Here is a 72089-nt window from a genome sequence, read left to right on the forward strand (position 1 = left end):
AAAGTATTCCTGTGATCTCAAAGGCATACACACAAAGATTCAATTTGCTCCAAACTATTATTATGCGAAATTGGTTGAATATAATGCAACATGTAATTCTAAAATATTAGTGATCACTTCAATTAAATAACAAGATTAAAGGAACCTAAACCGGTTGTCCAAATTATCTTATTAAGCGTTATATTCAATTACATATTCCCTTTAAACATGCAATATCGTGATCATAAGTAATAATAAAATAAACATTAATATTGGAAGCAATTTAACAATGATAGAGTTAGTCAAATCAAATAATAATAAACCCTAATCATGATAATAGCAACAAGAAATAATGACAAGAGTAATTAAGTGATTAATTACTCACTTTCCGCGTTTCCTTGAAATTGCTACATCATGAATAAATTGTTAGTCACTTCAATAAAAATATTAATCAAATTGAAATAATTAAATTAAATAAATGTAGAGTTGATTTGGTCCAAACCCTCAATTATTTGTACCTTTCACGCCTTGGTTTAAGGACGGAACCTCGGGTTAAATATGGACTCCTTGGAGTGCTTAGGGGAAGAATGATATAATCAGGAATGTAGGTTTGAGGCTTAGAATATGTGAGAAACAAAAGATAATGATTTTTGGTGGAAAAGAGAGGAAGAGAGAAGGATTTGGTGCCCCGAACTGCAGAAAGGGGGGTCCTATTTATAGGAAAAATGAGCAGAGGGAACACACGGAACCCTAAAAAGATAAAAAAAACCCTAAAAAAGGCTACCGTGACACGGAAGATTCTACCATGTCACGGGGAAAATTCGTGTGATGCGGGGAAAATTAGAGTGACGCGGGAAATATTTGACCTATGGGAGTAAAAACGCGTGAAGGGTTTATGCGGATAGGACACGAAGCTGTCCCGTGTCACGTGAAAGGAACCGTGACACGGGAATTCCTACCGTGACACGGAAATACTCCCCGTGTCGCGGCACAGTCTCCCGTGATGTGGGGAAGTTTTGTGAGCACCGTCACGTCAGCAACCTATCGTGACACGGCAGAAAATGCCGTGACGCGGCAAAGTCCACCGTGTCGCGGCATAAGGCGCCGTGTCACGGTACCAATGCCAAGTCCCGGGGCACTAAAAAACATGAAAAACACATCCAAATACCGTGTCACGGGAATTTTTCCCGTGCCACGTCAGATCTTGCCGCGTCGCGGCATTTTAGCTGCTACGCGGTAATTCCAATTTTTACGCGTTTTTAAAATCATCATAACTTTTGATCCGTAACTCATAATAAGGCATATAATATATCATTGGAAAGTTTATCAAGTCTTCTTTCCAAACCAATTGAAATCAGGTCAAAATCATTTGTAGATTTTAAGATAATCTCGAAAATTATAGTGCTTGTGTTAGTTCACATTTGTATTAAAGTAGGGTGAGCATAGCTCTTAATACACTTTAAATAGAATTTATTTGAATTGTAATATAAGTATTGGAAAATATCAGTATTTTATTTATAATGATGTGGTGTATATATATTCAAATATTCCTGTTATAATACTTTAATGGGAGTATTGTGAAGTTTACTTAAGTGAGCGTAAAGTTTGACCGCTTTAAGGAGTATTAGGACTTTTAACTCTGAGGCGCTCATGATTGGATACATGACACATGGCCTTTTTTAAATGTGTCAGCTCTTTACTAGATTTTAAGGGGATTGAAATCTTGTGTGTAATTTGAAAATATTAGTCAAAGAGGATCATTGGTTTAAAGCATAGTCTACCATGTCATCCTGACTATTTGATAACAAATTTACTAAGTAAGGGTTCAATTGTAAGATACCTTTATTTATGCATAAGGTTTCCAGAGTCTCCATTAATTTTGGAAATGGAGGGGGATTGTTGGAGTATTTCCAATAATTATGTTATGTGTGGGAGGTTATCCCACATGGAAAGAATTAGAGGGTGATGTATTGCTTATATTATAAGCAATTGGATATGAGTTATGAAATGGGCTAAGTGGTGTTTTTGGACTAGTGGGCTAAGTGGCTTATATATATTTATAATCATAGACTTAGCACTTAACCACTTGACACGGACACGGAAAATAAAAGCCTAATACGATAATTTATTTTTATCAACTTAAATTTTAACTCTGATTATTAATTAAATATTATTTAATAATTAATTAAATATTAGTCAAACAGCTATCATTAGAATAATTGTTTGTTATTATCCTTTCACGTAACTGTCATATTTGATCTATAAAAGATCAATTCTGGTTGAATGAACGTTCATCCAATTCTTCTCCCCTTTTCTCTTTTTTTCCTCATAATCTCTAGGAACTCATGATCGTTAGTACTAAACGCTCTTGCGTGTGTAAATCTTTGTATCCCAAAAACATGTTCATTATAGCCTTGTTAGTACGGTGGGGCGAATTACGTTTTTAGGAAAGTGTTCTTCGTACACGCCTAGATCCATTATTTGTTTTGTTGTTCCGATTATCTCCACCAACAGTTTTAATATTTGTAAAAATCAGAACTTTGACCACTGCTTAAAGGAACATTGGGGCTAGTTATGATTGAAGGTGCCTCAACCCAAAAAGTACACTTCCAATCTCATAACAAAGAAGGATTAAGGCAATCCTCAGTTACTAAACCAGAGGTTAAATCATAAATAGTGACGTCCCCTTTATCTTCTTCAACAAAGTAGACGCAATTAGGCTTACAACAACAAGGAGATGCCTCAATGGAAAAGGAAGACATATCACTCAAGACTCATCACCTCCTTAGTCAGCCCATTATCAACATTTACCTCAAATACTTTGAAGAATGATGGCTTTGTTTAACTCAATGGACTTGTTGAGAATGGCGTCAAGGGTGTAATGCGAAGTGGTTGAGACTGGACACGCTGAGAGAGCGAAAAGTGCTTCATCATATAAAACTTCTTCACATCTTCCTCCTCCTCCTTCGCACAAATCTCGCATTACCAAAGTTTTTGGAATGGAAGGAATTCTGATTCTTACCCCAGAATGCGGGTGCACTAAAGAAACAACTTTACTACCAACAAAATCGTCTACGAAAATAAGCCACCCAAGAGAAGTATCGAAGTGCTGCTTGTGCTTATTGTCCACCATATTGCCTAAACTCGGGAATTCCACATCCTTAACTGAGCGGTTATAGAGTGAGCCAGCACAGGCCTTCAAGCAATGGAATCCCAGAAGAAACAAACATGGGGTATTACGCGATGCTGCATATCTTGCAGTTTGTTTCATTGCGGTTCTCCATTGGGTACAAACTCGACTAAAAGTATCAAAATCTTCGCGGAGTTGTACGTGCTCCATGATCTTTATAGTCAATTCTAAAGGAAGTTCAATATAACTTACCATCATCATGCTTATTTTTTCAGTTTGTATTATTAGCACTGCAACAGAAATTGAAAAAGTATTCAATCAATCAACATCAATTGAAAAGGTGTTCAACAAACAAACTAAACCAAACAATTGATGGTTCAATCTTAACATTAAAGGGTTCTGCATGCAACACATCAGCAACCAAATTTTATTCAATTATTAAAAGGCAAATGTTAAACATAGCCCTAAGGGCTATGTATAACCATTAATACATGTAAAATCACATAATTTGAGGGAGAAAAAGCAATTCAATTATCAAATTAAGCTCATAAGTTAGTAATTAGAACCGATAGTTGAAAAAAAAGAACCCTAAATTTAGTATACTGACAATTAGATTAAATTAGATCAACGATAAACCCTAGAGCTTTCGTGACATGCCAAGTCAATCCAATAACTGAAATCACAAATTACTGTGCGTTATCGTTAAAAGCTCGAGCTGCTAAATTGATTTTCGGTGGACGCGTTTGTGGGAGGAGCTCGTATTTTAATTTACGAGTCAATTGATGTGAAAAGGAGGAAGCATACATCTAAATTCTACAGTCCTGTCTTTCAAAGCAATTTACTTTTTCCTGTTCTAGATATACATTGCACTTTTAATGGATAAAATGCACCGAAACTTACAAGAATTGGGTCGAATGTATATTTAGTTACAAGTTGAAAAATACATTCGACAATCAATCAATCAAAGCCTTAATTCCATAAATGGAGGAATTAACAAATTTTCAATTGTCAAAAACAACTCAATTTCTATCTAGGAGATTAATGCCGCCAAAGTGCAATAAATTTGAAAAGTTACATCACGACTAAGCACAAGTCTCTCCCCGTCCCTAATAAATAGATCCTAAGTTTCACCAGGCTTTTAAGAACCAGTAATATGGAAAACTGTTTCAAGGCCCGTGGTTACTATCATCCTACAAACTCCGAAACAAGAACCAAAAAAGCTGTACATGTCTAGGGTTGTAACATTGGGATAGGATAGTTCCTTTACCTGCGCCAAAGTGAGTACTGTAAAATAAAGGAAAAGGAACAGCCCAAGCCAAGCCCTTCATGATTTATGGCATCTCTGACCCAAAGCGAGTAACATGTGAAGAGAATGAGCACACCACCAACCAGCAACCAGTGGTAAAGACTTATAGATCTTTTTTCTTCGTGTAGGATTTCAACTTGCTACCATATTTGGTAACCCTTGATATTAGGTGATCAATTTCTTCTTCTTTCTTATCATAGATGTAGAATGCTACAAAGATCACTAGCATTCCTACAATGCCAAAGCATAACTGCAGGTTAGCTCGACAAGAGCAACATATAAAACACTATCAAGTGGGAATTTGATAGGTAGCTTACCAACCAAATATAACCGCTGAAAAGATATAAATCCCAACAGACTGACAATCAGAAGCATCATGATAACCTGTTTCATTTATAACAACGGTCAAAATGGCTAACATTCATACAATCAAAGCTTCAAATTGAATAAAGCAGCAAAAGAGCTCGTAGAAGCTTTGACAATGTCTATAAATATGGTTTTAACATTGGCTTCAATTGATTGCAATTAAACAATCTACATTAGCAGCAATCACCTAGACTGAGATCAAGGGTGTAATACACTATACTTTCAGTAGAAATTTTAGCCATAATTTTCTCCAACTATAAAGAATAATTTATTGAAGAATTCAATCTTAAAGGTCATAAGGAGCCTGTAGAATTATCTTCAGATTAGTATTATTTATCTATTATCATTTTAATACACACTGCTGAAAACGTGTGCTGGTACATGGCCCATTATTATGATACAGTGAAAGTGCCAGTAAATATGTTGAAGCTTACAGCAACAGCGGGGAATCAAGGAGTTTAATAGAAACAACAAATGGAGAGTACTAGAATAGGATGCCAAGACTTTCACAAAAGCCCGTAAGATTCCTTACAGATTGCAAATACAGGGAGCTATCACAATATGTAGTTTCCAGCTATGAAGCAGGGGTAGATTGGTAGATCAATTAGAACAGGAAATCAACTCTGTTACATATCCATATACGCCATCAGAAATGACTCCCTTGGCATGCTTATAGTAAGATAGACCAAACATAATAGTTGAGGATATAACCTATTCTAAGAAATTGGCCTAGTCACTAAGTGCACCCACATATCTTGGTATATACTATAATGTCAAAACTCTTGATGTTTGAATTCCTAACATCTTATGTCAGTCAGGACCAGTTCACGTAAAACGGTACAGCTAGTACCCATATTATGGTAGTATTTTGACTACTTTTACCATTTCTAACCCCTATCCTCTATCTTCGATCCCCATTATACCTGCCTTTGTCATTTCTAATTTACCACTTCTCTCCAATTCTCTCATTTCTAGTACATTAATAATTGATTACCATGTCAGACCTCCATTTGTAAGCTACCACCATTCACGCAATATCTAATTATAATCGGCATCAACTCCTACCAATGACCATTTAGTTTTTTGATCTCAGGGAAAAAGGATATTGGAAATTACACTGAAAAAAGATAAAATAAAAAAAGAGGGACTTTTAACCCCCTATTTCCATAAAAGGATTTCAAGATGAGTGTGGACTTGTTACTTGTCAGGGTTAGGTTGGGCTGTCAACCCTTTCTATCTTACAAGATAAATCGATCTAAAAATTGAATTGCTAATCAAGAAATGAGATCAAGGTGGGGGAATAATATCCATCACCCAGGCTGTCTTTTAATCTGGCTACATTTGTCATGATCTGGCAACATTTTCATAGCTGCTCATGGTTATTTCGGTTGATTGATCTTTCAATATGTTAGTTTCAACAACTCTTGTTCTTTACACTTCTTCTTAGCTGCTTGGCCTGTAGGCTGTAGTAGGTATTTGGTTTACTCCTTTAGGGCAGGATAACCGCAAGGGGTTGTGGGGTTTTTTTATCCCAATTGGGACCCTCCCGCAAATGGACCTTATGAGCCTCTAAAATACCTTTTAGACAGTGGTAATTTGTCTTGCTTCGTCTAATGTAAAGAAGACTGCTTTTTTCATTTCATTAAATGAAAGGAAATCTTGTCTTTTTCTTCCCTTTTCAATTTCATTGTTGCATTTGTGACATAAATACCCCAGCACTCTGGGACAATGCATTTCGCAAACATTAAATTGTAATGCAACCTCATCACTAAAAAGTCAAAACTACACGGTAAATCCTACATATTAGCAACATGCCAAATGCTTGGTTAGAAAGAATAACCTCACATGGATAAGGAAAAAGATCTACAAAGGATTATACCCAGATATGCACACGCATTAAAAGGGAGATGTTCTACATTTTCCTACAGTTTTCAAGGATTTTACCCAAGATGTTCTCTTTTTTATCATCTTACTATCCATTGTCGAATTTCTACCCAGCAACTGTAACTCTCTCTAGAGTTACTTGTGAGTATTGGGCTCGTTATATCTTAACTGATACTGATTTGCAATGGCTATCAGACATGACTGTTATAATAATACCAGCATCAATTGAGCCACATTGTCTCTCTCCAAGACTAGATTATAGTTGTAAATAAATTTACTGAATCCACATACCCTACCCAATTCTTATGTTATTAATGCTCTGAAACAGTTATTTGTTGCAATATCACATACGTGCCTGACCCAAAAACAGAAAAACAAAGTCCGAACAGAAGTTCTAAACTTAGATAAGTGTCACAATTGATCCCTATCAAGCTATCCCCTAATTAAAATTATAACAAATATAGCATATACTAATATAAAATTTACCGAAAAGACAACAAATGATGCCTCCACTTCCAGCCAGAAGTGTAAATATGGGCTACAGGCATCATACCATAGAATATAAATATTACCTTAAGAAACAACATCCAATCATTGCCCCTGCAAAGAGATTTTAAGACACCAACTGCAGTATTCCACTGAGAAACAACTGAAAGAGCAGCTCTACGTGATTTCTCCTCAGAGCAGTGGAAAGCAGATACGGGAACTTTCTCAACAGTACATCCAAATCTGTACAAAAGAATCTTCCCATTAGAATTCCAAGTAAATGATCTTCAACTCATCTATGTAATTTTATCTAGAAAAAATTAAAATCAACCAATAGAAGTGGAGATACAAAAGCAGGGGACCAGATTCCACCAACAAGCAAAACACAAGATATAAATAACTCCAGTCTCGCAAAACATCAGAAGAGGACACGTTTGGGAAAGCCCAATGAGAATGAAACCATATTCAGCTAAACACACCACTAGCTTACATAGAGTATTCAATGAAGATTCCCAGCCAAGGAATTTAGTGTTTTTCTATCCGACCAAATCACCCACAACTTGATCCCTCATCTACTTTTGTATCCTTCTAATAAAATCATCCTATCATCGTCAAAAAAATATTTGTGAATCAACATCCTAGGGGGGAAGGGTCAGGAGTGGGCTGGGCATGGCTTTGTTGTTCTTAACTTAGTCCAATAGGCAACCTTGAAGGAAAGTAACATAATATAAAATTGACTAAAATAGAGTTGAACACAATGCATCTTAAAGCAGCATAGCCTAAATACTTGGGCTACCAAACAGTGTCTCAGTAGTCTGCAGATCTTGCAAACGGATTCAAATGTAAACAACATGATGAAAGAGCTTTGCTGGGAGCTGCACTGTAAGATGGAGCAGCACATCACAAATGATTTCGTCTTTTCATAAATGGCCGAAAGAGTGAGTCAAGAATTTTTATTACTTCTAATTTTCTAAAAACAGAGGATTGGTCATGTTTTGCTTCCCAACTGCTCTACAAGGGATTTCTTTACCCATAAATAACTAAATAAGTGTGCAGTTATTCACACTAAATCTAAAGTCCAATACCATATTAGCAATAAACTAATTTGAAATCTCTCTTTTAATTCAGGTTTAGGATCGATTATAATAACATGAATTTGGGTTAGGATATACTCAATTTGTCTGAATAAATGGTATAAGCCAAAAAAATAAGAATTAAACAAAATAAAAATCTAAGCACAATATGAAGTATGCCAGAGAATTAAGCAAACACATGTTTACAAGTCCATAACTCATGTAATATTTAGTATGGACTAATGTAACTAAATTACTTCCACTGATATGTTTTCAGCTGAACTAAGAAATTAGCCAAAAAAATACTCCGTAAAATAAAACAAAAAAATAAATATGGGAAAGAAACAACTAGAATAGCATCACCAGAACTAAAAATATTATTAAATAAAAAATGCTTTTGGACTTGTCCATAATTGGAATCAATGCAAAATCCAAACTACGTCAATATGAATTTGAGCCAAAGGAAATTCCAATCTAAATTGTCCAAACTTATACCCCATCCTTGGATGTGGACCAGATTTCTCCATAAATAGAAATTGTAGGCTTCCTTTAACATTTCCCTAACTTTAAACAGGTTAGGGGAAGAAGGGAAACTGGGAAACTAGGAGGAAGGATGGAGTAAAGATAGAGGGAACAAACCAATCATACATTCTTTCAGGCAAATTGGCATGAATGTAGAGGAACACTGATGCCAGCAATATGAGCTTGAAAACTGTTGTAACAATGGTGTATCCAGATGCAACGAAGTTGTAATAAAACGCAAGGAAAATAAGCAGGGTGACTAGGCTTTGCTTTTTGTCCTTCCATAAGAGTATATCAGCAACTGCAGGAGGTATCAATATGTTGACAGTTAAAAATGATATATTGCAAACAAGACAATTGAACGTCAAATAAAAGATTCAGAAAAGTATGAATATCAGAGTTATCATTTCATAAAACAGATACCAGTATATAAAATTACAAATACAGAGATACACCCAAGATCTTTAAGACAGAATTGAATAGGAATGCTTCTCCTATTATTTCTTATATAATAAGTGGTATTATCTTGTCCGATAAAGTTAATATATCATCGACTGAATAAAAAAAATAATGATAATAATAATAAAAAGGTGACCACCAAGAAATAAGATTACTTCTACTGATTCTATCTTCTTCAGTGGAATTAGTAATTACCATTGGCTAGTAACTGAGACCTATATATTTGATCTTGAAAAGCCGACTACATGGCTATTCTTGTGACATATTGATTGATATTAAACAGATAGACCTTGTGATATAGAATAATACACAAAAAATATCTGACAGGTATATATGACTTTCCCCTTCTTTGGTATTTCTGCCTGAATAAAAAATCAGCATTTACAAGTGTTTACAAATTACTTATAAGAACGAACATAAGAACTCACACGCTAAACTGATGGTGCAATGAAAAGAAAAAGAATATTTGAAGACAAATATTTCACCATCATAAACTAGGCTAAGCATATTTCACTTCTGATGGTCAACGATGATTATGTAAGCACAAATAGGCTAAATATACAAAGAAGTTTTATTAAACATCATAAATACTGATAGTGCAGACTCTTAACACTGCCAAGATATAAAGCAAACTTAAACAAGGCAATATGTTTATTCGCCTTTGAGTGGCCATTAAAGACTTATGGCATTGGGAAAGAGAAGGGAAAAAAAAAAAAACAATGTACACCCCTTGGGTAAATCAAGTAACAGGGGCATTAAATAATGGACCTTATGTTACATAGGCCAATTTCACCTCAATTTAAAATCCAAATAAACATATTAATTCTCCCCCAACCCCACCCCCCATCTCCCCTTCAACCGGAAAAAACCCTCCATCTTCGTCTTCATCTTCATCCTCCTCAATGTCCTCTTTAAGTCTCTTTAGCTTTCTCCATCACGAAATTCTCATGCAAAAGCCCCTTCTCTTCTTGAGTACCTTTTGAAACAATAAATTGATTACGGAGATGAGTGTAGAATCGAAAGAACACATACCAAGGTGCAATGGGGTTCAAATTCTTATCAGTGTCCCTTTATTCAGCAAGTCTTCAAAAACAAGACTTGCTTTTTCATCTTCAATGTTCTATCTCTACTTCATGATTTTCTTTAGTCATGACTTACTAGTAATGTAGAAAACTTCAGAACTCAAACCTCGCCCTCCCAACCTTTTTAATTTCTATGAACTAATTGGTCACCTCACTAACATTTCCTTAGTTTTAAACAGAAGGGACCAAAGATTTGGGTGGGAGTGAACAGCATACAACACTTTAATCAAATAAAGATATCCATCATGCATCTAATTTAAGCACTTTCATACACATACACGTATTAAAAAAGAAAAAAATCAAAAAGATCATTTATACCACGTGCCTCCATACTTGCTACCATGATAAAAGGGGAGGGATATATAATTAATTTGCAACTGCCTGCCAAGCTACCATGAAGAACCCACCATTACTCTGCCTACCATTTACCCACCAGAAATTCAACCTGATATCAACCCCAGCCGCCAAATTAGATTCTCAACTGCATAATCACAATCCTGACCACCACCATACTTCTATAAAACCTTAGCCCCACCACTACCCTTACCAATACTTACCAACAAGCCCAACCATCAAGTCCAAAACCCATATATAATTATTACTACAGAAAACCATTATTAACTTTTTTGCCCTTCTAAATCCCTTCAATTTCCCTCTTTTTTGCCCTCCTAAATCACTCTCATTTCCTATTATTTTTGTCAAGTTGACCTAGATCTCTCTAAGGGTGAACATGGCTTTTGATCTGCTAGTGAAACTGGAAAGAAATCTGATTTTGGGAATTGAATGGAGGAGAGAGGAATGGCTAAGTAAGGTGGGTTTCCTTTGTGTTTCTGTGTACTAACCAAACACCAAAGGGTAATTTGAGGAATTTCTTTATTTTCCTTTCTTGATTTCTATCCTTTTTTTTTGGGGGGGGGGGGGGGTGTGGGGGGGGAACGAAAGCCCTGACTCATAAAGTTCATTTCAGTACCAAAATTTCATTAGCAATTCTTATTCAAGACTGTTCATTTTTTACCAGACTCTTATCAATTATCATCCTAACTGAACTACTCAAGCCTCAAGGTACAGTCCATAATTATACCTACAGGTTTGTAAGTTGCTGATGGTTTATCTAGCCTAAGAGGCAAAGGTATTTTTGTGCCACCAGTCAAGCTATTACACTTTCACTTTTTCATGTTATAGTATATTATTGTTTATTACAATTTTAGGGTTCGGGTTTTCATATCCATCTCCTTGACATTTTCAAGTGCAAACTTTCAAACAATGTGTTTGTATAAAATCAATACTCAAAGTTGATAGCAGATGCACATAAACACAGAAAGTAGCATATAAGAACAATAGAGGAACTAACAACTACCTCTTCCACCTCCAAGATATCTATGCACTTTAGATGGTCCATCTCTTTTAGGCTGATGTTCTGCTCTCAAGTGCGAGTAGGACTCAATTGTTCTCTCAAGACCCTCCTGTGATCAAAACCCAGCAAATACACCAATGTGTCAGATAATAATTTAAAAGCCTCAACTACCAATCTAAAACCATTCCCAAGACTGCATGACACACAAAAGAGAAAAAATATGATTTATATATCATGAAATCAGTAGCTTATCACAAAGTATTATATAGAAAATAATTCCAAGGTTAAAAACATCCCCCATAGAAACCTATGCATCTATTGGAAACAGATCACATAAGAGCTAGAGAGTACATGTAACTATTAAAAAAATTTGGAACCTGAAGTGATACAATCGGTGTGTAGCCAAGTCGATCTTTGGCTTTCGAGCTATTAAATGTTCTGTTGCAAGAAAGGAGCCTGATTCTTGAAGGTGTCAACTGTGGTACTTTCATACCATAAGGGGCCAATAGTTTGTAAATAAGCTCCACCAAATGCGCAATAGGCATCATAATAAATGCAGGAATCTTTATTCTAGGCCTGAGAAAACATAAAATAAAACAAGAGGGTTATGAAGTGAGAAATGTACAAATCCAGATGTCATAATCACTACAAAATTTTCATTATGATGTGAGAAATGTAAAGAATTTAAAAGACCAATTTTTTATAACATGCTTCAAAAAAAGTGGTGTGCAAAATGCAAAAAGTCAACTCCCTTAATACAACAATCAAACTACTAGCAATAGCCAAAAAGAAAACGACTCCACTAAATCAAACACAACTAAAAATATAAACAAACAAATTATATGGATTCTACAAACTTTTGATCCATACTGATACCTATTACCAAATACCAAGGCATTAACCACAGAACTAGTGTGTTTGCAAGGTTTTCTCTTAATCCCAAAAGAGCAAAATAAAAGTAATGAACCAGACACATGGGGTATAGCTAGAGTTACATTATAATTCAGTTAAGAGGCTGAGGAAAAAGGCAGAACGTGGAGGAAAAAAGAGAAAAATGCCAGAAATATAAAATAGGGAAAAGCATGAATTTGGAAAATGCCTACTTCAAAAACAAAATAAATCAAAAAAATCCATTTATGTCTTTCTGGTACAAAGCGTACCCCCTCCATCACAATAACTTTACCCCATAATCCCCCATTTAACTATCTAAAGAGTTGGTTTATGTGAGCATGTGATGTATTAATTAAAGCACACGGATTGTGAGTAGGAATACACACCATAAAGGGAATGGGGAAAAGTTAGTGGGACGTCCAACTTAGTTACTTGGGAAATCTTAGGGGGATAGAGGGAGCGTAAACAATTCTGCAAGTTTTCTTGTCACAAGAATAAGCAGTCAAAAGCAAACTACCAAAAAAAAAAAAACTCTGCCTTTTGAAAGCTTCTACTTTCCTCAAGTTCTCATGTTATTTTCTGCCTACTCCTCATCTTTAATAATTAACGTACACTTGTCTCTAAATATCTTTAATATATAAAAAAAATTCAAAAGTACACATTAATATAAATCTAACAACATATTAATTGATCAATCAATCAATTGATTGATTAATTAACGACATATCAATTGATAATTGTTTCTCTTAAGGATAAGTGTACAGGTAAGGTCAAAGTTTAGTCAATTTGGAAATTAGATAGGGTCACAATATCATATCATAAATTCAGATCCAAATTCAGATTCAAATCAGTCACATCAGGTGAACTGAACATTGCCTAAAAGTCTTAACATTTTCACTCTCCAACAGGAGCAATGTTTTGCTTTAAAATATAAGTTGCCTCAGTTCATATCAATATAGATTTCCAACAGACCCAAAAGTTTTGTGCAAATGGGGTTGCAGACTCGCAGTAATGTCAATCAAAGTTTGATTCAGGGTATAATTAAGAACTTTAAGAAAATATAACTGACCTATTTTTTTCGAGGAGAAGAGGGGGAGAGATGAGAACACACTTTCATATTAAACATATTTCGAGAGTCCCAGACAGCTTTTTAAAAGAATTATTGTTTCCCTCCAAACTTTAACTAGTCAAAAGACCTTTCGGCCTTTACAGGGAATTTTAAATACATATCATCATACTTTTTACCCAAACAAAATAAAAAACTTTCACTCCCAGCCAATTCTATGTAATATACTGCATACACCATGTTGCTAAAGATGGACGTAAACTTTCCAAAAATACCAAGCCTCCTACATTGGACTGACTACGAAATCATAAGATTAGGTGGAATACTTGATGGAACAATCTATCAGTGCTTAGACTCCAGAAGCTATAGTGGAATGTTCAAAGGAAGGGGGAAAATTACAGAGTAATAAAAGAAAAAGGAAAACAAAACTAAGGGAAGAGAAGTACCTTTCATAACCTAGACCCTCAAGTATGAGTGACATGAATTCCCAAAATTTGATTGGCTCCATATTTGTAATGAAATATGCCTGCAAATCAATAATAACACTAAACCTTTTTGAATTAAGGATGACTAAAATGGTTTCAAAAAATTTTAAATAAAAAAAGAAAAAAAAAATATATAAGGATCACTAAAGTGGGTCCAATAACTAAGGCCAGAATAACTAAAAAATTACTCCTTGGTCACTGGAATAGCCATATACTCCTTAAGGTACAAACCATTTGTACACTTGATTGCAAACACATTACAAGAAACATAGGACCTTACACCGATGTCTAATGAAAGTAAAAAAAGGAATTGGATTTTGTGAAAGAAATCTATATCTATACTTAGTATTTAAAAACTCAAACCAAAAAAGACATATGCCATCATTCTATTACACTTCCCTATCTTCTTTTACAACCCAATGTGCCACATGTGATCTTACATTTTTAATTTTTGATACACTATTTTTCTTAACACTTTCATTAAACACTTCATCTTCATCTCCCCTCTTCAATTCATTCTTTTTATTTTCTCTCTTTAGTTTAAGTCCCTCCACCTTCTTTCTGATAGCCTCATTTTGAATTAAAGTCCCAAAATTTTTATTTCTTTAATTATGCTTTCAGTTACATATCACACTCATCATTATTTATTGGTATTTCCTCATTATCTCTCAATGCAATTTTCTATGAACAACTTGTGCATTGCACGGGCCAGAAGGCTAGTTATATTAAAATTTGTCAAAACTGCTTGAAGTCCACTGTTGGAATTTAATTAATTAATACATAAACCTAAAAATTGTAAATACTTCCTCTGTCCCATAATTAAGTTTGCATTTATATTGCATGGAAATTATGAAGAGTGAAAAAGTTGATCAGAAAATAAAATATAAATATAAAAAGTGGGTGGGAGGGTGTGTGAAGCACAACTTTGAAGGAAAAAAACAGGCAGACAAGTTACTAAACAAAGGTTAAGAAATTTTAGGGCATCCCGAATTGGAAGATGTAATATATTATAGAACAGAGGGAATAAATTTTTTTTCTTTGGGCATTCTCTACTCTAGTATTGAGTAGCATATGGGTGAAACTGTGGAAGCAAAGAATAATGAAAAATACCTGCCCCGAAGCTTTTTCTGCAACTGTCCCTTTAGATGCTAGAGCTCGTTCAGCACATATATGGGAATGAGCAACATTTTCAACGTAGGTGAAATCATACATATTATTTCCATCTCCTATGATAAACTGTTGATGTTCCATATACAAAAAAATGTCAATAGTGGCTAGTTGCTTCATAGAAGAAAACACAAGGGGGATCACAGCAAAAAGAGAGGGGGAAAGGGGATAAAAGGATGGAATAAAAAAATCAAAGGAGCATATTGACTAGTCTAATTACTTCCTCTTTTCTAAATTAATTGCTACATTTCCTACTTTGGAAACTTCAGATTATCAATTGCTAAACATCAGCTTTTTATATCTATCTCCTATTCACATGGATTCCTTAATATAAGTGCCTCCCCTATATGTAGTAATTAGCATCGAATGGAGGAAGTACTTAGTTCCATTTCAACTCATAAGTTCATTATAGTTAATACTCCTTTCTTCACAAAAAACTAGTTATGCACAAGGGAAAGGAAATGCCACATAGCATACTTTTCATCAATGAGTCCTAGAGGTATAATTTTATTCTTAGTTTTAAAAGGCGCAAGGCGCACCAAGGCGCAAATGGTCCTTGCAACCTAGGCACGAGGCGCAAGGCGAAGGCGTGCGCCTTTTGTATGCAAGGCGCATGTATTTATATATTTATTTCAAATTATGTTTTACTTTGATTGTACTTAATACTGATTAAAAAGATTTATAATAAATTAAATAATGATATATGTAAAGCTAAGGTAGTCTGAATTTGTAAAAATGTCCACCATTCTTCAATTTATAAATTAAAGTTTAGTTATTTCCTTGAGGCGCAAAGGCGCACCTTACCAAAGGCGCTTTGAGGCGCATGAGGCGCGACGCCTTTCATAGGTGACCGAGCCTTGCATAGCTAAAGCCCATTTCCCAGAACCCGGGAGCGACCCTTTTTAAAACCAAGATTTTATTACACACTTTAGGTACATGCATCATTTTGGGCCAAGTGTATGGATAAGAATTGATCCTTTTACTCCAATGGAAATCAGTCTTGAGCTGAACTGTTTATGTAAATTCTAAAGCCAATGATAAATGCGAATTTTAAGGTCAATTTGTAGTCTTTCCAAATGCATTTTTGTAGCATGTGTGTCAAATCAGGACTTAATATCCATAATTAACTCTCTATTGCAACATCAAACATAAATGTATAATATTGAAGCTGATATGCGCGATTGACACTATTAAATTTCCTGAATAAAAAGTTTAAACTAATATTAGTTAACATACATCTAACTTCTCTACTCTTCACAATGTACGGAGTACAGAGTAGCAAATTGAGGTACTAAGAATTATAACTTTCCAGTAAGTTCATGATCATGTTGCAAGACTCCAATAGAACAGTGATGAGGCACCGACAAGGCTATGACAGTTACCAGAAGCAAAACTTGTTCCAATACACACTAGAGTAGGATATCAACCTCGAAAACATTACATCAACTTCAAATTTGATAAGCACATATTATAAATATATAAAAATATTAATAAAAGGACAGGATCAAGTGAGGGAGATGGGCTTTGCAGAAAAAATATGACGATCTATACGCCTCAAATTTATTTTATTTTATTTTATTTTTTTGAAAAAATTTAACCAGAAAACACGCACGAAACAAAGTTACAACTCAATGGATGATAAGGACAACTATGCCTTTGCCTCATATTGGAGGATGAAAGATAAAATCTTTTAAACTTAACAAGAAATTAAAAATAAAAATTTGATTAACTCTAAAAAGGAAAAGAAAACATTAGCAGAGTGAAAGAGCACTTCTTTTAAAGCCCGTCAAAATAGAACAAGGAAAATGTAAATCAGCAGAATTAACCAGCACTTCTCTAGTGAGTTCAGGAGCGGGATCTCTGTTCCAGCTTTTTCTAAAAAGCAGTGAGCAAGGGAGGAGATGGTTTTTTCAAGCAGAAAGAGAGAGATGCTGCAGAAGTATTCCGCGATGTAGATGCTATAATAAGAGAGAACACACGGATCTAAAAGACTTTATTCACAACAGAGTGGGTTCAAATTTCAGAGGTTAGAGTGAGACCTCACTCGTCTCAAGTAAGGGGTAGTTTGGTTCATTAAGCTGGAATGGATTGATATGCATTCTCATACTTGGGTGGTATGGCTTCTATATCCCATACTAATCTAAAGTTATTTGGTTTAATCATGGGATGGATTATCATACTTAAGTAATAGTATGGTAATGAATCTTTAGGGGGGAGGTGGGTATGAGATTCCCAGGGAATGGAGTGGAGGTAGAATCCCCCGGGTATTAAAATAGCCCAACCAAACAAATAAAACCATGGAATGGATTCGGAATCCATTCCAACCCATTCCAAGAACTTCAACCAAACAACCCCTAAGACCTTACACCTAAGTGTTTGGGTGGAGAGCCTTTTTAAGGAGGACAGTGTTTGCTATGAAGGGGGATAAGTCTCAGGGACCAGATGGGTTCACAATCACAATGGTAATTTTCCACAATTATTGGGGGGTAATCACTGATAAGTTGCTTGGCTTTCTTTCTTTCTTTTCTTTTTTTTTTTTTGGAGTTTCACACTTTCAATGTTGGATTTACAATATTAATATCTAGAATCACACAGCACATGACCAGCCAATCTTAAGCCATTGAAACCAAAATAAGGTTCAACTTATACAGAAAAAGAAAAAACAACCTACAGGAACTCAAAAACTTTATACCATGCAATATAAGTCAGCCAGCATGTCTGTGCATCCTGTGCATCTATCTGTCTATGTATGCCTGCCTACGTATTTGCTTGAAATAGCCACAAGATATAAGTAATTCAATTCACATATCTATGGCACTTTCACTTTTGTCTATAAAACTCTCTACATAAAGTATTATAAGGACTAAGTATAAGGATCTATACCTTAGACTTCCCAGCCCTTGCAGCATCAACTAAAGATGGAACTAGTAGCTTGTCACCAGGGCCAAAGATACCGCTTGGACGCAAGGAGCAAGTGAGAAGCCCCTTTTCACCATTTGCCTTCAAGACCAATGCCTCTCCTTCAGCTTTGGTGGCTGAATAAGAATCATTATGCTAAAAGAACAAAAGATAAGAGTTATAATAAAAATAAAGTAAATAAGTCAATAACTTGCAGAGGAAAATGGTTGCATCAAAGTTGCTGTCAGTGACCTATTAAGAATCAAGCTAGCCGAGCAATATGACTAGCATATTTCAACAACAGAGGTAACAGTATTGTTTAATACCTATCAATGCTATCATCACATTGGAAACATTAACAAAATAAGTTAACAGTGGAAGCTGCTTGCTTTAAAATTGTTGTGACCTAATCAAGATTCGAGATGGAAGTCAGCACGATATGAGTAGCATACTTCAACAATAGAGCTAAAAATAGTATAAATGCTCCCCCCCCCCCCCCCCCCCAAAAAAAAAAAAAAAAAAAAAAAAAAATCGACGAGGGATAGATAGAACAAGTGACCTCATTCTATATCAAAAAAGGATACCAAGTTTTCTTTTCCCCTTAGACTCCCATGTTAACAATGCACGACTCTGGCTATAAAGTTTCGTGAATCTATTAATATATAGTTAAAAGTGCCTCTTCCCACCCCATCTCCATACCCCACAATAAAAGATAATACTGATTTAAGGGAGGATGCAATAACGTTGGGTGGTAAGGAGTTTTCCATAAGTGATTTTTTCATGTAATTGGGTTGGATTGTACAGAGGAATGGAGATATTGACCAAAATGTGACTCACATGATTAGGTCTGAGTGGCTCAAATGGAGAGAACAAATGGAATATTGTTGCTATTGTGAGACTTTAGTACAACTTTAAGGTAAAGGGAGAATTCTATAGGGTGGGTATAAGACCAAAAATGTTATATGAGTCGTAAAGTCGAGCATCATAGGAAGGATCATATTAGGAAAAGAATATCAGGTTGCTCCAAAAATCTTAAATTCTCAAAGTAACCTCCCAATAACTATCTACCCCCACTAAGTCCCCAATACTATCAAACATTACCTATTTTGGCAAAGGATATATCACATGAATTAGCATTAATACATTCTAGTAGAAAAAAATTATTTTTGATAAATGACAAATTAAAATTCGCGATTCATAAAAAGTATATACAGAGAGTAGAATGATGAGACTGATACCTTGACTGGGTAGGATAAAGACTCGTCTACATTAATAAGCCCGCGTACCCCATCAAAGACAACACTGGCAGAGCTAGTATAAATCAATCTCTTTACTTGCATCTCAACACATGCCTCAATCACATTTCTTGTTCCTGGCACAGAAATAATGGTAAGCAAAGTGTTAATTCTACTTGGTATTAGCGATACTCTGACAAGTATGCAGCTATGACTTCCAATGCAAATACTTGTATATGCAACTAATAAAGTTCACCTTCAACATTGACAGAGTAATGAAGATTATAATTGTTAATAGAAGAATCCGGAGCCGCCATATGAAAGACAACATCAGCTCCATGACAGGCTACAATACAATAAACGATGTCTAACATTAGATATCCTATACATCCTGAAAATTGACTCTGATTCCGAGTCGAGCAACCTAATGAAAGTGATGTCAAAGTGTATAAATAAAAAGAAAAAGGCAAGCAAAGCTACCCTTAAGCACTTGACCCTTATCTCTGAGATCAGCAGATACATACTGAGCACGACCGGACGACAAAGCCTTGCCAAGGGTTCCCTCCTCCTCATAAGCATCAAGCTTAATAGAGGGACCCAAATCGGCTATTCGCACACAAAACATTTCGTATCGAATCAGCATTTCGACTAAATGCCGGGCTGCAAACCCTCTTCCTCCGGTAACCAAACACCATCTCTCCTGACTTATCATCAGTGAAATTCAACTACAACTACACACACCCAATTGCATCAATATTATGCAAACAACTCAATCATTTACTATGTTAACATACAAATTAGCTGAAAATAACAACAATTAAATCGCCCATCATAATCTTATAGTAGTAATTATAACCAATTGTTCAATGATCTAACATAGAAGATCCCTAAAGTGAGAATTTAATCAAGGATTAAAACTAGATTGTGAAATTGATATTCGATGGATTGAAAACAAAGATCATACCTCGGAAGCAGCTACTTCAATGGATATTGAAGGAGAGAGAAGAGAATTGAGAGTACGCTTCAATGGAGGAGAGAGATTGTGGGATGCACGACGCAGCGTACACGTGAAAAAGCTCTAAAGCAACGTTACTCCGTAATAATTTGTTACGAGTAATAGCTTAATAAAATTAATTATATCCAGCAAATTAAATTTAATAAAATGCAAAATTTTAATATATTTTTTTTTTTTTTTGGTGAGGACGAGGGGCAAGCTCCAAGAAAGAAACAAAACCTTAAAACAAACTAGAAAGGAAAAAACAAGACAATAAGTGAATCGCTATTCGTCGCTCCCATTTTACATAGTAACGCTCCCATTTTGACTTGAATGGACAAGTATGCTCTTCATCCAAGTTGTAATATAAAAAGAGGACTTTGTTCCCTTCATATACATTTTACCTACTATCGGTCCCCTCAAAGTAGTACACCGTAAATCCCGAGCCCACCACATCGGTCCCCACAACTTCAAACCATATCGGTCCCCACGTCCACCTTAAATATTTTTTTTTAAAAAAAAAAATTAAATCATCAAGTTTTTTCCGACGGATCTAAGATGATGGACGGCTGGGACGACTGGGACGTTCGTACGCCGGAGAATGCGTCGGAACATTCTGTAAGTTTTTTTTTTATTTTCTGATAATGGGACATCCGCCCAAAATTTCCGGATGTCCCATGGTGGATCCGGAAATTTTAGGCGGATCCTCCATGGGACATCCGAAAATTTTGGGCGGATGTCCCATTTTCAGATTTTTTTTTTTTTTTTTTTTATTGTTGTTGTGATTTAGTTTTGGGTTTTTGATAATTTCAATAATTAGTAATAATGTTATTATTTTTTTTAATTTTTGTTGTTATTAGTAGTCATATTAGTATTATTATTATTATTAGTAATTTTATTATTTGAAACCTTATTATTATTATTATTATTATTATTATTATTATTATTATTTTTATTATTATTATTACTACTACTATTGTTTGTGGTGTTTATGATTATTGTTGTTGGTAGTATGAGTGTTGTTAATAGTATTAGTTATTTTACTAAATAATAAAATTAGTTGTAATAATGACATAAACCGTTGTTTTGTTTAATTTTTATAGGATATGAAATCTGAAGACGGCGGTGACGGTGTGAATTATAGTGGAAATTTCGCCACGGATACGTTCTTTCCAACGTTTGAGGATGCAGTTACATGGACGGATGCTGTTTCCATTAATTTGGGATTTATTTTGGTAAGATCGTCTTATAACAAAACCAGAGATGGTCGGCCGTATCGATATTTGAGATATGATCGATCATGGAGGAGCAAGCCGAGAGATTTGGAGAACGCAAAGACACAAAAACCAAAGCTAATGGTTGCCCTTTCTACATCAAGATATATTATGAAGTCAACACTGATAGTTGGAAGATCCGGGCGAAAAATGATCACACCGGGACACATAACCACCCAATGGTTGTGTACCAAGAGGGTCATCGTAAAGTGAGCGGATTAAGTCCGGGTGCAAAACAGGTTGTGCATGACATGACAAAGTCCAAGGTTGCGCCCCGTAACATCATGGCCACTATTGCAGAGCAATTTCCTGACGATCATCCAAACATCAGGCACATTTACAATTGCCGGAATGATTATTTCATGATGGAGATGTCCGAAGAAAGAGGAGTTGTTCAGCAATTTCTTCATTTGGCGAGATAGAGTAAGTACATTTACTAGGTCATCTCATTTGGCGCCAGGGACAAACCTCTTCCACATCACATCTGTCATCTCGGTCGGAAAGTCTACCCGGTACATCTTCAAGTTAGTCGGCCTCTTGGCCTTTTCTGGCTTGATAATGTCACGTGGAATCCCTTGCACGAATCCAAGCTGTCGAACCACTCTGTCGGGCATGTACGGCTCAATGATGTTACGGTACCGGATGCAGCCAATGAATAAATTGGAGGGGACTCGTTCCCCAGGATAAACTCCGTACGGTAACCAGTTCACCTCCCGGTCAGTCAGCGCATCAATTCTAGTACGAAAAGCTAATAGGCGCTCCAAGTTCTTGCTAGGACATCCCGCTCCAACATCCCAAACAGACGCACGAGGGATATTAAGGTCCCTCGTCAAGGTACCCTACTGAGGCCGAAAGCACGGAAAGTACTCGTAAATCCACGCTTGCAGTAGTGTGAGACATCCAGCGATCGAATCAGCATCTTTCCGTGATGTCGTGCCCAATTGCCGATACAAATAAGCTAGTGCAGCTATGCCCCATGCGTACTCGTTAATAGGGACATCTTCATAACATAGCTCGTGGAGGAAGGAAGGATGTGTACGATTACCACTCTTGTCGACAAACAATGTACCTCCAAGCACTAACCACACGTACGCAGTATACTGATCACTAAACTCTCTCTCAACCTCCAATGTCGACTCCAAAATCTTATCAGTCAACACCCCACTACCCTGCCAAATCGTCTTCGTGCCGCAAATCTCAGACAAATCATTCGGAGTCATATCCATGGTAACCGAGCAAGCGTCTCGTAGCACGTCCATGCTAGGTGAAGTGGTGACCATCTTCCCATGAACACGTAGCCCGAGAATGTTGTACACATCGTGCAACATGATCGTGATCTCCCCAAATGGCATATGAAATATGTTTGTATCTGGCTGCCATCTCTCAACAAATGCAGAAATCAACGGCCAATCAAGTCTCTTAAACATAAGCCCGGGTAAGTGAGACAACCAACTGGCATCAATCGACTGTTTGCTCTCCGCTGATTGACGACCTCGCCACCTAATCAGGTCAGCACACAACTTTGTCCTACTCAAACACCGCAAAACACTACGCTCCTGCTCCGCCCATATATATCGGGCCACGTGACCGCCAAAACTAGGGATAACAGTCCCATCCTCGGGACCACCCGGCATCGGCTCCTGCACTAACCATGTCTCTGCAGAGCTAGTAGTAGGTTGACTCGATCCACTACCAACAAATCTCCCATACTAACCCCTATATACCATATGATAATCCTGAGGGCCCGGTTCTTCATCCTAGTCATCAGCATGACTACCCAAGTCTTCGTCGTCATCGTCAGATGACATTGGTGCTCTACCTGCAGAATACACAAGCCGACTACTACCCGACTGTTGGTCTCCCGAACAACCACTAGTAGACCCGTATTGCTGCTCGGGCTGTGACGGTGCTAAACGAGAAGACTGTCTCCTAACTGACGCATTCAAATGTCGTGATATTGCATGACGAGCACCAGAACCCTCGATCTACGATAAACAAGTACACACCATTAAAAATATTGTTAATAATAAAATTAATAACAACAACAATAATAATAATCAGAATAATAATAATAAAAATAACAACAACAACAATAGTAATGATAATCATAATAATAATAACATAAATAACAACAACAACAATAATAATGATGATAATAATAATAATAATAATAATAATTTTGCAATGTACTTTTAATATAATACATATTAACAATACTAATCATAACGTTTTTTAAAAAAAAAATAAATAAGAATACTAATCATAACAACAATAACAATAATCACAACAACAACACCAATAATCATACAATAATAATAATATTAATGATAATAATAATAATATAATAATAATAATTATACTAACAACAACAACAAAAAATAAAATTAATTAACAACAACAACAACCATAATAACAATAATAATAACAACAACAATAATATTAACAACAATAATAATACTAATCATAATTAAAAAAAATTAATGATAGTACTACTACAATAACAAAATCCAAAACAAAATAAAATAACACAACAACAACACTAAAATCAACAACTAATAACAATAATAAAAATAAAAATCACACTCAACAGAATGTTTTGAAAAAATTCACCAATTAAATATTCACGCAAAAAAAAAAAAAGAAAAAAAAAATCGAATTTCCAGGCTTCCGCCTGATTTTTCCGGAAGAACCTTGGAGGATCTACCTGAAATTTCCGGATCCTCCTAGGTACTTTCGAAAAAATCAGGCGGAAGTCAGGATCCGCCCAGATTTTCCGGAAGTACCTTGGAGGATCCAGAAATTCCAGGCGGATCCTCCCTAGTTCATCCGGAAAATTAAGGCGGAAGTCCGATTTCAATTTTTTATTTTTTTTTCGTCAGCTAACCTGGTCGCCGCCGTCGTTGCCTCCACCCTCGCCGAAGCCCCTCTCTCCGTGTGTAATCTTTATTCGCCTCGAATCAGCCATCCTTTTTGTGTACGATCTTGAAGATTGTTTGTTGATGATTGTAGATTTTTTTTTAAACAAATTAAATTTCAGATTTTCAATTTCAAGTTTTTAGAGAGTTAGAGAGTAAGAGAGATAATGAAGAGAGTGAGCATGTGAGTGGTGGAAAGAGAAAAACCCGTATTTATATTAGGGGTAAAATTGGAATTTCATACAAGAAATGGGAGCGTTACCCTGTAAATTGGGAGCGACGAATAACAACACCCGAAAATAAACTACTACTACTAACTAGAAAGCAAAATAAAACTACTCAATACTATCCCGAACCAATCTCGGAGTAGCCACACCATAATGTCATAATTCATATTAATAAGTAAAGCAAAAATTTATCTAAAAAATGAATTTTTAAATCTGCCGAAGTCGAAAATTTTTTAGACGAGGCTTGATCAAGTCTGGTGGCCTTATTAGTAAATACTTATTTATAAATGCATTTTTTAATTAAAATCAAAAATCAATCGAACAACAAACTAAAATCTCCACTTAAATTATTAGCAAAATTACAAACAAACACAAAATTACAAATAATATATAATATTTATATCTAAAAAATCATTTGTTAAACACAATATTTATTTTATAGCTATACTATACTCTATAAATCAATTTGTGATAATATATATGTATAGTAGTAAAATTTCATAAACAAAATTGTAATTAAGGGTTTGTTCACATTTATTGAACTGAGCTGAATTGAACTGAACTGATTGGAGCTGAACTGAACTGATCAGAACTGAATGAACTAATTGGAGCTGAACTGAACTGAACTAAACTAAACTGAAATTAAGCTGAAGTGAACAGGCCCTAACTTGAATGTATAGTTATATTGAATTGAAATTAATAAAAAAAAATAAAATAAAAACAAAAAACAAAAAACTTTTAAGTGATGTGTTATAGTAATTTTTTTAACATCTAGTATTATATGAATCGATTTATTTCCCTTATAATTTTTTTGGCAAAATCTAATAATATTCCATTTAAAAGATAGTTAAAAAAGAGTTGAAATAATTTTTTTTTTTTTGAAAGAAGTTAAAATAATTATTTAGGTAAATGTATATAGAATAATTATGAACACCAAATAAAAAGGAATATATATTTGTAATAAAGATAATGTAAAAGATTTTGAATGATATTGTTATAAAATCAAATATTAACAAAAAAAAAAGGTTAAAAAAGAAAGGAGAGTTTTGGAGTGAAAAAACAGCACTAGAATATGACATGTGTCACTCCGGTGTCTGTTTTAGTATTGAGAGTACGCTTCAATGGAGGAGAGAGATTTTGGGGTGCACGACGCATCATACACGTGAAAAAAGCTTCAATGCAACGTTACTTCGTAATAACTTGTTACTAGAATAGTACCCGTGCGTTGCACGATGATGATAAATATCTCCATAGGCGGATCCAAGGGGGGCTTACCCGGGCCTTGCCCCTCCCAATGCCCAGATTTTGATATTATATAAATAAAAAAACTTGTATAAATATTAAAGTATTATAGTATGCTTAGTTGGTTAGTTACTAGTTACATAGATTTGGAGATCAAGGGATCAATTTCCCTTGCTTGCACATTTTTTTTAACCATATGACTTTATTATTTGAAATTCTTTATAACTTCGGCCCGGTCTATAAAAAATTTCTAAATCCGCCGTTGAATATCTTACCTAATTTATATTATCATATGCTTCCGAGTTTTGAAAAAGCTGAAAGGCTTCGGATTTCATTCCGAAATTAATCATTATCATATGTTTTTTTTATTTAGTGAGATTATAAAAGTTTACTTGCTATTTTCTTCTTTTAATGTAATCAAATGAGTATGTTGAAATAATCAAAGAAATAAAAGTAGTCATACTTTCTTATACTCATACATGTTGGACATTTTTGTTTATATGAATATTACGAGGTGAGTATATATTGTATACAAATAAATTAGCATTCATTAGATGATACTATTGATGTTGCTGTTTAAAGCCCTGGAAGCCACTTTTCGACAGCGAAGTATCTCCCAGCAACATCCTTGTCTTTTTAGGATCGGGGAGAGCTGAGGCTTTGGCCGGCTGCTTGTAATCAGCAGTAAGGTTTTCTTGGTCAGAGCCGGATGCCTCGGCTTCTGTCCTTTCAGCGGCTTCTCCGCCAAATTCATTTTCTTGCTCAGAAGAGGAGGCGACATCCTCGCTGTCTGCCTCCCTAGTACTATTGATGTTTGAGGTGGAGGGGGCACCCTCCTGAGAACTCTCCTGCTCATCCGGACCCTCATAGTCCTCGTCCCTAACCACCTCATCTGCGGGCAATTCCCTAGCGCGCCGTTGTCAGTGTCGTACATTCGTTTGCTTAAATCTTGCCATTGTATCCTGCACAGACACAGAGAGGGAGGAATTCGGGGATGAGCAAAGCAGTTCCGACTGTCCAGAACAGGCACCCCCGGTTCTAGACTCAGCCGTACCAAGAGACCGGCTGAATGTCCTAGGTAGTGCCGTGTGTGTGGATGGAGAATCCATTTTTATTTTCGAAGAAAAGTGTATACAGACGGAAAAAAGAATGTATACAAACGAAAATGAAGAAAAAGCTGAAAGACGGTACGGGCGGTTACCTTACTTTAGCTCTGAATAGATCAGAAAACCGCAACAGTCGGTGACTAGGTGACGTCTAAGTACGCACACGGAAGTCTTGAGAAAAACATGAACGCAACCGGAATCAGAGAATCTCTCTCTAAAATCTTCCTTTCTCTCTCTAGAAAGTCAAAGCAATGAAAAAATAGTGAGAGAAAAGGGGGGGTGGGGTAAAACTCTATTTATAGAAGGGTGAAACGGGGGCATCCCTGTCACACCCCTCACTAATTACTAGCCGTTTTTACTGTTCACCCCTCTTGGGGGGACGCGTGTCATAGGCGCCACGTGGCCTGCCACGTCAGCCCTGTGAGGGGCAAATGTTTGGGGGATTTTTACCCTTAACACCTGGACCAATGAGGGAGTGCCACGTGTTAAGGGCTGGCAGGTCATCCCAGACCTATCCCCAGCTGACACGTGGCGATCCCAGATTTTCTCTCTGAATTGTGGCCTTCAAAGGCCCAATTCCCCTAAACCCGCACTTTTACGGCGCAGCCCACTTGTCCTAGGTCAGAGTGACCTAGGGGAGGGCACATTTCCCAACGACCCTATAAATAGGGAGATATTCCCCCGTTTTGGGGACATCTACAATCATTTATTACACCTTTCTTCTCTTACATCAGAAAAAAAACCTGAGCTTGGAATCCAAGCAGACTCCCACCTAAATTTCCGCACTTTTTACTCCTCTTCAAGTTACTAACTTGATCGTCGGAGGCGGAGCTCCACCACCCGGAGTCTCCGTGTTTTTGCAGGTACAACTCGAGTCGGACCAGACTTTGTGACGTAACTCTCCCGAGGGACAAAAACACCCAAAACACTTTTTACCTAAACAACAGGTTAAAAAATGAGTAAGACTATTTTGAGAAGGATTATCCAATAGCTAGGATTATTCTAGGTTAAACTATAGTTGGGATTAAAATGAGAAGGAAGGCGATAGTTGGGATTATTTTTGTTAATTTTTCCTTTTTTAATAGTCCAACAACCCCACTTACCTCTTATGTTATTTAAGTCAATAAATTTCCCTAAAATTATGTGTCGGTCAAAGTGTAACACTATTAAAACACGAAGAAAATAGAAACTAAAATTGTAATATTTTAAAGGGAAAAAAAAACTATTCACCCGTGCAAACATCCTGATGTACAATTAAATTACTGTGCACCAAATGTATGGAAATTTTTTATACTCCGTGATCTTTCTATTAACTATTACTAAAACAGAAGTTTGCTGACATCATACACTCCCCTCCCTATCCTATGTGTCGCTTCCACATTAAAAAAAAAATCTCCCGCCATTTTGTTGTATGATGTCATTAATTCTTTTTTTTTAAATTATTTAAAAAAAATATATAAGTATTGTATCAGATAAAGTATTATTGTATTAGATAATAGATGCATACTACGTTTGTTGGTTGCCTATAATTACGGAACTATCAAATTACATAACATAATCTATATATATTCATTCAAAAAATAAGGTTTGTTAAAATAAAAAAAAGAGCTATGAATACGAAACTACCAACATTATCATATGAATACGAAGCTACCAACATTAACTGACTTTTGGCCACAATTCCAAAGTGAATATAAGTATGAAAAAAAAAACTAATTATCCTAATTCCCTATTATTTAATAGTGATGATAAGTGTAAATAAAAAAAAGCAATAATTATCAAAGTGATTGACAATTTATTTTAATATATATATATATACACACACACACACACGTTGCATTTTTTTTTTAACATTACCTTTGTTCAGTGTGTGTCTTATGTATTTGAACGTATGAAACTAATTGTCTTCCACATTTCAATTTGCAATTTAGTTTTACTCATATTGATGTCAATAATTATTATGATTAACAGGTACTAACTTTTCAAATCATGTAGGATATATGTAAATGTCGTCTGTACAACAATATGAGTTCATTGAAGACATAACTCCAATGAAGAAAAATATGACAATTAAGATACAAATAATACGTTTATGGAATATAAATGGAATTCAGAGAGCATGTTAAAATTAAGAAAGGAAAAAAAAATATGGTGGGCTGAGTTTACAAAGAAAGGAAATAAATGGTGTGGTGTGATAGCCTGATGGGTGTTAACGTGTCATGTGGCTACAGAAAATATAGTACTTGATAAGGAAGGAAATGTCAGAACTTCTTTTTTTTTTGGCTTATGGTGAGAACATCCATGACATTTGGCAATGCCTCAAGCTACTCAATGATGACCGATGGCAAGTAAAGATCGCGCACATTTCAGAGAAGGCAATAGAGCGGCGGATTGGTTGGCCAACCGCGGATTCATTCAGGACTCTCAATTAGAGTATTTCGATAATAATTTTCCGGTGGAACTTAGTCGTATTTTAGAGGAGGATATTTGAGGTGTGGCTTTGCCACGTCTAATCCTTCTGTAGGTTGTTTAATTTTCTTTTATAGCTCAGTGTGCGTGTAGTTTTTCTTTGTTTTCGTTCTTTTTTCTTATTTTGGATGTACGCATCTTCATTTGAATAAAAAAAATAAAAAAAATAAAAAAAATAAAAAAAAAGAAGATCCAACAACATTGATTACATCACAAACGACATCAAAGAGCCAATTTACATCAATATAATTCTTAGAAGTTCCTCCACGTGTTAATTGTAACTGATGGGAAAAACAATTAACATAATGAACTGATTTATTTCATTCAAAACCAATGTTTTAAGTCCACCAAATTCACCGCGCATATTACTTGCCCCATTATAACCCTATCCTTGTATGCTTGTCATACTTAACCCATTTTCCAACAATAAAGATTCAATGGCAGATTTGAGAGATATGGCACAAGTATTGGGAACATGCATAAGTCTAAGAAAGCGTTCCACAACCAAACCCGAGTTATTAACAAAACGCAACACAATAGTCAATTGCTCTTTGACAGAAACATCACTAGATTCATCAACTAGCATACCAAGCAAATTACCTCCAAGTTCTTCAATAGTAGCTTTAATTGTTTCTTTAGCACATGCATGCACAATCTCCTTTTGAATACTAGGAGCAGTCATTTGTAGATTTTTGGGAGCATTGTTTAACACGACATTATCAATTACAGCAGCAACTTTTACAAGTTAAATGAAATTTCCTCGATTACTTGACTGCATTGGATTGAATGTTGTTTTAATGGAAGCATGGACATTTTTCAGATTTAAATATTTTTCAACAGCTTTATTGTGTGAGCTTTCAAAATCATATACATGCAAATCTAATCTATCCTTTTTATTCCAAGATGAAAATCCATTAACAACAAAAGTATCACCCCCCACCTTTATACCCCTGAAGTTTGAACAAGTAGCATGACAAACAAAATAATGCATCTTTTTAATGTTATTTTCTAACCAATTGCTATAATCATCATACCAACTAGAGTTAAATCTTCTCAACTAATTGCAAATCAATTTTTGGGGAAAGATATGAGTGCGAGGTTGGATAGGATCAATGGTAATTGTAGACACCTGATTTTGTCTCCCCAAAAACCAAACCCAGTGATGAGTACCTTTCACATCTTTGATTATCAAGTAAGGTGAAATGTTGAAAAGTCTCATGAATTTCCCCTTTTCTAACCTTTTCTAAAATGTTTTTAGCTAAAATTATTCATTTCGTGCCTTTAAACCCAAAATAATTCATTTCATGTTTTTAAAATAATCCATTTCATGTCCTATTTATAAAACGTCCAATCAAGTTAGTTTGGTCCATAATATGGGTCCAATAATTGTGTAGTTAGATGGGGCTTGAAAAAACCTTTCCACCGATATATTATAAGCCCAACTCCGAGTTAAAACGAGCAAGTTATGGACAAAATATTAAACTGGGCCTAAATCGAGCTTTATGTGTGGACCCTATAATCATGTGGAGGGTCCATCAATCTTAATTATATTCCTAAACCAATTAGGATTTATTTTAAGCTTCAATTTCCAAGAAGGTTTTGATTATCCTTTTTGAAAAGATAAAGATTAAAGAGTTTGAAATTGAATAAAACTTCTCTTTTTGAAAGTCCTAATTCTATTCGAATTGACAGAAGTTCAAAGACAATCAGATATTATTTTCGTGCCTCATAATTTTTATCCAAATTTTAGATCGTTGGATAGCCCTTGAAATTATCTTTCAATGATATATTATAACATTTGTTCCGATCTATAATGAACAAGATATGAAAGAAATACGAAACTCTATCCAAAACTGACACCCTTCCATTATTTTGGCTATACCTTTTATTCTACGAAAGATTTTAGACTTCAAGAGCTTTCCAACGACATATTATTTTCCTTATTTTGAATTCTGGATCAAAAGTTATGATAAAAACAAAATCTATAAAAAAATTACTTTTATTGCACCGCGATGATTTTATCGCACCGCAATAGAGCCATCGCGACGCGATACTCCTATCGCAAGGGTGCTTTATTCCAATTCGAATGCTGACTCTTTTCTGATCGTTTTCGGTCATTTTTCTCTATAAATAGGGATGATTTTCCTCCGTTTTGAAGGAACCAACAATCATCATCTCTCTTATCTCTAAGCTAAAGCTTATTCTTTCTTTCTCTCTCTCTTGATTTCTAAACCTAGCCTTTTCAAAATACACTATACATCCATCACGAGACTGTCTTTGCCTTTGACGTAAAAGGTAGATAGTTCTGAGGGTTTGGTCCCAAATCCCTAGCTATTTCAATTATTTAAATTAATTGTTTGATTTAATATTTTTATTGAAGTTTACTAACGTGTGTATTCTTTTGATAGAAAGAGATACGAGGCAACAAAGTGAGTAATTCAATTTCTCTATTTCTTTAAAAAGCATGCTTAGATTTTATGAATTCCTAGTATCATGTTAGGATGTCCTTATGATTTCTAGTATCATGTTTAAGGTCAACTAATATTTCTAATATATCATGTATGTTTCTAGCATCATGTTTAGGGTGTCTCCTATCCTTAATATCATGTTAGTATCATATTAGGGCTAAAGCTTTAATCTTTCTAGTGACATGCTAGGGTTGGTTATTAATCTTGTTAGTTACATACTTACATGCCTTCGATCTTGCTAATAATAATATTATGCTTTGATGAGATTATTATGATGATGATTGTTGTGTCAAATATTATTATGTTGCGATATTATGTTATTGTTTTATCATGCCTTTCTTCAGGTTTAAAGGGAATTTGTACTTTTTTTTTTTTTTTGAAACCAAAGGGAATTTGTACTTGAAATCACGCTTAATAAGATAACTAAAAATTTAATTTAGGCTACTATAATTGTGATTCAAGTGATCATCAATGATAGATTTTTTGTGCATTAATAATCAACCAACATAGTTTAAACAAGTTTAGGGTTAACTTAATGATTGTACGTTGATTGAAAAGTGCACATGAATATGAGAAAAATAAAGTAGAGGCCTATTTAGGGCGGGTTCAATCTCTTTTAGGTTGGATTCGTACCATTATCCCCGAATATCTAGTCATGGTTCCGGGCCACTATGGAGTTAGCGATCTCTGTGATCGTGAAACGGTGTAACCTTCACCTCGTGAACGGTTTACAAGTTCCTAATACTTGTTGGCGACTCTTTTGCTTTAGCTTCCTTCCCTTTGGACGCCACCATGCTTAAGTGCATGATCACAATGGGGCTCAAAGTTGGGCGTATGAAATATTCCATACAGTAATATAGTTTTTCTTACCGCCTCTTGGAATTTAGAAGGATAGTCCAAAATTCGTATTCTTTCTCCCGGATCAATTGGAAGATTTTCTAAATCAACTTTCTCGATCATCAAATAAGGAACGAGTTTAGACAATTTTGGTCTACTCCCACTTGTACCTTCATTAGTTCATCCGCTCGAGCCTTTTTCCTTATTAAAAATTTGTCCATGACTAAAAAAATATATGAAATATACATATATTAATTAGAGTGTAAACAATAACAGTGAAAAAATCTTGTCACTTTCGAACATTCAAGAAGGTATACTAACATATATACTGTATAGGTTAATACTTAAAAGGTATAAATCTAATCCAACAATTAACAAATATTAATAATTTTATACTTAAATAATAATTCATATAAACTAAAATTAAAATTAAAGAACATAAAAAATTAAAAACCAAAAAGAAAAAAAATTTATCGTCACATACTCCCAGCCGCACAGCCCATAGCGTCAAGCCGTCAATATTTTCTATTGATTGTTGGATCTTAGATGATTGGATTAAAAAAAATTTAAAAATAGGTTTTCCTTATGAAGGTTTAATTCCACTTTTGGTTGTTGGGAAGAACAAAGAAACAAACTTTAGAAAAAGTGACGGTCTACATTCACTTACAAAAATCATAAAGAAAAATAAAAATAAAATAGGATAGTCATAATAGGATGTCTTGGAAGCCTAAATTAGGGGTATAAAATTTATCTTTATTTTTTATTACCTTTTCTTTTTCTAAGAATATGGAAAGTGTCTTGAAAGTGGTGAAATAGGGGGTCACTGTTTAGCTGTAAGTGGGTCCATCAGAGGCTGCTCAAAAGCCTTTGTATCCTGGGTCCAAAAAATACATCAAACTCCTAACCGTGCTAACATTTTTTAACATTATATAAAAGTATAACTAGAGCAACACTAGTTTTACCTCTTTGTTGACTATGTTATGTGACATGCTAGCAGATGCATGGGAATGAACTTCCTAATTCCTACTATTCAAAGAAACTCATGTGTCTATTTGGTTTGGAGTATAAGAATATACATGAATGTCCTAATGATTGCGTTCTTTATCGAAATGAATATGAAGAGTTGGAGGAGTGTCCACGTTGCGATAAGTCGCGTTCCAAGCGAACGAGCTGCAATGCTGGTATGAAGGGACCTCCTGTCAAGGTGTTGTGGTATCTTCCTATTATTCCAAGATTAAAGCGTCTATTTTCAATACCAAAAGATGCTAATAACTTGAGATGGCATGTAGAGGGAAGAAAGAAAAACGATTTGTTAAAGCATCCGACTAACTTTCCTCTCTAGAATGGAAAAATGTCGATATGAAATTTAGGACATTTGGTGATGAAGGCAGAGTTGTGCACGAATGGTATGAATCCATTTAATTTGGCACTCTTAGAACCAAACATAGCATATGACCGGTACTTTTAGTGATCTACAACTTGCCTTGTGGTTGTGCATGAAACGGAAAAACGGTTCAAAATCGCTTCCCGTTAGGGGGTTTGAATCGCTTCCCATTAGAGGGTTTGAACCGCTTCCCATTTATTTTTTTAGATGAAGATAGGGGGTAAAGGTTGGATTTTTGTGGGATAAACAAAAGGTTGGATTTTGAAGGGAAGAAAGTGCAAAGATTGGATTTTTAATTTCCATTTTTCTTTTTACAAAACCCCAAGCCTTTTCTCTTGTTTTTTTCTCTCTTTTTGCTCTTTTTTTCTATCTTTCCACGCCTCTCTATCCTCCTTTCCACGCACCACTGGAAACCATCGGCGAGCATCGACAGCCACTAGCAGCACCGGTAGCCTAGCCGTGCGCCACTCCTCTCCCCTCCTCTTTTGCGGTTATGGTATTAAAAAAAAGTCTCTTTCTTTTATTTCAATTTATAAGCTTGTTTTAAGCATGAGTTTAATTATATTTTGATGTTGATTTTGGGTATTTGATGTTGTTGATTTAATCCTATAATATTTAGTTTTTAAATTGATTAAAAACCCCAATTTACGAATCCTAGAATTTGGAATTTGATATTTATGATTAGTGGTTATTAAATTAATGACTAGAAAGTTTTAGGCACTTAATTAATGCTGGAATTTAAACATGCACACTACTTTTTAATTATTATGTTAGGGTTTGATTACTCATAAAAACAAAAAGTTCTTGATGATTTAAATATGATTTTCTGGTTTATTTGAGATGTTTTATATATATTAAATAAGTATGTTGGAATTTTTTAATTCATGAAAAATAGTCCTTTTGAAAGAGTTTAAGTACCCACTTTCAAAAAAAATTTTTAAGGCTTTTAAACTATTAAATTGGGTTAATTAGTGAGGTGTAAAGTATATTTTATAGTTGCTGGAAATTTGTGAGAATAGTAGATTAATTATCTTTATGTATTTTTATTTGTAGGAAGTTTCGAGCTAGGTGAATTCAAGCGAGTGTGGTTGAGTTTAGGCACTATTCTAGATACGTATGCGCATAAGAATATTTGTGTATGCGTAATATCATGCTAGGAATGTGAAGAGTGTTTCAAGTGATGAATTATATTAGTAGCATTATTGGTTGATTATATGCTTGGATTTGATGTTGGTTGAACATGTATAATTATGCAAACATGTGAACATGTTATTTGAGGCATGATGCAAGTTGAATATGTGTGAATCATGAAAGTATGTTTTATTTTTAAGTATCAAGAAAGCATGAATTTAATTAGCAAGACTTACATATGTTTCAAAGAGCTAAAGTTAGAATTATTGAACATGATTCATGATTTTATTTCTCACCCATATAGTATTGGAGTTGAGTCAAGAAGGTAGTTTATTTATTTACTCACTCATATAAGTTGAGATTGAGTCAAGGAAGTTTAGTAGTGCATCTTATGCACCAATGTAGTAATCGTGCAATCTACGTGCACGAAATTAGGCGAGAAACCTTAATTAAAATAAATTGTATGTGTTCACCAATTACTTCAAGAATGAAATGGAAGTGTATGTTGATTGTTGTTATGTTTATTCTTGATTTGTTGATTAGAGTCATCACAAGATAAATTGGTAAATCAAGTAAAGTGTAAGAGGATGCACACCAAAACTCTTGGAGCGTATATACCTTGAGTATGAATACATGGGGGGAATTATGTGACTTTATATTTGATCATAGCTTCTACAGGGGTACATGACGATGTGCTTTCAATTATTATTTATGCGCTGGAATCCCATCATAAGTGTGACATAGTAGGTGCCAATTAGGGTAGCTCCCTAATTGGAAGCTCAATATTTAAATGGACTATTTTTAAGGAAGGGATCCCGTTCGATGTGTAATCTTAAGTTATTTATTGATAATTAATATTGTTAGTTATGGGTCAAATGTAAGTTGACTTGTGAACTGTATGGCAAGCATGTTTTAATTATTTATTGTTAGGATGATCATGTTAGTATAGTGCACATGTACCCAGCTTTGTTGATTCGTACTTTTGTGTTTGTGTTTGGCTTCCTTTGGATTGAACCTACTATGACCCATTTATATGGTGAGTAGAGGAGTCGAAATAAAGAGAAAGTGACGGGTAATTGAAGCATAAAGAGCATGAAGGGAAAGAGCTATCTACTTTGCTTTCTTAGTTTTATATTTTGAATTGTTGATTTATTATATATAGACTAAGGGCTTGTTCTGATTGACTGAACTGAGCTGAACTCTATATAAACTGAACTTATTGGAGCTGAATTGAACTGGACTGAATTGAACTGAATATTTTATGAGAGAAGAGAATTAAGAACTGAACTGAACTGAACTGAACTTAATGGAGCTAAACAAAACTGAACTGAACTAAATAATCTGAAGAGAACAGGCCCTAACATTGTTATGTTTTTTTTATTTAAAGTTGGTTTTGAAAGGGCCATGTATATTGGTTCCAACTTGTGAATGTTTTACTTTACAGATGACTTGTTTTGAGTTTGTGAACTAGTTATTTAATTGAAAAGTTGGTTTTTAATTTTAGAGTGTGACTTTAAAATTAGCCTTAGCCATTATCACGTCAACGATAATACTTCGGATATTTTCTAAAAATGAGTTTTATTTTTAGTAAAAGAGTATTTTAAAAGAAGGAAATTTCCAGGGTATTACATTATTATATTTTAAAAACAGATAAAGTCATAAAACCTATTGAAAATTAGTGGAAGCTAAGATACAATCTAGGCCCCACTTTTTTAACATCATTATATTGTTTTGATATAATTAATATACGTTGCATTTACTTAAGCTAAATTTCGAATTGTTTTCCTAATACTAAGTTGGCGATGAGGTAGAGCACTGTGTATGAGATGAACAAGCCTCTATGATTGACACATTTCTTTATATTTTGAATCCCGCTAACTAATCTATTTTAACCCATTAAATTAATAAATAAAAATCTAACTAATCTGTTATAGTCCAAAACCATACATATAATAGACTCTATCTAATTTTTAGCTATGATAAATAGAAAAATTATTTTCTCCATAAGAAAATTTTTTATAATGTTATACCAAAAATCTGTAATGGTATATAACATTGAATATATTTTTTTACTATGAAAATTAATTCAAATATTGGACTTATTGGAGCTAATTAGAACTTATTGAACTTATAAGACCTTCTTAGACCTTATTAAACTTATTTGAACTTATTAGACCCTATTGAACTTAGACCCTGTTCACTTCATCTTATATTTGCTCAACTGAAATTATTTTTGCTAAACTGAAATTATTATTATATATTGAACTGAAATTAATTTTATTGAGCTGAAATATTTTATACTAAACTGAAATTTTCTTCTTTGAAATTACTGATTTTATCGAACTAAAATTATTTTGACTGAAATGAAATTAATTTTACTAGTATGAACATATTATTATGAACTGATTTACTGAATATTATTTTTTAAGCTGAAGTGAACAGAGCCTTATACTTGATTAAACTTATTAAACTTATCAAAAGTTATCTTATATGAATTATTAAAACTGAAACTTACTTTTATAAGATGAAGAGCATACGTCCGATGTTGACATATTAGGCCCCGTTCACTTCACCTTATTTTTACTGAACTGAAATTATTTTCATTGAACTGAAATTATTTTTACTGAACTTAATTATTTTTGCTGAACTGAAATTATTTTACTGATTTTCTATTATATTTCTTCTTCAAGTTTACTGAATTTCACTGAACTGAAAATATTTTTACTGAACTGAACTTATTTAACTGAACTTATTTTTATTGAATTAAAACATTTTTACTAACATGAAATTATTTTTACTAAATATTAATTTTGTAAGGTGAAGTGAACAGAGCCTTAATGTATTTATAATTTATAACTAATACTAAAGTAGCAACCGTTAACACCATTCATTTTCCAAATTGTACACATGTCAGCTTCTCCTTCAATTTTTTTTTCCGCCTAATCTTTTTTATTCTTTTCTAATTTGTTTTTTTTTTTCGGATCATCTAAATTATTGACAGAGTTATTTAAACTTATCTTATAGTACATATAGCTAATCTTAAAGAAAACATATATTAACCCTGTACGTATGTGATTACCCCGTCTATTTACAAAGTCCAATAAATTTTGTCGTAAGACATGAATTTTCTTTTATTTATATTATTTAATTTAATAGTTTGATTTATCTTAATACACAAGAAAATTTGTCAAAAATAATACAACCTTTGGCCCATTCTTTTTTAATAATACAATCTTTTGATTATTTTGTAATATAATATAACCTTTAGGGGGAGTTCATTTTAAATAAGACAAAATTGAATTTTCGTGGGTTTTGAGGTGGGAGAAGGGATGGGATGATCCCTCTTCCTCATCCCTACCACCAAAAACTCATCCCTCCCCTCCCCTAACCATAAAAGCTACCGAAAATTCGATTATTTATTATGTTTTAAATGAACATTCTCTAAGGCTTGCATTATTACAAAATAATCAAAAGATTGTATTATTAAAAAAGAACCGGCTAAAGGTTGTATTATTTTTGGCAATTTTTCCTAATACAAAACTTGTACGCATTTTTAGTGATAATATATATGACTTAAAAATATACACAACTAGATGAAGCCCGTGCGATGCACGGGTCGATCTATTTTTTTTTTTAAAAAAATGTTTTTCATATTTATGTGATTACATTTGTTATTTTATTAGTTGTACGAATATATCATTTTCTCCGTATTTGTTTTAAAATATTAGATAAAATTTCTAATCTCAAGAGATAATATTTCGTATTTAATTAATGTAACTATTAAAATCTCATTGGTCAATTATGCTTATGTGGCACTTGAATTATTTATTGGATATAGCTATAATTTATAATCCTACGTGGCACGTTAACTTATCTTAGGTGGCATAATCCTATTGTAGTTTTTTAAAAATATTAATCCTATGAGGCGCTCTAATAATTTTTAAAAAATAAAAATCCTACGTGGCGTTCTAAAATCTCGGGAAAAAACTCCCCTTTATATATATATATATTAGATTATAAATTTTATATTATATACGTGCCTTGCTCGGGAACTAATCTAGTTACTTATATGTTGCCAACCACCTTCCCTGCAGGCTGTTTTATTAACGGATTACGAGAATTACTATAAATATAGTTCCCGACCACCCTTTTTCCCGCGATAATCATTATATTGTTATTGAAAAACATAAATCTATACTATATATTAAAAGGCGTTCCTTCTAAAGGAACGGTGCCATGTGACACTCTTCAAAGTATGTGTGCCTATGTCACAATGCCACGTCATCAACCAATGTATATGCGCAACGTAAGTTAGCCACTTCATTTAACAAAATAAAATATGCTTTCAACAAGATTCGAACCCATAACCTCCAATATATATTGGTAATACTTTTACCATCTCAACCAACTATTATTAATGTTTCAAGTTTCACATAATATTATAATATTCCTTTCATTTATTAAGTAAATTAGAGGTAATATAATTCATAATTTTTCACAAGATTAAAATATAAATGCATATGATGTAAAAAAAAAAAAAAGGTGACATCCAAGGCAATGCCCGAACCACTACACACACTAAATACACAAATAGTCCAACATAATTGTTAAATTAAAGCAAGAAGTGCACTAATTAGCAACCCAGGGCATCGCCCGGGATACATACTAGTTAGTTTAATTAAACAACGTAAAAAGTACTTAAAATACCAATAGAAAACATATATAAATTAAATTATCACCCACCATAATCTCTACATATTCCTTAAAAAAAAAACCAATCCCTAAAGATTGCATTGTAAATTGTCAACCCAAAAAAGCTTTATAATAGGGCTCTAAAATCTCAAGTCATACACTTGAAAAAGGACCCCACAAAAACCATTAAATATTTTGCACCATTTTCAAAATTCCAATTTTACGCAATGACTAAAGGAGAGAGAAACCAATTTTGGCCAAATTACAAGATTGGAGGGAAAATTGCAAAATTTATTTCTTTAAAGGACCAAATTACCCCTTAATCTCTTCTTAAGTCCTATGTATGACTTTTGAAAGACAGTCCATTTTAGTATGCTAATCCTTTGTTGGTCTTCCACACTTCAACTACAGTATAGAAGTATGACATACTTCTGAATTTCCGGAATCCCAAAAAAAAAAAAAAAAAAAAATAAAAAAAAAAAATGGAGAAAAAAAGGGAAAAGAATCCATTTGATTTAAAACCCACTTCCCCAAAATCAAAAATATTAAAAACCCCTGCATCTCCCTCTTTTTCTTTGTTTTTCTCTCTCCAAAACCCCAATTTTTCAAACCAAATTTGATGTAGTTCATTTTGTAATTGAAGAGAAATTTTTAAAGATTGAATTTTTATAGTATCTTCGAACTTTTTGGTGCATTATATTTCTGGGTTTTAACTGCATTCATATGCTGCTTCTTGAGGTAATGATTTTATTTACTCTATTTCTCTTTTTGCTATTAGATTTCCTGTATTTTTTTTTGGTTTTCTGTATGTTTGATTGCTTTAAATTTTTTTGGGTGTTTCAGTTTTATTTGGGTATTTGAAAAGTGTTCAGATTTGGTGATCTTTTGCTGGTTGGTAGAACTATGAAGGTTGATTGATTTTGGGATTTCTGGAGTGGTAATGAATTTAAGGGCTTAATTTTGAATTTGGGTCTTGTGATTTTTTCTGGGTTTTTGTTGTTTGAATGAGATGAGGGAAGGGTTGAGGTCAAGTAGTTCGAAGAAGGAGGATGTTAAGGTTGGTTTAGAACACAGTGTTGGTAATTTGAGAAGGGTTAAAATTCCTGATTTGAATTTAGAGGATGACCCTGATGATGTTTTGAGCGAGGAAGTGGAGAAATTAGGCTCTGAAGTGAGCAAGATTGATGGGAAGTCGAATGGGGTAGCGTGTGAGAAAGAAGGTGCTGGTGAGGATGAGGGTAAGGGTATGGAAATTGAGGATGGAGGGGAGATATACGCGACTCCGGAGTTCGAATGCAGCCATGATGTTGGAGTTGAGGGAGAGGTGGTGGTGGCGGAGGCAGTGGACGGTGAAGCAGGCCATGTAGGTGATGTTGATTTGAGTATGGATGTTTGTTCAACTAGGGCAATCAACGATGAAAAGAAAATTGATGAATTTTCTGAGAATGTAGGTGGAGAGGAGAAGGAAGCAGGAGTGGAGGGGTTAAAATGTTCTGTTGATTCTGATGGACGGGCTTTGGAGTCAGATTTAGCTGTTGATAAGAATAAGGGTTCAGGGGATGATGAAGGGCTGATGCGTTCAAGTGTGGAGGGTTCTAGAATTATCAATGGTAATTGTGACAGCAAGACTGAGGATATGGAAGAGCATGTAGATGCTGATCCTAAATTGTCAAAGGATATGCAATCAAATCTCGATGCACAAATGGAATCTCCTAAGAAGGAAGGTGTTAGTGTGGGCATTAAATGCAAGTTTGATGAAGTTGATGGTAATAAAGGAGTCAAAAAAGAGGCCAAGCAAGAAAGGGTCCAAGTTGCTGCTAGAGTTTTGAGATCCAGGGTTGTGCCAGCTAATGGTTTGGGAGAAGAAACTGAAGGCAAGAGTATTGGATTCTCGCAAAGGAAAAGGAAGAGCGTAACTGATGGCCTTAAAGAAGCAGCAGTCGTAGTGGAAGACGAAAGTAGTTCAGCTTTGGAAAAGACATGCAGTATTAGAAAAAGCAAGAGATCAACTGATAACTCTGGGGAGGAGTTAGTTGAGCCGAATAATGCTCGAGTTGTTTCTGAAACTGAGGATGAAAATGTGAACAATAAGCTGATTGAAAGTTCAGAAAGGAAGAGGAAGCGTGGTAGGCCCAAATTATCCAGAAATCATCCTGAAAAGGGGGTAGATCAGATTGATGAAGAACTCAAGGCTGTTTCTAAAGTTGATGAGGAAGGATTGGACAATAAATCTGCAAGTAGTCCAAAAAAGAAGAATGGACGTGGACGGCCCAGGAAATCTGCAAATGCCTTTGAAAATGAGAGAGTTGTTCCTAAGGTTGAAAATGAAGCTGGGAGAAACAACAGTTCAGTAAGTTCAAAAAAGAAGGATGGACGTGGAAGGCCTAGGAAGTCAGCAAATTACCTTGAAAATGAGAAAGCTGCTCCCATAAAGGTTAAAAATGAAGGTGGAGACGTAAGCAACAGGTCTGTTGAAATTTTGACTCCGAGGCGCATAAGTGGAAGGCCGAAGAGAACCGTTGATTACTCTGAAGAGCAAATAGCTCAAAAGAAAAAGAAACTCTCCTTTTCTAAAGTTGAAGATGCAGCTCTGGCTGAAGTTGAAGACAAGAGTTTAAGTAACAGGTCATTAAGAAAATCAAAAAAGAAGGGCAAGCGCGGAAGACCAAAGAAGGAGCCGGAAATTGATGCAGTGAAGATTGTTTGTCATGACAATGGGAATGGCAAGGTGAAGGGTGAAAGGGATTTAAAAGTTTCTCTTGTAACAGCTCCTGTCAGAAGAAGCAGACGGGACAGTCAACCCCTCAAAGTATCAGAGAAGCCTAGTGATGAAGTACCTCTTGAGAAGGTAGTTCGGTCAGGTAAAAAGGTCAATTTTGTCGGACTTGATAAAGACACAGTTGAAAGATCTTCGAAAGGTGAAGAAACTCTATTACCTGAAAATAATTCACCTGCAAAGCGCAAGAGGGCTGAAATAGCTGGGTCTCTTTCTAGTGAGAAAAATGCAATAAGAAACCAAATAGTTGAGATGCTTCTGAGTGCAGGCTGGACAATTGAATATAGACCCAGGAATGGCAGAGAGTATAAGGATGCAGTTTATGTCAATCGTGAAGGAAAAACTCACTGGTCAGTTACTAAGGCATACAATTCACTTCAGCAAGAAGCTGAAGAGGGTAAGGCTGGTGAGAATTTCACCTTTAATCCATTACCAGCAGAGGTACTCAGCAAATTGTTTAGAGTTGTATCCAAGACAAGATCAGACAAGAACAAGAAAAAAAAGAATAATCAAGATGGTGATACTTCTGATGAAGAAGGTTCTGCAAGTCGTAAGGCAAGAGCTAAGCAAAAACATTCTGCTTTAAAAAGGAAACCCTCAGTTCGGGTTGGGGCACAAGGTAGGAGGCGGTGTGCCTTAGTGGTGCGCAGGTCTAATCAGGATTCAACTTCAGAGAATGATGGAGCCATTGCTCATTCTGGAAAGCATAGTGTTCTTGCTTGGATGATTGATTTGGGCACTGTTAGTCTGGATGGAAAAGTGCATTATAAGAGCCACCATGATGCTGAATCAGTACTCGAGGGAAGCATTACAAGAGATGGCATTCTTTGTTGCTGTTGCAAGGAAATAATATCAGTTTTTGATTTTGAGAACCATGCAGGGAGCAAACTTTGCCAGCCCTATGAGAATATTTACCTTGAAAGTGGGTCTTCACTACTACAATGTCTGCTGGACTCCTGGAACAAACAAGATGAGACTGGTCGTTTAGGGTTTCATGGTGTCAATGTTGATGTTGATGACCCAAATGACGATACCTGTGCAATCTGCGGAGATGGCGGGGACTTGATGTGCTGTGATGGCTGTCCGTCAACATTTCACCTGGACTGTTTAGATATTGAGGTACTTGTGCTGTTGAATGCCCCCCATTTTTTTTAACCCTGTGGCTGCTGACTTTGTGTTCTTAACTAGTATGTTCTGTCCATATATCTTGTTCCTTCTCTCCTCCTAATTTAATTAGGGTGTGGGGTTGGATTGGTGGGTGAATTTAGGGATTTAATCAACTTAGGCAATAATCTAAATATGCTTAGGGGTTATTATGGCTTTCTTGTTTAGCTGACATGTTAAAATTTAAGATAATTTTTCCTGGTAAGTGGAGCGTTTTTATAAAATGTGCACTAGCTTCTTGTTAAGCAGACATATTCTTCTTAGATGCCGAAAAATTTCAATTGTCAATTTCATTTCACTTAGTTTGAATTAGACATTTTATTTGTAGAATTGGCTGATAGTTGCCAATTGCATTTTTGTTACTGGTGTTGACAATAAAAACTATGCCTTAGTTTGAATTAGACATTTTCTTTGTAGTATTGGCTGATAGTTGCCGAGTGCATCACAATAAAATTTATGCCGAGTATCTGCGTACAGGCAGTTATTGCTAATTAAAATATGTGCTATATTCTGTATGGAGGCTATCAGCTTTTGTTACGTGAAGACTGCAGTGTATGTTGATTTTGTCCGTTATCAAGTTTATGTGGACATTTTTCTATAAAAGTCTCATAGAAATATTGATACTGTATCTCATTGAAACTATACTTGCGGTGAACAAAAGTATCTTATGTGATCCACATTTTTTTATTGTAAGCATTTCAGTTGACTTTTGCCGCTAAATAACAAAATATACTATTTTTCGTATGCAAATGTCTGGAATATGGACTAGCTGTGCTCAGAATTTAAGATATATCAGTTGCTGATTTTTTGATTTGGACATCGGATGTTTGAGCACCTCAGACAGTAAGGGAACTAGAATTTAGTACTTTTGATAGTTTATAATTATCTTCTGTTTTTATATTTGCAGGAATTACCTTTGGGTGAATGGCACTGTGTTTTTTGTTCCTGCAAATTTTGTGGTGTAGGTGGTGAATCTGCAACTGCAACCGAGGAAGTTGAGAGTGATTCAGTCTCTTCTCAATTGGTCACTTGCACTTTTTGTGAGGAAAAATGTAACAGTCACTGTTCTGTTTTCCAAATAGCTTCATTTTCTTGTAACTAACAAGCTAACTACTGTTATTGACAAGTTTGTGCTGTTTTCACTCTAGATCACAAATCATGTAACAGTGAAGACGACAATCTCTTTGCCGAATCACGAAGGCCAGACTTTTGTGGGAGAAATTGTGAACAGGTTTGACAATTATTTTTATATATTATTTCATTTGACTTTGCTGACACCCATAATGAAGTGCTTCCATATCTTCTATCTTGCCTGCTTTGTCGGCACAGAAGGGCCTGTTTTAAAGTTTGAGATGTTGGGAGTTTAAATAAGGATGCCTTGTTTAATCTAAGTATAGCTTATCAGAGCTACCTCACACCTAAGTATTATATTATGATACGATATGCAATTTGCTACCTATTATTGAAAAAATTGGGCTAAACTGCCTCTTTTGTGTCATAACTCACTTTTTCAGAATGCGTTACTTGGGGGTTTAGAGTATTATGTAACACTGAGCTTATCTTATAGCATCTAATTATTTAAGTTTACTGTTTTCGGTCATATAATGTTGCTTACATTAACTCTGAATTTGGCTATTTATCTATTTGTTTAGTTCAGAGAGGTGAAGCAATTACTCTTCCACTTACATGATGAGACTGATAAACCCTTGATCTGTGTGCAATAACAATAAGCTACTCTATTTGGGTACAGAGGGAAATCTTTTATTTCATACTTAGAACAGGATTTAAACTAATCACCTCAAGCTGATGTTTCCTTAAACTGGTCTCTACTTGATCTCTCATATATTAATTACCTTTTTTCGTCATCTCACCAGCTCACCTTAATACATGTATATATGGTTTCATGACTTAAAGGGTCTTGAAGTTGGTTTTCAAGTGGCTAACTTTTACTTGTGCTGGCAGTCTGTTAATCTGCTGACTGCTTTGGGAATATACTTCATGATTTCTGCCTTGTTATACTCCCTACACCTTCGTTATATTTAACTTTTGTTTTGTTAAGTTGTGTAACCATTATAATTATAACTACTACTTTTGCATGTAGATGTCTGAGCGGTTAAAGAGTCTTTTAGGAGCAAAATGTGATTTGGGAGATGGATATTCATGGACTCTACTTCAACGGTCTGACATCAAAGAAGATTCTGTTATCTTGGAACCCCAAAAGATTCAAAACAATTCTAAATTGGCTGTGGCTCTCTCTGTCATGGAGGAATGTTTTTTGCCTATCATTGACCAAAGAAGTGGTGTTAATTTGATACGCCATGTCATCTATAGCTGCGGGTAAGAACTTGTTCATCATTTTATGCAAGTTATTCATGTGTGTATACTGTTATTTCTTCCTTCAGTTTTGTTTTCTTTTTCTGCGAGAGTTCCATTCTCACCATCCTTCTCATATGCTTGTAAATTCTGTAATTTCTTGAATAAGGTAATCTGTGAGTTTCTGGAGTTTTCCCCATTTATATATCATCTGTAACTCTGAGTGTCTTTTGTTGTCGCTTTTTTAATCATTAGTGAGGCCTATATTCTTATGTATTTGCTATATTCAATGTTGTTAATCTTGTTATACATATCTTGAAACCAATTCTTCTAGTCTTGCTTCTCATAGCTGTGTATTTCCCTAAAAGTTCTATTTAGTGAGTCCTATACTCTTATGTGTTCTAATCCCTAATAGTTCATTGGCTTATTTTATACAATCTACTTGCTCAGATTTTCTTTGCCTATCGTTTTCTGATGTGTTTTGGTCCTCTTCATACAGGTCAAATTTTAACCGATTAAATTTTAGCAGCTTTTTAACTGTTGTATTAGAGAAAGGAGATGAAGTTATATCAGCAGCTTCCATCAGGTAAATCTGTTTACAGATATATCCACTGGGCATGTTCCTCTCAAGTTGCTATTTACTAAGTCCTCGTTTCGAGTTAGTTTGATAATGAGAATAAAAACTATGAAATTAGTTTGTTATATTGTTGCTTTGCAGTCTTGGATTAGTTATATACTTATATGTCTATTTAATTGGTAGAAGTTAGATAACTTTGAATGATATGTAACTGTTGGAGGTTGGGGAGGATAAATAGAGATGTTATAGACTTAAAAGGATTATACGAGGTATAAAGACAACTACAACGATTAATACAGGAGGGAGACATTTTATCTTTATATTCTCAACCAAACTAATCGATACATAGTAATTATGCACAATTCTATAGATTGAAGAACATTGTGTGTCTTTGTGTAACTTTTAACAGTTGTACCTGTGAGTTTTGATGTCTTCCTGAAGCCAGCCCTCCTTAACACCTGCTTGGTATTCTTTAAGTATGATCTTTAATCCTTTAACCTTCTTCCAATGCCCCTGATAACATTAGTATGAGTTTTCTAAAAGATATATTAGAAACATTTCTTATCCCTCTTACTTGACAGTTTTTGTCTACTTTTCAGTACAACCAACAATCATCCTTGGTATATATATGGGTGGTTTTCATTACTGGTTAAATTTTGGTATTGAGATTGTCTGAATTGGGGAAAAGTTATGAGATAGCATGACAATGGATGGAGTTCCCTTTATTTGGATGAGCAATTTGAAATGTACTTGGAAGTTTCAAGTCTTGTAACTGATTTGATGTAGAGGAACAACTTTTGCTCTATCCTTGCCCTTACTTTACGTTTTGTGTCTTGTAACTGATTTGATGTAGAGGAACCACCTTTGCTCTATGTCAAGGTGTATTTTGTGTCTTGCTGTAGTGATGACGATCTTAATTTTCTAAGATGCATTTCCTGCAAAGCCTTAGCGTTTCCACAGCTTGCCTATATATATACTGATCACACCCAAATACCAACCATTGCCTTTTTTTTTTCCAATTGTGTTGAGCAGAATTCGTGGGAAGCAGCTAGCAGAAATGCCATTTATTGGCACACGCAATGTTTACAGGCGCAAAGGAATGTGCAGACGTCTACTTGCTGCAATTGGACAGGTGCGTTGACCACCTCCAATGCCTCATGTTGCCACATTTGGTTAACTGTTAGTTGTCTTTCTGAGATTTCTTATTTTTGATGTGATTGTTGACCACCTTGGTGATGATACCGTGTTTTGCTGAATTTTATTGAACTTTAAATTGATAAATGCATACAAATTGTTAAATATTATTTTCATTTCTCTTGATGGGCTTCCTATTATTTGTGGGGTAAATCTCAAAAACTTTGGAAACTGGAACTTGGAAGCATAGTGAAATTAACATCAAGAATTCACTTCATTTCCATTTGTTTATGGGAAATGCTGCAATCACGCTCTCGGCCACTCTCACATATTCACTTGATTGAGTTGATGTATAATCCATGTTACACAACAATTAGGAGTTTTTTTATAACTTCTGTTCACCTATGGTTCTTCATATACTTCCTCTGTTTGCTATTATTACACCACTTGCCTACTTCCTCTGCTTTGCTATTATTACACCACTTGCCTTGTAAGGAAGTTTCACAAATATTGCACCATACCAATTATAGGAAAGCAAATGTCTCTGTTCACATTGAAAATACCCAGTATACCCTAGTTAACACTTGTTTCTTTAGTTTATGTATACAATCACATAAGCAATTTTGTAATTTTTTCCGCTCTTCCTTTTTCCCACTACCAAGAATATTGTGCCCCCCCCCCCCCCCATATGATGGTATATTACTTGAACGGAGGAAGCATTAGAAATTTGGAGTAATGTGGGGATTACCTGTGTTTCTTGGCTAGGCTCTGTGATACAATGAGAAAATATGCAAAGATTTAGGTTTCTGGTAATATCTCTTAGTGACTGTTGAGGCTGTGGGGACTTTGTTCATACTGAAGGTTGATCAATCCTGTTGGTGAACAAGCATAGAGCGGACTAGTAGTGTTTTTTTACATGCCCTTCATTTTCTTGGTTGATTAATGGTTGGTGATACTTGTAGCATATTTTTTGAAGATATGCAATCGAGGATATTGTAGTATCGTTTTAGCACGTCTTAAAACCTTGCATTGCAATACTCTTGTATCTCAAATTTTTGATAATCTTTGTTATGTTTAGGCTCTTGGCACTCTAGAGATTGAGAACCTGGTCATCCCTGCTATTACTGAACTTATGGATACGTGGACTTCAGTATTTGGTTTCAACCCTCTAGAAGAATCTATAAGAGAAGATATGAGATCAATGAATATGTTGGTATTTGCGCATACTGATATGCTGCAGAAACCGATTGTAAATCAACAGTTTGGTGAGAAAAGCACATCCTTTATAGGTCTGTATAGTTTTTCATTATTTCTAGTTTGCAGGATATTTCTTAGTTTTGTAGATGCTTTTCTCAAAAAAAAAATTCTGATCTCTATTATCGAATTGATTTTATTTCTTTATCAGAGAAAGATGCGGATTCTGGTGTATCTCAGAATGACCAGATAGACTGTCCTGCTGTTAAAACTGATGCTGATAAGCCTGAAATTGATGATGGCTGTTTGAATGGTAAATTCGACTTGAATTGTGTTGCTCCTAATGCCCCTGACTCTTCGTCTGATGAAAAATGTCTGGTTCATCCTGATTCTGATGCTGAGAACTGTGAAGATGATGTAAAAAGAAGAATGAATTATGGAGGTAAAAAAAATGATGATGGTCGAACTGGGGTGTCTGGTATTGCCATGAATTCTTCTGAGCTTAGGATCCTGCATCCCGACTTGAATTTGATGGCGGAAAATGATTCTTTTTCGGATGAGAAAAGTCATGGCTGTCATGGTCCTAATACTATGAACTTTGACGAGGTAGCAAAAAGTACCTCAAATTCTTCTGGTCTTACTAATGTCAAGGAGTGCTGTACTGTTGAAAGTGATGATGATCAAAATGGGGATTCTACTTCTGTCAGAAGTTCTGAGGAAAAGGCTCTTAAATATGACTTGAATTTAGAGGGAAAGGTCTTGGAGGACGATGACAGTTTGCCTTCCAATTCAACAAGTGTTGGAGCCTCAATTTCCAGACTAGATGGGCAAAAACCAATTGACCATGTGACAACGCAAGCAGATGATAACCTTTTGGAAGTGACTAACTGTTGTGGCAGCCAAAATGTAGTTGGTGAAACAGGGCCATCAGGCTTTTCTGTAGTTGGTCAGGTGTCAGAAATTAAATGCTCTGAAGTTGAGACAAGTAAAGCTCATGATTTGGGCTCCAATACTGGGGACCTTACTGCTGGAGCTGAGTTGCTTACAAAATCTACCAAGTGTTCTGACTCTGAGTCTAATCCATTAGTAGTGTGCACTAGGGTTGCACAGGTCACTTCTGAGTCCTCGTGTAATCTAAGCTCTGCTGCAGGTGAGAGCTGTGTTGCTGGTGTATTTCATGGCAGTGGCATTGCTAAGGTAATACTGCATAGCTTTACTAAAGTTTAATCTTGCCTTATATTAAATCTTGAGCCAATCATTACTTAAAGTTCGTTGGCTGTGACGTGCCTCTTCAATAGTAGCTTTTCGTTGATTTTGTGGAATAATACATTTCTTGCTCATACTGCTAACTTGGCTAGTATAATCATATTTCATTTTAATAATTCTCTTTTTTGGCAAACAATCAACCACTTATACTTTACTTTTGCACGGAGTTAGCCAAAACAATTTAATTGTATTTTTTTAAATTTTTACATCAATGTAGTAATTCTGCGGAATTAAGGGTGTTATGAGAAAGTTCAAAATTGACATTCTAAATTTAGCAAGTGACCTACTCTGTATTATTTTTGGAAGGACTAAGAACTGTGGCCCTTATTTTGTTTGTCTTTTCGCTACGTTTTTTATTATTTTTTATTTTTTATTTTAGGACACCATATGAGCCATCTCCATATCCTTGTACCTCTTGATGTGTCATATGAGTACGAAAACGTATATCTAGTGCATGCAAATATGCCTCTCCTAGTTTCCTTTGAAAGTTGATCTTATTTTCTTGTTATTTATAGTTACTCAATATATAAGTTACATCTCCGTTTATGTGGTTGGATAAATAATTTCTGCATCTAATCCATTCAAAACTTTTGCAGGTTGGTCCAACAAAATCTTAGATGAAGAGAGATTCTCAAGGTGAAAGCAGATGTGCCATTGTATAGATTTTAGTCGGTAGATCTGAAGACCATGATAGCTCATTCACACCTTGTTTATAGCCTGTGCAGTTAGTATGTTGTAGTTTGCAGTTCTATCTTCATTTCTTCTTTTGTCCTATTCAACCCCCTTATTTGACCGAACTGAGAAGCAAATCATTAAATTAGGAGCAGAAACGGGGAATTATCGTACCTTCACCAGTGTACATTTTGGTATAGTATTAGCATTATGTCAGTGACCAGTTTTCAGTATCTTGACAGGAAGGCAGAAATCTTACACCTTTAGGTATGAACATTCTTTTCTTTGTTGCATTTATTTCAATTAACTCTAATTGTGCTCAGTTCAGGGTCTCTAATGACTATATCCAGGCTTGATGAACCCTTTGCTTACGTGCAGATTGCTGACCATTTTTTACAATACTAGCGAAAGTCCTCTTGCAAGGGTTGCTGTCTTTTGATGTGAAACATTACAGACGCCATTGTCAGTTGATTCAAACATTCATTTGGCGGACTTTTGTTATTGTATATTCCATGAACTCATTATGGATCCTTTTGAGTAGCTAGGCACATCCTTTACATAGGCTAAGAGGGCCATAGTATAGTTATGTTTAGGTGGAGTATCATCTTAAGTTATCATTTTATGGCCCCTTGCTTTTGTTTTTTGTAAATGGAATGAAGAAACAATGAAACAGGCTCTTTTGCTGATTATATACAGTAACAATTTCTCAAGCATTGACTCAATTTGCTTCCCAATGTATGTTGTGACTATTGACTTTGCGCCTCCTATAACATGGCCATGTTTCAGGCGGCCAGAGCATAGTACGAGAGGGATTATTGGAAAATGTACCCCCATAATTAGATATGAGAGCGTAAAATTCAATTTTTAAAGTGTAAAAGTAGTGTTGTCAAATTTTAAACTGAAATCGTTTAACTGTCCGAATCAAACAGACTCAAATGAGAACCGATCCAACTAAAGACCGTTTTTTTGAAACAGAAAACTGACCCGAACCATATGTGAATGAACCCGAAAGCGAACCGATCCGAATAACGTTACGTCATATAAGAATTGAACCTGTTAATGAACCGAACCAGTTCTAAACCGAACTGAAATAAAACCGAACCGAAAAGGAACCGAACTGTTTCTAACCCGACACCGCTTTCAACCCGAAACTGTTTGAACCGAGATAAAAACCGTTTACACAGAACCGTTAACAACCCGCGACCCGTTTGCACCGAACTGTATATAAACTGAACCATTTATTAACCGAACTGCTTGCAAATCGAATCGTTTATTAACCGGACCGCTTATAAACGAATCGACTACAAACTGATTACTGTAAAAAGAATATTAAAATCAAGTTAAAAGGTGTTTTAGATGAAATTTAATTATGCACACATGTTTACTACCAATCAAGCATTATTGTTTTTCCAAACTTTTTTTTTTTTTAAATGTAATTATATGGATTAAGCAAAATAATCCTACTATTGATAATACAAAGAACCATTAAGAATTTGAAAATTTATCATAGTACAAAAATTCTTTCTGCCAAATTAATATTAATTGAAAATTTATCATAGTATAAAATATCTTCCTGACAAATTATCATCATAGTATAAAATATCTTCCTACCCAAACCGTAATTTAGTAAACTTGAAATGGAACCGATCCAAATAACGTTAAACCGTAGAAGAACCGAACTAATTGTAAATTGAACCGAAAAAGAACCGAACTAGTCAAAAGTTGAACCGAAAAAGAACCGATCTGTTTCTAACTCGAAAGTGTTTCCAACCCGAAACTGTTTGAATTGGGATAAAAACCGTTTACACCGAACCATTAACAAACCGCAACCCGTCTGCACCGAACCGTTTACTACCCGGACTGTTTACAACCCGAACCGAATTATAACCGCTCAAGAATAAACTGAAACCGAATCGAACTGATAACTATTTAAACCGAACTGAAATCGACCCAATTTCAAACTGACTCGATTTAATAACGAACGATTTCAAACCGAATCGGACCCGAACTGTCAAACCGTTTTGACAATACTATGTAAAAGTCATTGTATTGTTTGGTATAAAGACTATGTTTTTATACTATCTTTGATTTATTTATTTATTTTTTTATTTTTTTATTTTGTACAACAATCTTGAAGTTAAGTACAATGTTAGGGTCTAAGTTAATAAGTTTTTCACCTTTTGGGACGTAAGTTTTTTTTCTTCACCTTTTAGGACCTAGAGTTAAAAATCCGACAAGTTAACTCACCTGAGAAAAACTTAGTCCCTTAGCATTAATTTTTGGTTAAAAAAAAAAGAAAAAATATAATCCATACATAAAAACATAGTCCCTTCATCAATGCTGTCAAACCAAAATACACAGGTCCTTAAATCTTATCTAAACCAAAAATAAATGAAGGAATTATTTAGGTAAGTTTTTTAACCAGACACAAATCCAAAAAATTAGGTGTTGGAGAAACTAATACAAGGAGTATAAATGCAATCAGATGCAAAGGTGTATAAAAAGCTGAACCTGTAAAAAAATGGCAACATGTAGTTATGTTTACAGATGCAACAAAAGGCCGGGTTGTTAGAAGGTTATCAAGGACAACTAAAGATCCATTTAGAAGACTCATCACATGTAAAAATTACAAGCAGCATAATGGTTGTGAATTTTGGGATTGGCTAGATGAAGATCATGAATGAGAGATCAATATGAAATGATAACATAGGGAGACCTTGTTCCTGCGGGTCTAAGTGGCTAGCCCGAAACGTATCATTCTCCTCCACCTCCTACAGAGATTGGACGCTGACCTTGTTCCTGCGGGTCTAGGAAAAACATGGACTAGAAGGACATCCTCCAACGACAACACAGGGTGAGCATCCTCTAGACCGTCCATTATCTTATACATTTACCAAACACATACAATTTTTAGGGTCTTAGAATCACACTCTGTTTTTGAGACAAAATCCTAACCAACAACACTATTTCAAACAAATACACTCTATTGAAGCAATTATCAAACAAACAAACATAATCCAAACGTAAACAACCACATGTAACAACCACATTCAAAGAATCAAACCATAATTCAAAGAAACGAAAAAAAAATTCCAAAACTATAAAACCTAATTACAAACAGTTCAAAAATCGAATAAATTCCACCCAAAAAACAACCACAATAGAAGTTCAGGAAGCTTACCTCAATTTCGTTGAAGAACTGACTGCGAAGTAACACTTTTGGAAGCCCAAATTGCACAAGAAATTGTAGAGACATTCCCAATCGATGCGTTTTATTTATAACCTCCAAAACATGAGGCTTCTCGTGTACGCTTCCACTTCCCCACGCACACGCGTCTCATTTTCGAAGAACGCCGATCAAATATGTCAATATATGCTTTTCGGGGTCTAAGTTTATTTTTATTTTTTATTTTTTTTTTACATAGGGGACTAAGTTTTTTTTTACCAACTTTAGAGGGGACTATGTTTTTTTAACTAAGGGTCTAAGTTTTTTTACCCAACCTAACTAAATGTTCACCGGGATTGCATGTGAGGTCCCAAATGGTAAAAATTAAAAGCATAGGTCCCAAAATGTGAAAAAATTAAAAACTTAAACCCCAAACTTGTACTTAACTCCAACAAACTTAGTTGTACATTTCCCAAGGCAAATCATTTAAGGGGATTTAATTAAGGTAAGAGGCATAAAATGAAGATAACTATAAGATAACAGACTTACAACTTTGTACACATACAGGGCCACACAAATCAATGTGTACAAGTTCGAAAGTTCTACTAATACTTACAACTTTCTTAGGCTAAAAAGATGACTTGACATGTTTCCTCCTAGCACATTCCTCGCTCATAAACCTTGTCAGCCTCGTACTTGATGTCTGGTAACCCGATCACCAAGCCTTGAGACCTAAGTTTGTTCAGAAATCTAAGGCTAACAATATCGGCTAGTCTTTTATGCCAAGCCACTAGTCATTTTAAAAAACAACTTGCAAGCAAATGGACTTGTTCTCAGGGATCTAGTTCAAATTTGTGATATACACATTGTTGTGTCTAGTTCAGTGACATACAACTTCATTTGTTTGTGCATTGACTATGCAACAAATGTTGGCTCATAAATCAACTTTATCACCTTTGTCACATATTTGAGTAATACTTAAAAGATTATGCTTCAAGCCTTTAGATATATAATAACCATGGAATAGAGGAGAATATCAACTAGCAACAATTCCAATGCAACAACACAAGATAAACCAATCTCAAAAATCACCAAGATCTATGAAATAGGGGTTCTTAATAAAAGCCAATAGTAAAGATAGGATTAAGGTGTAACCACAAAGATTACAAAGAAGCAATCACAAAGATAGCAAATAACCAACAAGACTATGGAGAAAGAAAATCTCATTGATTACAAAACAATAAGCTTAACCCTATTGTAGGGAATATTTCAAGCATCCCAAACTTGAACCCCACTGTGATCATACACTTAAGCATGGTGGCGTCCAAAGGGAAGAAATTAAAGCTAGAGTAAAAGAGTCGCCAACAAGTTTTAGGAATTTGTAAACCGTTCACAGGGTAAAGGTTACACCTCTTCACGATCCATGAGATCGCTAACCCCATAGTGGTCTGGAACCATGACTGGATATTCGGGGATGAGGGTACGAATCCAACCTAAAAGAGATTGAACCCGCCCTAAAAATAGGCCTCTACTTTATTTTTCTCATATTCATGTGCGCTTTTTGACTAACATGCAATCATTAGGATAACCCTAAACCTGTTTAATCTATGTTGGTTGAATATTAATGCACAAATAAACTATTATTTGGCGACAACTTGAATTAAAATCATATTAGCCTAAATCAAATTATTAATTATCTTATATTATTAGGCGTGATTTCAAGTACAAATTCCCTTTAAACCTGCAGAAAAGGTGTTATCAAGCAATAACAATGATATAATATCAAGCAACATAATAATAACAATCATTATAATTACAATCATCATAACCATAATTATAACAACCATGTTAACAATAAATCATAATATTAATAGCCAGATCCTAGACATGATATTAACAAGACTAATAACAAATCCTAGCATGTCAGTAAACATTAAAGATCAAAGCTTTAGCCCTAACATGATACTAATATGATATTATAAAGAATAAGAAGAACCCTAAACATGATACTAAGAAAGCAATAAGAAAATCCTAACATGATACTAGGAATTAATTAAATTTAAACATGCTTTCTACAAGAATAGAGTAATACAATTACTCACTTTGAAGCCTCGAACCTCTTTCTAATAACAAATTATACGCGTTAGTAAACTTCAATAAAATATTATATCAAAGAATTAAATCAAATAATTGAAATAGGGATTTGGGACCAAACCCTCAAAAAGTATCAACCTTTCACGTCTAGGGCGAAGGCAACTTCGAACTTGGCTAGGTGTGTCTAGAACTAATGAGTGCGGTATGGTGTTTGTGAAAAAGCTAATTTAGAAAAGCTAGAGGGAGAAAGAATAAGCTATATTGCTTAAAGAGAGAGAAGAGAAAATTAGAGAATTCTGGGTTATTTGAAAACGGAGGACAAGGACCCTATTTATAGAAAACATAGTCCGGAAAAAAATCGAAAAGAAATCAAGTTTCATTCAGAATAAAATACCTCCTGTCGCCAACGACGGGAGCCAGAGCCAGACGACGGGCACCAGCGCCAGGCGACAGGTATTAGGGCCTGGCGCTAGGCTTGTCGCCTTGCGCTGAGTCAGAAGTACAACACGCTTTTATACGCGGAATCCTCTTCTTAATATGATTAAGCAGCAAATTTCGTGTTTATCAAATTAAAATTGGATTTATGATAATAATAATAATTCCAAGTAAAACTCAAATAATAATAATAATTATCAATCCTAACTCCATTAGAATTTAAAAGAACCTTTAAATTAACTTAGAAGATTAAAGTCAATCCTAATAACTTTAGGAATAATAATTAATAGGCCATCCACTAGATCATTGGGCCGCATATAAAATTCATTTCGGGCCTAATTTAGTATTTTGGCCATAACTTCCTCATTATTCATCGGAATTGGGCTTATAATATATAGTTGAAAAGCTCTTTTTGAGCCCCATTCAACTACACTATTATTGGACCCTTATCATGGACCAAACTAAATTGGACTGGCTATTTTCATAAATAGAGTATGAAAAGAAATATTTTCGGAAACAGAAAGAAAGAATTTCAATAAAAATAACCGCAACACTAGAATTTTCACACTTTCACTTTATTCGATAATCAAACGACGTGAAAGGTATTCATCACTGGGTTTGGTTTTGGGGAGACACATTTGGGTGTCTACACCTATATAAAGGGCATAACAAACAAACCTAGAAATCTTAATTTACAGCCCTAGGATTACAGTGAAATAACCATGGAATAGAGGGGAATATCAACTAGGAACAATTCCAATGCAACAACACAAGATAAACCAATGCAATCTCAAAAATCACCAAGATCTATGAAATAGGGGTAGGTTCTTAATAAAAGCCAACACCAACAAAGCTAGGATTAAGGTGTAACCACAAAGATTACAAAGAAGCAATCATAAAGATAGCAAATAATCAGCAGGTTTATGGAGAAATCCCATTAATTACAAAACGATAAGCTTAACCCTATATAAAGGACGTAACAAACAAACCCAAAAATCTTAATTTATAGCCCTAGGATTACAAGAGGAAATGCCAAGATTAAACAATGAAAGTCAGAGGAAAAGTAGAGTGTAATCATCTACATGAAACAGGGCCTCTAGAGCAGTCGCTCCAAGCTAGGGGTAGGACCGTAGGAGCGGGCGCTCCACTTGAAAGTAGGAGCGGGCCCTCCTCGCTTATGCAAGGACATCTCCAAACAAATGCTCATAACTTCTTCGTTTCTTGCTCAAATTGGGCATCTGATACGTCATTGGAAAGCTCTTGAACTCTACTTTAATCTCTAATGAATTGTTTTAAAATTTCTAATAGTGAAGAAGATAAAGCTGATTGAATTTGAATAATAATGCATTTTCGATCAAGTACAAGCTTTTCTTTCTCCTTCTTGTTTCCACGCTTACACCTTCAACCATCAATTGTTAAACAAGAAAACAATATCACTCTTATTGTAATACCCCATATTTTTATATGTATTTTATTTTCAATAAGTATTTTGTGAAGTATTTAAATAATACGAAATGAATTATTTATGGTATTTTACTTATTTATTCAATAATTTTGGAAATACTTTATTTTATAAATTAAAATAAATTTTGGGGCATGTGATTTTATAAAAGAAAATAATTTATAAAATAAAATGTTTAAAGTTAAAGCCAAAAACAAGTTTGAATAGGAAAGGGATTAGTAAGGATAGATAGGGAAATAAAGTGTAAGAGGGTTTCTAGAGAAAAAGCGGTATAAATATTCAACACATAGGCAAATTAAACTTTGCCCAGAGTGGAGACCAAGGTAATTTTCTCTCTCTTCTCTTTTATTTTCTATTTCTTTCTTTCTTCTTCCCCTTCCCCTTTATTTTCTGCACCACCGCCGGCCACCGCAACACCACCGGCGGGCCGCCGCACCACTAGCAGGAGGCGGCGGCAGCAGCAGCCGGCTGTGGTGTCGGGGCTGCTGCTCGGCGCACGCAAATCGAAAAAAAAATCTTTCTTTATATTTTAATCCTTCAGGAATTAATTATTTTGGGTTTTGTGATGATTTTATGATGTTTGATTATAAGTATGATGTAAATAAATTTTCAGAATTGTTTTTGAATTAAAAAGCCTCAAATTGAAAACTCTAGGTTTCTAAATTATTATTGTATGATGATGGATGGTTTAAATCTTTGATTTGGGTGTTTTAAAACATATTTGCAAGTTTTAATGATTTAACTAGTGTTTAACCCGGGCGTTTCCCCGGGTTGCTACTTTTTGTAGTTGTGCAACTGTTAATTTTTAAAAGACATGTATTAGTTTATATGTGATTTTAATACTTTTATAGTGTAACATTAATTTGTGTGCAAGATGATAACATAAGTGACATTTAGTTAGATGGTTAAACAATGACTTTTCATCTAAGTGGCTGAGAGTTCGAACCTCTTTATCCGTTTTTTTTTATTTATTAATTTTGTTGAAGCATCATATAGTGTTATTGTTGGTCGCGTGGGTGATGTAGGATATTAAGGAATTAAATTTGTGACATGACATATTGAAAAATTGAGTATATGACGTGGCACAATGAGGAGCCTACGTGGCACATAAACGTTCTTAGTAACGCCTTTTAATATGTTAGTATAAACAAAACTGGAAATTTGATTAGTAAGCCATAATTGAGTTTCTTGAAGGAATTTTTTATTACTCGTTAATTGGGATTAAAGTAAGGGGTTTTAAATTAATTTTCATCTTTTTAAAATTAATTTTTGAGTGAGTTAATGAGTGTAAATATTGTTGAAAATTTGTGTGAAGTAGATATTAATGTCTTTTTATGAATTTGGATTTGTAGGAGGTTTCCAAGTGAGTGATTTCACATAGTCGTGGAGTTTCTAAGATCGTATTCAAGGTACGTTCGCGTACTTGACATATATTTGATGATGTAGGAACATGCTAGGCTTTGGTTAATCAATTTCAAGTAGTATTATGCTAGATTATGATTGAGATTTGTGATTTGGTTATTATTGGTAAATGAATTATGAAGCATGGATTATTTGTGATGGATTGATGATTGGAAATAATTAATTTGGCATGTTGGATATGAACCATGCTTTTATTATTGGCATGATAGAGAGAATGTTTAATTAAACTACATGTTTAATTTGGTTTGGAATATTGAAAAGGAATTTTATTATGGTTCATATAATTTTTATTGATGCTATAAGCATGAGAAAGAAGCTACTGAAGTGTCTTTGAACAAGAGGAATAAATTATATTTTGGTGCCTTAGTGCACTTAAGGTGTTTTCAACGCTGTGGGATAGGATTGGTGGCGCATTATGCGTTTAAGGTGTCTTTGACACCGAGGTGAGGTAGATTTAAAAAGGGTTCAACATTAAATATCACGTGGTCACTAATTATTCAAGAATTAAATTGGTATGTTTGAATGTTTGATTGTTTGAATAATTATAGTGATTGATTGTGTTATGGTTTGGGAGTCATCACCAAGTCTAATAATATGTAAAGCAACGTAAAGTGTAAGAGATTACGCACCAAAACTCTTGGAACGTATATACCTTGAGTATGAACATATGTGGGGGAGTTATGCGACTTTATATTTGACTGTAAGGAGGGTGTTCCCATTGTAGGAGATCTTTCTCCTTAAATGCCCATGGCCCTTTAAAATCCTAGGACTTTACACTTGCTAGGGTGTATTAGGATTTGAATTCTTGACTTTTTGGGGACCTTGAATTAGAATTGTACCTATCATCACGCTTTTTTGTAAGAAACAATCAGGACTCGCCAATGAGTTTTAGGAAAACTCATAAACCTCGTTCATGTCTTTCTCCCAGGTAGAGTTCAAGGGATAATTAGCATGAATCGTAAGTTTAACCATGCCCAAATTGGTCTACATAAACCAGAAATGAGTTTGGGAGCTAGGGTTCTAAGATAACATTCCCTTTAGAGGGGAATCGCTATCCTAGCCCTAGTGCGGCCTCTACTAGCTATTCCTTTTTCACAATTTCATCACCAAAAATATATACAACGTGATACCTAAAACTACGTTAGTTGATTTTATTTACACGCATCAATCACTTAGGAATTACATTGCAAAAGTCGTTATTCTTATTTAATCAATATTCGTGAATCGAGCAAAATAAACAAGATTCACCTTGGCTTAAGTGATCAATCAACAATTAATCATTCAATTCTATTCTTATTTAACGCAAGATACTATGTGGATTTATTAATTCAAAGTTTGTTTAAAGTGATAAAATAACACTAATTATTCAACTAAAGTTATTTTAAACAAGAACAATGGTGATTGATCTAAGTGCGCGAGATTATACCACTTCTTTTTGCTAGATCTTCGTTAAGAACACCTATGGACTCCTTCTTGTTCGGGAACCTCCATCGTAGTAATAAGTATCAAGAGGGGTGAGTGTTTAGGACAAGAGGGTTTGGTAGCACACAAGTTCACAAAGTATCTGCCAGAGTATTTTGTTAATTTTTTGTTCGTTTGAGCCTCATTAAGCCTCTATTTATAAGGAATTGGTGAATTTAGGGTTTTGAACATTCTGCCGCAGCAAGTATTGTTTGCATTTGAATGGGTTGCGCATGACATCCCAACGCAAGTGATTTAGTTGCGCAGCTGAATGTCTTGCGCGCGATAGTATGGTAAGATTCGATTTTATATGTTCATGAAATTCTGAATCTTCCGCAAGTGCATCACTAGCAGTTGCACTGGGTGTTACGCACAACTGAATTAGTTGCGCGCGCCAGACCAACTCGACTCATTGAGAAGCGCGCAGAATTTATGTGGCAGCATTGTTTTGTAACCTAGGTGCTTCTAAATCTGTCATTATTAGGTCTTAAGCTCTGGCTTAAGCCTAATTATGATCGGGTTTAGTTAATTGGACCCTATTTCATTTGTTTTTGGGTCAGGCTAGTCATTTTTGTGTTCTTGTGATTGAATCAGTTATCCATAAGTGTTCTCCACGTTGAACCAACACGAAGATGGTTTTATTTATCGTCATCGTACTTCTTGTCGGAACAAAATGCAGTATTCGATGTCCACAAGATAGAATTACATGTCTTAGGACTGGAGGCACATATCCAAATCCAGTGAGAGAGAATTAAATCGGTAACTCTCTCAGCAGTTTTGTCCACAAGATGAAAACACGTGTCTAAGGACTGGGGCCACGTGCCTAAATAGATGCAACATCGTACGTCACTCTTTATACAGGGGGTGGACGGACACCCTGAATGTCCGGTAAGCCAGTAAATTCACTAACTACCGTATTTTCTTTCTTTATACAGGGGGTGGACGGACACCCTAACTGTTCGGTAAGTCTGTAAGTTCACTAAATATTGTATTTACTTCCAATTGAGAAGTGTCTGTTCTCAAATGGTTCGGCGCGCTAGTCAACTCATTTAGCTAATGCCTAAAGTAAAGAAATTCTACATTTTAGTTACGAGAGGTATATCACGTTTAGCTGGAAAAAGGTGAAATTTTACGCAACACCTACGCCATACACTTTTACGCTGTATGATAACGCCACCCTTTTTTGCTGTGGACGCCAAAAATAAAGAAAAGAACGTGACATTTATAAAGTCAGTACAGTAAAATGACAAACCTGTCTATGGGAGCTTTTACGTAAAGCACCACTACGGAACGTCTTAAGACACGCTCACGAAAAATGTCCAAAAAGTATGCTTAGGGCAGACACAAAGCATGGTGTGTATGCAGAATGATTCAAAAAACTATTAAAGAAGAAAAGAAAATACTAGATACAAAGCAATTAAAAGATTTTGATAACTTGCGCACCATTACGTCTAATGACGAATAAAAACCGTTAAAAATTGTTCAAACGGATCAAAATATGAATACTGGTCAGTTAATATCTGCCCACAACTCAGTGGGTCGCGCTGGCCAGGCGTGTGCATCGTTCTGAGTTGCGCTGGTATGTCATGCGTAACTGATTGAGTTGCGCGTGACATTTAAATCAGCAAAAACAAGATCGCTGAGTGCGATTTCATTTCACTCTCTCTTTCTTCGTTCTTCGCCATTTTTGACTTTCTCTCTCTCTAAAATGCTTGGATTTTCTTGTTTTTTAGAGCTAAAGGAAGTAGATCTCGTCCTCTATTCATATTTTCCATAATCTAATGTATGTTTTTGGCTAAATTTTGTTTGTTTTTGGCTGAATTTGGACGATTTTCGAACCCCAAAACCCAAGTTTCAAATTTGGGGGTTTTTGATTCGGTCGATTATTCTTGAAATTGTTTGTTCCATGTTGTTATGCTATGTTTAAGGAGTGTTTTGAAACAAATTTCATGAAAAATGGTTAAGTATTGAACCTTGTATATATGAGCATTTCTTTGTTTAAGTACGTTCTTGCAATTTTTCCTTCGAATTTAGTTCGATTTTGTGGTTTTGCTTGCTCATTTTGGTTATACTTGCTGATTATGAAGTAAATTATAGTGTTAGAACTAATATTACTTTCATGAATCATGTTTTTGAAATTTTGAATTGGAAAAATGGCGCGAAGTATGCTCTTAACTTGTTTTTGCCATGTTCGAACTTCATGATTGTTTGGTAGACGATGATTATATTTATGTTATCATTATTCGTCTAAAAGTAGTTGATTCTTTGAGATTTAGGAATATAACCTCTTGAATGCTTTAGTTGAAACTAGTATAGGATGGCTTTTGTGGGTGTTAAAAGCTCCCATTTACTAAGTTTAATTGGAGGTATCATAGCTCCCAAGCATGGGTGGCATTTGATTTTTGTGTTTTTCCCTTTCGGCAACCGTTATGCTGCCAAAATGGGTCTAGAACACGTATATTAGCTTAGTTTAGCCTTAGAAAGAAAATAAACTAATAAGGAACTTTATCCGTTTATAGTACGGATTCCCCTTCGGTCGTCGATGCCGAGGAGGATCTAGGAGGTCCCGTACCTGGGAGGCTCATCCCAACTGGGACCCTCGGGTCCTTAAGTGGGACCCAGACCATCACGTTTCGATCAGGAATTAGCGGCATAGTGAATTCTTTTGCGTCTCCGTTTTTTTTTTTTTTTTTTTTTTTAAGTTTCTCTCTCTTTTTCTTAAAAGAAGTCGTAACCGTATTATTTTCGTATGTTTTTTTAGAGTGAGCCTAGCATGAATTTGTACGGCTCAGGCGACTTGACAGGCCGTTTTGAGAGTTTACCCGACGTGGTGAAGGGCATAGTGGAGCTTTCGGGGATCAGCTCCCATCTAGCGGTTGTTCGGGATTTATCGAGTCAGCTTACATCGTCAACTTTCGTTCGTGGGTTGCTGGAGTTTTGGTGGGACCCACCAACACTTTCCACTTCCCATTGGGAGAGATGACGGTTACCCCTTACGATTTTTCTATGATAACGGGTTTTCCTTTTGGAGGTGAGCTTGTGATTGTGGAGACTGTAAAGGGGTCAGACGAGAGGCTGCGTGACCTCGTGGGGGATCGTCTTGCGATGACCCTTCATGTGTATGCACAGTCTTGTCGGCCGGCGAGGTTGATCGGCAGTGTACACCTGAGCGGCTAGCTCGGATATATATTGCTCACGTTCTTTCCGTCACTATTCTTGAGTGATTAGGGAGCGCGTTTCGCTATCGGATTACTTATTTGGCTTAGCGATTTGGGGCAAGTAGGTAATATGAGTTAGGCGGAGGTGTCGTATGCTCGTATGCTTACAGCCATGGGCATGGCGACTCAGTTGATGGATTCCGCGGCAGCTACTGAGGTGCCTCTGATCTCCATTTCGTGGCATGGTCGTATCCTCGAGGTGAGTATTCGTCTTTAGTCTTGTTATCTATTTTAATCACCATTTTTGCCTTACGATCTCATTATTTTTTCATTTCTTTTAGGCTTGGGGATGATCGTATGCCATCGTCTGGTCACGATTAGGAAGAGACGAGCCACTTCAGACGGCGACTTTCGCCAGAGGGTTCTTTCGGCGACTCGTGAGTCGGTGAGTATTTAGTTGCAAACTTAGTTTTCAAAGGAACAAAATGGTTACTAAATCATTGTGATGCATTTGAAAATTGTAAGGCTTGATATCTACGTTAATTAATAGTAGTTTAGGCGATTCTCGAAAGTAGCTCGAATGGCATGAATATCACATTTTGTTTATTATGGATATTGGAGTCCCCATGTGTCATGTTATGAGCATGCTTGCTATTTCACAAGTCTTGGAGCCCCACAATTTGGGGTAGTTCTAATGACTTAGCTTGCTATTGTTTAGGTCATTCATACAATCATGATATTGAGATGGACCTATGTATATATCCTATTTTTGTTTTAGGACAATGACATGGCTTATCCATTTTAGTTAAAGTCATGTTCAAGAAAGCAAGTTAGTTCTTTGCTTGTCTAAAAACCAAAAACAATTGTGTTTAAGGTTTAGTAATCTTACCTAAACGTTTGTAAAGACCATTGTGATTTTATTCTCAAAGATGATTTATAACATCAAATATTTTCGCTGTTTTTATCAATCTTTGATTTTAGTCTTGTAGGCGGTTCATTTACCATCCCTAAGCCAAAATTCGTAGGAGGACCAGGCGAGAACAAGTTCGAGTCAAGAAGAAGTCGAGTCTTAGTTCATTCCTTTTGAAAATATTTATGTATATACATGTATTATCCAAACAGTTATTGAGAATCTAAAAATTTATTTATGAAACAAAAATTCAGAAAGAAAATTTTTGAAGACTTTTTTTTTATTAGAAACAGGTTATTTCGAACTAGAATTCAAAATTTGAAAAAGGTCCAATAATTTAAACGAAAGTTTGTTTTAAAAAGAAACTTTTTCTAGTTGGCAAAATACATAATCATATTATTTTCAAAACTGTGTGACTTTTTAAGTCCAAGATTGATGAAGGTAAGTTGTAATTTGCAACTTATTTCAACAAAGATACGAAAATGTGAGCAAACTTTCGTATATCTAATTTTGTTTATGTTTTACTTTTTAGTGTTTTTCATCATTGTCATATTTTGCTAATTAAAAGTGAAGTTCTTTCAATTATATAAGCACCGTAGTTTGAAAATGAATGTTTATCAAACTTAGGTTTGGTGGAGTTTAAGAATAATTTATTGTTCTAATCACTTTCCAAAATATGGTCGTATTTCAAAACGAAAGTTGAGGTAAGACCTATATTTTTGTAGCCCCCAAGTGTAACCTTAGGTGGCTTTTGCAATACATGTATACACATGCTAGGGGATATTTCTCATGTTTATTTGAAGCCCCAAGATTTGTATTTTTGATTTGTGGAATATTGCATATGTTTATCATGAATTGTATGATCAAGTAACATAATTAATTATCTTGGTCAAATAATAGGAAGTGGTATTCTTCCCTTTGTCATTTAAAGTTATTAAGACGGTTCGTAATAAGCTTTGCATGACATTGATTGCGCATCATAAATAGCGTGTTCAAATCTGTATATAGAGAGAAGTGGGGATGTCCAGGCTTTTTAGCCCCAAGTTTGAGGCAAAGAGCAAAAACATTATGCTATCTTTCAAGTATTTTAGTTCCCAAATGGGAGGGATCATCCTGACTTACCCCCCAAAAAAAAAGATGGATTTGCATAAAAAGGAAAAGGAAATTCAACTTTCCCATAGATAAACAAAGAAAGAGAGTTAGACATGTTTTCAAAAGCAAGGATTATTGATTTAATAGTTAAATCATCGTGATGACTTGGCAGTGAGATATTCGTGCGATAACGATCATTTTTTCATGTAGCGATAGCGATCAATGTTCCTCGCTTAGAGAGGATGGACATATCCCACGCAGGCGGACATATTAGTTGCTCATGATAAGTGAAAAGATCAGTTCTCAGGAGTTGTAAAAGACATCTAAAGTTGACGTCGAGGCTGTCGATATATCAATTTACTGTATGAACTCGTTTTCTTTCTAGGCAATGTATATAGAATTTGAATTACCCTGGTCATAAATAGCCCTATTATTAAAATAAGATGATTGTTTAAAGTGGTATTCATCTTATTTTTCTTGGCAAAAGATATGGAAAACATAGACTTTATTTTTATTCTATTGTTTTACTAAAATGGTGTCATCAAGTCAACGATTATAGAATCATCCAAATCATTTGATTGTTTTTTTTTTGTATGATGTTGTAATCATTACTTAACATTTCATGCATTTTATATATGGGCATGACTACTCAATAGTAGGTCCATTTGTGCAAAGGCCTAAGGTTGGCCATATTTTTATGGAATGACGATTTTGGTACATGGTTATGGTCTACCTCAAGGAGGGTCTTTCCAAGGTTGTAATGTGGCTAGGCTTGGGGTTATAAGAATGGACAGGCTCAAGTATACTCCCAAAATCCCTTACTTTTGGTGCTTCTCAAATTAAACATTTCTTCTTTGTGTGACAACTTCTATATTAGGTGCCTTTTCCTTGTCCTCTCTCTCTTTTCTTTCTCTTTTTTTTTTGACAAGTTTTGTTTTCGATTAAGAATGATTTTTTTCTTTCTTTTTCATTGGATCTTCCTTTTTGGGTTTAGATTAACTTTGTGTCCCCCTCATATGTTTTGTTCCCTTAATTTCCTATTTGTATCTCTTTGCACCATTCCCATCCCAAGGTATGAAGTAATGTAAGTTGAATAACTAAGGCTCAACTGACAAGGCTTAAAAGGGCTGCCAAAAAGATGGATTTTTCTCTAAGGTTAAGAACATGGGATTATCTTTGTGGAGTTTCAAGTTGCCTCCTGTATTGGTGAAATCATCATATCCTTTCTTCGTGGGCCAAAGATTGGCACTTTTCATTTGATAAATCTAGTAAGCTGAATCTCATCAAGATTCTTAAAGTGCTGAATATGTATGCCTTTTTTATATTACCTGTTTGTATGTATACATTTTATTTAATTTGAGCCAATAATAATAAAGAGATTGAAAAGAGAACAAGATAGATGTACTTGAAAATATATTTTTTATTCATTAATTTATGAGAGTACAAAATAAGTAGATTCAATAACATGAATATCTTAGTCTATCAAACAAAGGAAAGAGACAAAACAAGACCTAGGGTGCTACATTTTGAATTGTTGACAACTTCTTGAGATCGCGTCTTCGAGCTTTTTCCATTTTCGACGTACGTGAAATCCTCTCTAAAAATCTAGTCCATATATATGATTTATGGTTTCATTTATCAAGTCCCTTTCAATTATTGTTCCCACAGTATAGACCTTTTGAAATGTGTCTAAATCAAGGTATTGTAATTGGCACTTGTATGGTGGAGACATATTGTCTATGAAGTTTAGGACAAGTTCATCATCCTGAGGTCTTTGTGAAAGAAGAGCAACCTTTGATCGCCACCTGGAAAAGAAGTCAATGAAGCCATCTTCTTACCCTTGCTTAAGCAATTCAAGATCGCGCAAGGTAGTTGTGAGTTCGATGTTATCTCCATATTGGGTTAAAAACGCTTTTACAACATCACTCCAAGTGGAAATTTGTTTTGCATCGAGGTTATAAAACCATGATCTAGCAGTTGGCTCTGAAATAGGAAAAGTACATGTATATAGACTTTGCTCAACCCCTTTCAATGCCATAATTCCAATAAAGCTCATTAAGTAAAACCTAGGATTGTCCGTAACCTTAAAGGTTGGTAAATTTTAGTCAAGAAATTTTCTGGGAGAGTCTAGGTGGTGGTGCAAGCTCATAATTGAAGTACTTAGTCCCTGAGCTAGCTCGAAGGACAAGTTTCTCTAAGGCCTCTAGTCTTTTGGCTCTTGCTTTTTCTTGCATAATGTTTTCTTTTTCTTTCTTTGCTTTTATTTTAGCCTTTTCTTCTTTTTTTTTATCCTTTAATTGGGCTTCTGCTTTTCGTAGGGCCTTCAGGTTTTAGAGTTTCTGTCTAAGTTTCTCCAATGCTGCTTTGTCACCCATGATTGGGCAAATGTGGAATATAACCTAGTAATGTGTATCATGAGAAATTGAGCACATTCTCTTAAACCTTTTCTACCAAGCATTCAAACAATAAATCAAAGTTAAAATTATTTTTTTATTTCTTTTTTCAATCCTTGTAATACGGATTCACTTTAAGCAAGTTTGTTGATGAATAATGTCAAAAAAATTCACAAATTGACAATCATTAATGGAATGTCATGATTTGTGTTGACTTCAACAAGGTAATCATCTAAGGATTTTACTTTAAATGAATTGTTTTTGAAAAAGGTAGACGAGAAAGACAAGAAAGTTGGATTGATGATGCTCATCAAATTTATAGAAATATTAATCGACCCGAACATACTCCTTAAAATGATCAGATATACTATGGTATTTGTTGATCATTTAGATTACAGTAGAGATTTATATCGTTTTTATTTTTTTTATTTATTTTTATTTTGATTCTCATATTGTTTATCTTTAAAGGATAATATATTACTGTAGGGAATATTTCAAGCATTATGATAACCCCAAACTTGAACCCCACTGTGATCATACACTAAAGTACGGTGGCGTTCCAAAGGGAAAGACAAAGAGCAAAAAAGAGTCGCCAACAAGTTTTAGGAACTTGTAAACCCAAAAGACAATCCAGAAGGACCATCAACTACTCCATAAGGTCTTGAACCAAACAGGGTCCGGGGATGAGGGTACGAATCCAATCTACAAAAGAAAGGACCCGCCCTATAAAATAGGCCTCTACTTTGTTCTGCTCGTATTCATGCGCGCTTTTCGAATAACATACAAACATTATATTGAACCTAACCTGTTTAATCTATGTTGGTTGAATATTAATGCACAAATAATACTATTATTGGCGATCACTTGAATTAAAATCACATTAGCCTAAACCAAATTATTAAATATCTTATTAAGCGTGATTTCAAGTACAAATTCCCTTTAACAATCATAAAAGGTGTGATCAAGCAATAACAATATAATAAAAATCAAGCAACATGATAATAAATCAAGAAACAATAATGATGTTAATAGCATGATAAGGCATAATAAAGCTCAATAATAATAGCAAGATCCTAGGCATGATACTAACAAGATTAATAACAAATCCTAGCATGTCACTAAGCAATAAAGATCAAAGCTTTAAACCTAACATGGTAACATGATATTAGAAAGAGTAAAGGCATCCTAAACATGATACTAGAAAGCAATAATAACATCCTAACATGATACTAGAAAGCATTAAAAGCATCCTAACATGATACTAGGAATTATAAGGCAATAATAAACAAATCTAAACATGCTTTCTACATTGAAAGAGAGTAATAAGATTACATACTTTGAAGCCTCGTACCTCTTTCTAATAACAAAATACACAAGTTAGTAAACTTCAATGAAAATAATAAAGAACAATTAAAGAATTAAAGAATTAAATTAAAATCAAATTAAATAAAGTTTTGACTAGTTTTGGACCAAACCCTCAGAAAATATCAACCTTTCACGTCTAGGGCGAAGGCAACTTCGAACTTGGCTAAGAGACTCTCTAGATATGTGAATGCGGAATATTGTATTTTGTAAAAAGGTAGTTTAGAAAGAGAGAAAGAAAAGAATTAAGCAATTCTTGAGAGGGAATAGAGAGAATTGAGAAAGAGAGAGTTGATGATTGTGAATGATTTCTGAAAACAGGGATTCGGACGCTATTTATAATGAAAATAATCCGGAAAATCATAGAATTTGATAAGGAATAAAACTCCACGCTGTCGCCAGGAACTAACTCTGTCGCGCGGCGACAGACTTGTCGTTTGGCGACAGCCTGTATTAGCGCGTTTTTCTTCACGCGGAATCCGATCTTTAATCAACTTGATCTACGGAATCCGTACAGAAGATAAAATACGTATTTTAAAGATAACAAAACAATATTTTATTCCAAATAAAAATCTTTTAAAGATAATTAATTATTAAATCTAATATTATTAGAATTAAAAGGAACTTTCTAGAAACTTCTAGAAAACTATAATTAATCCTAATAATTTTAGGAACAATAATCAATATTGGGCCCTCCTCTAGATCATTGGGCCGTATTAAAAATAATTAACCAGGCCCAGTTTAGTACTTTGGCCATAACTTCCTCAATATTCATCGGAATCGGGCTTATAATATATCGTTGGAAAGGTCTCTTCGAGCCCCATCCATCTACACCATTATTGGACCCTTATCATGGACCAAAATAAACTGAAATGGACGTTTTCAAATAAATAAGGTCGTTTTCAAAAACAGAGAGAAGAGAATTTAATAAAAACTAAACCGCAACACTTAGCTTTCGAATCACTTTCACCTAATTCGATAATAACACAACGCGCAAGGCATTCATCACTGGGTTTGGTTTTGGGGAGACACAAATGGGTGTCTACAATTACTATATGCTTAAAAAGAATGATGGCCTCCGAACGTAAGATCTAAGAAATAATTAAATCATTTCCTCAGTTTTATCATTCATTACCTTCTCTCTCTTTGTTTTGAGAATAATTTTTTTGAATCATACTCTTTCTTTTTTTTTAAGAACGATTTTTTTTCCTTTCATTCTATTTCTCTTTTTTTTTCGTGCGAGGCAATCATTCCAAGTAAGATTCTTGGGGTTTTCTTTTTAAAACATAGAAGAGGTAAATAAATTATACTCTTAAATCAAGGTTGGTCAATTAAAACTAGAAAAATGATGAACACGAAAATTGGCACGTTTAAGAATAAACATATTGATGACGTCCTATTAAGGGATGCGAACTTCTAATGACGAACCTCATAAGAAGTAATGTCATTGGGTTGATTATAAAATACGTAAACTAATCATCATAATCAAAAATAGTATCGCGTGTAATTTTTCGTCTTGCGCTAAGGTGGAAAGTGCAACTTCAAGAGTAGCATCTGCCACATGCATGTTTTTTTTTTTAATATAGCGAAAACGCAAAAAGAACGATAAAAACATGTTTAGGGATTTTTGCAAAGAGAAAAAAAAGACGATCAAATTAAAAGTTCCTAAGTTAGACAACGTTGTTAGCCAAAGAGATATTTTTAACACCTACTTAACGATTAACCTTGAAGCGGTAATATCGTTTTCTTCGTATCACATTGCTCGTAACGAGTCAAAGTCAACATTTAACAGTGGGCGCGTGCAAGACACATCGTTGTGCGGAAGGGTCGCGCACAACTTCTGAACATGTGCTTGGAGGTCGCGCACAACTTTTTTTTTTGTTCGTTTTTTTTTTTTTTTTTTTTTTTTTTTTTTT

At 34.9% G+C, this 72089-nt stretch overlaps 2 protein-coding genes across 2 annotated transcripts; one reads left to right on the plus strand and one right to left on the minus strand.

Annotated features, from left to right (window-relative positions):
• Positions 1 to 3958: 3958 nt before the first annotated feature.
• Positions 3959 to 20464, minus strand: LOC145614453 (3beta-hydroxysteroid-dehydrogenase/decarboxylase-like). The gene is made up of 13 exons (XM_081669507.1): positions 20348 to 20464; positions 19864 to 20114; positions 19640 to 19729; positions 19387 to 19520; positions 18134 to 18304; positions 15194 to 15319; positions 14045 to 14124; positions 12019 to 12217; positions 11645 to 11750; positions 8873 to 9047; positions 7238 to 7394; positions 4733 to 4799; positions 3959 to 4646 (listed from the first exon to the last, which is right to left on the minus strand). The coding sequence occupies exons 2-13, from the start codon at positions 20093 to 20095 to the stop codon at positions 4519 to 4521; spliced, it is 1665 nt and encodes a 554-aa protein (XP_081525633.1). The 5' UTR covers positions 20096 to 20114; positions 20348 to 20464; the 3' UTR covers positions 3959 to 4518.
• Positions 20465 to 40501: 20037 nt separating this feature from the next.
• On the plus strand, positions 40502 to 51907 carry LOC145614609 (uncharacterized). The gene is made up of 11 exons (XM_081669672.1): positions 40502 to 40860; positions 40966 to 44017; positions 44970 to 45114; positions 45211 to 45293; positions 46164 to 46399; positions 46875 to 46961; positions 47985 to 48084; positions 49165 to 49375; positions 49492 to 50477; positions 51143 to 51485; positions 51597 to 51907. Exons 2-10 carry the CDS (start codon positions 41132 to 41134, stop codon positions 51161 to 51163), a joined length of 4755 nt encoding a protein of 1584 aa, XP_081525798.1. The 5' UTR covers positions 40502 to 40860; positions 40966 to 41131; the 3' UTR covers positions 51164 to 51485; positions 51597 to 51907.
• Positions 51908 to 72089: the final 20182 nt, after the last annotated feature.

This window comes from Chenopodium album, chromosome 25 (genome assembly GCF_948465745.1).
Source record: "Chenopodium album chromosome 25, dcCheAlbu1.1, whole genome shotgun sequence".
NCBI lineage: Eukaryota > Viridiplantae > Streptophyta > Magnoliopsida > Caryophyllales > Amaranthaceae > Chenopodium > Chenopodium album.

Bases quoted from the DNA above. Each gene is read 5' to 3' on its own strand.
- LOC145614609 (XM_081669672.1), top strand. From the start codon at position 41,132: ATGAGGGAAGGGTTGAGGTCAAGTAGTTCGAAGAAGGAGGATGTTAAG. The intron at 44,018-44,969 runs GTACTTGTGCTG...TTATATTTGCAG, and splicing joins TGGACTGTTTAGATATTGAG to GAATTACCTTTGGGTGAATG. The intron at 46,400-46,874 runs GTAAGAACTTGT...CTCTTCATACAG, and splicing joins CATGTCATCTATAGCTGCGG to GTCAAATTTTAACCGATTAA.
- LOC145614453 (XM_081669507.1), bottom strand. From the start codon at position 20,095: ATGATAAGTCAGGAGAGATGGTGTTTGGTTACCGGAGGAAGAGGGTTT. The intron at 15,320-18,133 runs GTATAGATCCTT...GAACATCAACAG, and splicing joins CAAGGGCTGGGAAGTCTAAG to TTTATCATAGGAGATGGAAA. The intron at 7,395-8,872 runs GTATGATTGGTT...TCTTTTGTACAG, and splicing joins GCCAATTTGCCTGAAAGAAT to ATTTGGATGTACTGTTGAGA.